This window comes from Euprymna scolopes, chromosome 46, assembly GCF_053919585.1.
Source record: "Euprymna scolopes isolate OS-2025 chromosome 46, ASM5391958v1, whole genome shotgun sequence".
NCBI lineage: Eukaryota > Metazoa > Mollusca > Cephalopoda > Sepiida > Sepiolidae > Euprymna > Euprymna scolopes.
In genome coordinates this window covers 151,514,228-151,586,316 of record NC_136527.1, presented here as the reverse complement: position 1 = coordinate 151,586,316, position 72,089 = coordinate 151,514,228, and the positions used below count along the sequence as shown (strand labels likewise).

Sequence of the window (72,089 nt, the reverse complement as noted above, 5' to 3'; positions counted from 1 at the left end):
ATGTATACAATAATTAATATCACATTATATTTACTAAATTGTTAAGTGAATGCATACAAGTTAACAACACGTTATGTTTATTAAATTGTTAAGTGAATGTATACAATAGTTAACAACACGGTATGTTTATTAAATTGTTAAGTGAATGTATACAATAGTTAACAACATGTTATGTTTATTAAATTGGTGAGTGAATGTATACAATAGTTAACTACACGTTATTTTTATTAAATTTTTAAGTGAATGTATACAATAGTTAACAACACGTTATGTTTATTAAATTGTTAAGTGAATATATACAATAGTTAACAACACATTATGTTTATTAAATTGTTAAGTGAATGTATACAATATTTAACTACACGTTATGTTTATTCAATTGTTAAGTGAATGTATACAATAATTAACAACATGTTATGTTTATTAAATTGTTAAGGAATGTATACAATAGTTAACTACACGTTATTTTTATTAAATTGTTAAGTGAATGTATACAATAGTTAACAACACGTTATGTTTATTAAATTGTTAAGTGAATGTATACAATATTTAACAACACATAATGTTTATTAAATTGTTAAGTGAATTATACAATAGTTAACAACATGTTATGTTTATTAAATTGTTAAGTTAATGTATACAATAGTTAACAACACATTATATTTACTAAATTGTTAAGTGAATTATACAATAGTTAACAACACGTTATGTTTATTAAATTGTTAAGTGAATGTATACAATAGTTAACAACACGTTATGTTTATTAAATTGTGAAGTGAATGTATACAATATAAAACAACACATTATGTTTATTAAATTGTTAAGTGAATTATACAATAGTTAACAACATGTTATGTTTATTAAATTGTTAAGTGAATGTATACAATAGTTAACAACACAATATGTTTATTAATTGTTAAGTGAATGTATACAACAATTAACAACACATGTGATCTTATCCCCTTCATAATAAATATAAGAAATATAAACTGATATGAGCTCCCCTCTTATTCTCTTGATCCAAAAATTGAAAATTGTGAACGATTGCAAGTATCATTGACTGCTAACTGGCCAAGAAGTGGGTGCCTATTTTACATTAAATTTATATTGGAAAATTATCTCTACTCTAAAATCTTAAACATGTTTTTAATAATTTGTTATTCATTTTGCAGATATTTTTTTTCAAAACTGTTGTAATGTAATAGCAAAAATAAAACCAATCTTTATTTTAATTTTTTTGACGGTAAAATATGTTGTGTTAGATTGTAAAGATGTACAAATACTTGTTTCTACATTCATTTTTTGCATTACATATTTTATGCTCATTTTATAAAATTGATGTCAAAACCTTAAATATTGGAAAAACATACAAAATCAATAGAATGCTCTATCACTATAGATTGTAAAGATGTGCCAAAATATGTTTTTTACATAATCTGCTAATTGTGATGGTTAATAAATTGCTGCTTTCTTTTAAAATGTTTACATACATTATAAAAGAAATTCATCCTTTTCTAAAAAAATATTAGATACAATTTATAAAAGAACTCAAACAGATTACTCTAGCGACATAATAAGTAAGACAGAAAAACATAATAAATAAAAACAATTAAATAATGAATTAGAATATTTTTAAACAATTAAATAATAAATTAGAAAAAGATTTAAAAATGTAAAAACAATTAAATAATAATTACGAAAACATTTTTATAAAAAATGTTAAAATAATTAATAAATTAGAAAAAGATTTTTAAAATTATAAAAACAACTAAATAATAAATTAGAAATAGATTTTTAAAAATTATAAAAACAACTAAATAATAAATTAGAAATAGATTTTTTAAAATATAAAAAAAAATTTAAATAAATTAGAAAATATTGAAATATATAAAAACAATTAAATAATAAATAAGAAAAAGATTTAAAAATATAAAAACAAACACATTTATATAACCAATTAAATAATTAGAAAAAAGTACAAAATATATAAAAAAAAACAATTAAATAAATAATTAGAAAAAGATTTGAAAAGATATAAGAAATGTTAATTAATAAAAACTGAAGAAAGTACTCAATACTGATGTAGAGCAAATATGCGTTTTATTTTTTATAACCGTATCTTTCTGTTAAATTACATTATTTTTTCAGCTACCCGGCCGGGTTTTTTTTGGGGGCCGTCTTCAGCTTCCTCCGACTTTTTACAGAAATGTCCGAGGAAGCTACAGTCGGCCAAAAAAACGGCCGGGTAGCTGAAAAAATAGTGTAACTTAACAGAAAGATACGGTAATAAAAAATAAAACGCATATTTATATACATATATATATATATATATATATATATATATATATGTATGTATATATATATATATATGTATGTATATATATATATATATATATATATATATATATATATATATATATATATATAAACAATTAAATACTAATTTAGAATTTTTTTTAAATATATATAAACAATTAAATAATAACTTAGAAAAAGATTAAACATATTTATTATATGAAAAAAAAACAGTATATTTTAGTTTCTTATTTACGGTTTATATATATATATATATATATATATATATATATATATATATATATATATATATATGTATGTATATATATATATATAAACAATTAAATAATAATTTAGAATTTTTTTTTTAAATATATAAAAACAATTAAATAATAACTTAGAAAAAGATTAAAAATATTTTAAAACAATTAAATGATAAATTAGAGGAAGATTTTAAAAAATATAAAAACACAATTAAATAATAAATTAGAAAAAATATTTTTTAAAAATGTAAAAACAATTTTTAAAAAATAAAACAAACAATTAAATACCGAAAAATCAGTTTCTGCGCTTAGATGTCTAACCATCCCATCCAGTGCGGCCGTAGCCGAGATTGAACTCATTACACGAGTTTGTAGTGTAATCGAATCTTGTCGGTAGCTAAATAGTTGTCTATCAATTCGACTAAATTCAAATAAAATTATTGTGCGTTTGGTGGACATTATTTTCCCCTCAGAAATCACACCAGTTTTATTAAAATAAGAATAGTTTTGACAAAAATCTAACGTGAGATAGATAATATATTTGTAGGAGAATTTGAATTTTTTATATATATATATATATATATATATATATATATATATATATATATATATATATATATATATATATATCTGTTATAAAGCATGGCGGAATCATTTTTTTTTTTATTGGATTGCAATAAATATAAACTTATCTTAATTTTTAAGATTATTTAAAAAAAAAATATTGAATTGAATATTTTAATAAGAATATTTTTTGACAAAAATTTAACGTCAGATAGATAATATATTTGTAGGAGAATCGAAAATTTATATATATATATATTTTTATTCACGTCTGTTATAAAGCATGGCGGAATCAAATTTTTTTTTTATTGGACTGCAATAAATATAAACTTATCTTAATTTTTAAGATTATTTAAAAAAAATATTGAATTGAATATTTTAATAAGAATATTTGGGACAAAAATCTAACATCAGATAAAATATTTGTAGGCGATTTATTTTAATCGGAAATTCACTGCTATTATAAAACATCACGAATCAATGTTGTTTTTTTTTATTTGCTAAATTTTTACGAATGCACCAGCGTATTATAAACACCCCAACCTCCCCATGTTAAGAACGGCTTTCGAGGTTGGAGGGGTGTTTATTTCAGAAGCCGTTTTTAACATGAGGAGGTTGGACTGTTTATTTCGAAAGCTGTTCTTAACATGGGGTGGTTGGTTGGGGGTGTTTATACTACGCTGTGACAGGGCGTAAAAATACCTTTTTTTTATTGAAATGTAATAAAAAGAAACTTATTTTAATGTTTAAGATTATTTTAAAAGTCTGGAATTGAACTTTTTTAAGTGTATAAAATATCTTACCTTTCATTCAAGAAAATTCATACGAAAAAAAAACACGATTGAATTCGTATTTACTTTGTGTTCACAACAGACAATTTGTTTTGTTTGTTATAATTTCTTTAGTAAATTGATACAATTTTGTTTTGTGTGTCCAATTCATTAAGAAATAAAATATATGAAAATATAAAAGAATCAAAATTAAAAGATAATAAACACGATTTAAACGTGAAATTATTTAAAGTGAAAATCAACTGCAAAAGAACAAAGAATTTAGGGCATCGTAAAACGGCGTACTCATTATTTCGTTCCTCGTGTAAAAATGTCTGTTCATTAGTTAAGCGTATCGAATTGTTTTCCTACCAAGTTTAGGTTATACTTGTTTAATTGTTCATATTTAAGGGATAAAAAAACACGATTTAAAGATGCAATTGTTTAAAGAGAAAAGAATTCAAGTAATCGTAACACGGTGTAATCATAATTTCGTTCTTTGTGTAAAAATGTCCGGTAATTAGTTTAGTATTGTTTTCCTATCAAGTTTAAGCACTGACAAATATAATCTAAACTTTAGATTATATTTGTCAGTGCTTAAGGCTTGCTGTACATTTCTCTTTTGTGTGCCCAATTCATTAAATAATGACGCACATGAAAATCTAAAAATAAGGTTTATTTGTGTAAAACTGGACATTTCATTATTATTTTAATTAGTCGAACTAAAAAGTAAAATAAGAAAATTAGTCCGAATAATTCAAATAGTCAAGACATTTAAAAATGAAATTATCGAAAAAAGGTTATATTGTACGTATCCGTTTTGGACTGAAGATCTTCGAAAAATAATTCATTTAATTTGATCGAGTATATATTTTTTTTTACAGCGGAAAAACACGTTCTTATGAAGTTGAAGTCAGCCATTGTTAAATTTGCTGGAGCTGAACAGCATGCCACGGGGAGATAACTCAATGTAAAGCGCCGACGCTCCCTTCCCATCTTTAATTCTAGCTAAAAATCGAATTTTTTGCTCGGAATCATAACAAATTGATGAAATTAAATGAATTTTTTTCCCCCGGAGAACTTCGTTTCATAACGGATACGTGAAATATAACCTTTTTCGATATTTTCATTTTTTTAATGTCTTGACTAAACTGTACAAGTACCTAATTTTCATATAAAAAAATTGTAGAACTGACTATTTCATATAAACAACTTAAATAAGAGGAAAGAATTGCTCAAATGGCGAAAACAGGAATTTATGTCACGTATCAGTTAAATTGGCGAATTTGTTTAAATATCATGTTTTTCTTAATAAAATGATCAAGTTACCGTAACAAAAAAGTTTTGCCAAGAAAAAGAGAATCAAAAGAAAAAAAAAATATTTTAATCTGCATTTTTATTGCGTAACGGAAAAATGGGCGACGAAACTGTAGTAATATCATAGAACTACTTTCATACGCGCAAGAGCTGTGCCCCCTGGCGTATGAATATATACGAGGTTCTAACTTCCCGTTCGGACATGGGTTAGTCAACGTGTGTATATTTTTTCCTTATGTATATATGTATTAATAAATCAATTAGTTCATATAAACGTCTCTGCTATAATTCAAGCATCAACACACCCACACCCACATACCAATTCAACATGGTGGCAGCGATGAGGATGCTAAAAAGAAAAATTACTTTAAAAAAAACAAAAACAAGACGTGACGGAAAAAAATAACAACGGAAAGCAAACATTCTTTTGAAAATATCTCGTCTGGAATCCGAAAAAAAAAAAAGAAAAAAAACAACACATTTTTCACAGAATACAAGTATTTGGATTCACTTTTAACACTCCGTATAACTTCTCGTATTTTTTGGCACCATTTTTTAAAAAACCTGTTGCTACTGCTACTATCTCTTTTTGTTATTACTGTCTATATTACGATGTCTCGAAACGATATCCCCTGAATAAACTGGCAAACAGAAAACCCGGCCGAAACCTTCCAAACAACGAATGCAACTGTATTTTATTTTTAATAAAATAAAAACAGAACAACAAATAAGTTATATTTTATTGCAAATCGGGGATGAGAAGCTTAGAAGATTTAATACCTGAATTTATATGTAATCGATTCATAGAATAGCTCGAGCCAAAAGAGAATTTTAGAGTGAATCGATTAAAATTAATGTCCTACAGACAAAAACAAGATGAATCGTTGGATGATTTCGTAAATCGATGTAGATGATTCACACAAAAATGTAGGTTATGCGAATCTGATCAACAACAACGAATAATAGAACTTATTATCGCCAGCACTCCAATTGTAGATTTCCAAAAGGGGTTGTTGGGAAAAGACAATACCCTAACATTAGAAGAAGCTATTTGCATCAGGAAACTGTATGTAGCTTCCAACATACATCTAAAACAACTCAGGGTTATGTTAAATAGCAACGAAAATAGTAGCACCATTATACAGACGATAAGAACATCAAAAAGTTCTAAGAAATTTAATAACTGCTTTAATTGTGGTAGAAGCCATGAACTTCGTCGTGGAGCTTGCCCAGCATATGGATCAAAATGCAAAACATGTGGTAAAGATAACCACTAGGCAGCAGTTTGTTTATCAAGCAAAACAAAACCACGGCATAGATCAAAGTCACGAAGAAGAGACTACAAAAAGGCAAAACCAGAGTATCAACCACAATATCGGAGAGACCAGTCCAAGAAAAGACGGCTCATCCAAGCTGATGCAATATCTAATACTCAAGGAATAGATGAACAACTTGAAAGCCTTACTTTTAACAGCATCAAAACGTTCTCTATCACCCAAGGAGATGAAGCTTTTGTTTATGTAAATATTAAATTACCTAACAGAAACGGAGTCTACAGGTTCAGGGTGAAAATTGATACAGGAGCCCAAGGTAACACATTACCAGTCTCTACATATCGTAGAATGTTCCCGGAGAAATTGCATGACTATCGTTTCTCAAACATAGAAAACAAAACAAGGAAAAACAAACTATATAATGGTACTCCGATAAAATTCTATGGTAGCATTAATATTGCATGCAAATACAATGGAACAGACTGGCACAACGGTGTTTTTTACATTGTAGACGTATAAGGACCATCAGTTCTATGATTACTCTCACTAGAACAGCTCAAATTAGTCACCTTTCACTGCACAATCAGGAAAGAGGATAGACATCAGCCTCCTGCTGCAACACCAGTCAATACAATAAAAGACGTGATGCAGATGCACCCAGATCAGTTTGATAAAATTTGTTCCATGCCAGGGTCTGTGCGATTATCACTCAACAAAAGCATATCACCGTACATCGATGCATCTAGAAAAACACCAATTGCTCTAAAAGACAAGATAAAGCAGAAACCTGATAACATGGTCGAAAACCATATTATCAGAAAGGTGACAGAGCCAACAGACTGGGTTTCGAGTTCAGCATACTCATATAAAAAACGATGGGATCCTGAGAATATGTTTAGACTCAAGACACCTGAATACAGCACTCAAAAGACCACATCATGGCATTCCTACAGTAGCATAGCTAACACACCATCTTGCAGGTGCCAAGCTATTTTCTAAACTGGACGCTAAAGCTGGTTATTGGTCGATACACCTGGATAGTGAATCTCAACCACTAACAATATTCCAATCTCCTTATGGTAGGTACTGTTTTCAGAGACTACTATTTGAATTGAGTGTATCACAAGATATTTTCCAAATGAAGATGGACCAGATACTTGGACAAGTTGTTGGTGCAGTGGGAATCGCTGACGATGTTATTGTCTATAGTAAAACGGACGAGGAACACAACCAGATTCTACAATCCGGATCCAGAAAAGCTACAAAACCTCATGCAAGTAGCTACTAATAATGGTCTCGTGTTCAATTCTACAAAATGTGAAATCAAATCAAAAAGCATATCCTTCTTTGGGATGATCTATAGTGAAAATGGTGTCAGTCCGGATCCAGAAAAGCTCAAAAATCTATAAAAAAAAACATGCCATATCCAACCTGTAAGAAAGAGCTACAAGAATTCTTAGGTTTTATCACATACTTGTCACCATTTAATCCTAACGTTGCTGACAAGACACATACTTTAAGAGGACTATTAAAGAAGGACGCACCCTTTCTTTGGGAAGAAAACCACGAGGAATGTTTTGAAAAACTCAAAACAGAAATTAGCAAAAATTCTACATTAACATATTTTAACACAACTGAAGTACCAAGACGACAAACAGACGTAAGTTTAAAAGGACTTGGAGCTGCATTAATGCAAAACAAAAAACCTATTGCATATGCATCAAAGTCTCTGAGATACTGAAAAGCGTTACGCATGCATAGCAAGAGAAATTCTTGCAATTGTATTTGGCGTCCAAATATTCCACATATATCTATACGGCTGTAAATTTAAGGTACTCACCGATCATAAGCCAGTCATCATGATTTTAAAGAAGCCACTGACTAGTGCACCTCCTAGACTGCAGCGAATGCTGATCAAGTTACAGGGATATCAGATGCAAATAGAGTACATACCAGGACGGCGAATGACTCTAGCTGATACTCTGAGCCGTCTCGTTAGCACTGAAAACACAGACACAATGGACTTAGACGTACGAGTCGATTTGGTGAGATTCAGGAGTGAGCGCCTGAACGAGATAAAAAAGAAAACAAAGGCTGATCCAGTACTTGATCAGCTGCAAGAAATCATAACAACAGGTGGGCAGATTCAATAAAGAAAGTACCGCCAGCAATACGGTCATACTGGTCATACAGAGATGAACTATCTGTCAATGATGGCATCATCATGAAGGGGTAAAGGATTATTATCCCAGAAACCCAACAGAAAATCATTTTAGACCAGCATCATTACAGCCATCAAGGTATTGAAAAGACACGTCTTCAAGCCAGGGATGCTGTATACTGGGAGAAGATTTATTCTGATATCGAAAACATGATCAGGAAATGTTCAATGTGTTAGAAAAATCTTCCAGCACAGCCAAAGGAAACCTTACAACCACATGACACCCCCAGCAGAGCATGGAAAGTTGTGGGAACTGACTTGTTTCTCTGTAATGATCCAGAATATCTAATAATTGCTGATTACTACAGCAAATTTCTAATTATAAGGTAAATGACTAGCTTAACTACAAGCAACATGGTAATCTCAGCAATGAAACAGATTTTCTCTGAGCATGGTATTGTCACCAGAGTCATTAGTGACAACGGACCACAATATTCCAGTGAAGCATTCAGAGAATTTACCCAACAATGGCAATTTGACCACATAACGTCATCCCCAAATTTCTCAAAATCTAATGGCTTTGTTGAGCGTCAAATCCAAACAGTTAAAAGAACACTAATCAAGGCAAAGCAAGCAGACAGAGAGCCTAATTTAGCAATGCTATGCATACGAACAACACCAAGCAGTCACAAGTTACCAAGCCCTGGTGAACTTTTAAACAACCGCATTATGGGATCAAACATAATTGCGAAAATTCCAAATCCCAGATTTCCCAACCCTGACCATATCCATGAACAACTAGAACATAGACCGGATATGCAGAAAATGTATCATGACAGAACAGATGAGTATTTACCAGCACTTGCCCCTGGACAAAATGTTCGAATGCTATATAATCAAACAGGCAAATAGAAACCAGCAAAATTTTAAGTAAACGTGAAGAACATACATCCTTCAACTCCCAGATGGATCTTCAAAAAGAGGAAACAGAGTCCAAATAAGGGCGACTGGAACATCTACCCATAAACAGGTTCATTTCAACGATCACATCACCTCATGACAAAGTGAACACACTATCACAAACAATAGCTTACACCAACTAGCACCAAAAGAATCAACATATAACACAAAATGTGGCCGTAAAATACATAGGCCAAAAAGATATAACCAACATATGTACTGGTGTATATAATAAACATTTGAACAATGTTATTTGTTATCTATCTGGTAAGGGGGATGTAGTAATATCATAGAACTACTTTCATACACGCAAGAGTTGTTGCTCGTGGCGTATGAATATATACGAGGTTCTCACTTCCCGCTCTGACATGGGCTAGTCAACATGTGTATGTCTTTTCCTTATGTATATATGTATTAATAAATCATTTGTTCATATAAACGTCTCTGCTATAATACAAACACCGACACACCCACATAAAAAATTAAACAATCAGGGGTAGCTATTGTTCAATGTAAAAACATGTGTTTTAGTAAATCATCCAATAATGCTTAGATTTCTCAGTACCTTTCCACAAACCTCCATAATAATCTTGTTAATTAACAACTGTTTTTTTTTATCCCAAAACAGCTCCTCCAGCATTCTAATTGAGATTTTTTTCACTCACTTTCACACCAAACAAAGCACTTAGACGTAAGGGGAAAGTAATGTAATGATACTTAAGAAAGATTAAGATATTGCATTTGAACTTCTGCATATCAGTACAGTTTGGGAAGCAACAGAAAGAGAATTCTAAAGTCGGACGATTCTATTTATAAACGATGCTGCTAGGAAGTAACGAATCGAATTAATTCACGTTCTGCTACCAAACAATCAGAAACCAGAATTGCTCCATAAATATTACACCTTTTCTGTAGCAATTATACATGTTTTTTTCCATCTCAGCACGGTAAGAATATTTTTGCTCTGTGGAACTGTCTACTGCAAACAAGTCACCTCTCAGGACTTGTGTGTAACAACGAACCATCGGAAACTGTTCTGTCTACTGCAAACCAGTCACCTCTCAAGACTTGTTTAGAACAACGAACCATCTGAAACTGTTCTGAAACTAAAAATGGCTTACACTTCTAGACGTTATGCGGCCAGCGTGCATCTTTATTTCAATGGATCCGAATCAAAATTCGAATTGTGGCAAGTTAAATTCCTAGGATATCTACGAATCCAAAAGCTACACAAAGTACTTCAAACAAAACCTGAAAACAGAAACGACCCCGACTTCATTGAAAAGAACGCAACTGTCTTTGCGGAATTAATACAGTGTTTAGATGACCGAAGTCTTTCACTGGTAATGAGAGAAGCCCTGGACGATGGCTGCAAAGCATTAAACATATTGAGAGAGCATTATTTATCGAAAGGAAACCCCAAAATTATTTCTTTATACACTGAACTGGCCTCTCTAAAACGAACGGAAGCCGAAACTATTACTAATTATATTATAAGAGCCAAAACCACGGCAATTTCTTTAAAAATGTCTAAAGTTATAAGTGACAGTCTGTTAATTTCTATGGTCCTTAAGGGATTACCGAGTGATTTCAAGCCATTTACCACCGTGATAACCCAAAAAGAAAACCCCATGACTTTTAGCCAATTCAAGGGAGCATTCAAAAGTTACGAAGAAACTGAATAAATGATCACAGAAAAAACCGAATCCACAAATATGAAATTTAAAAATACACACATAAAACACCAAAATTAAAGTATACCCATGCCAGGAATAAAAACCGCAACTTTGCCAAAAACAATTTTTCTCCTAAGAAAAGTACAAAAATTCTTTGCTATAATTGTGGACGACCTAATCACAAGAGTTTCCAATGTAGATACAGGACTCAAAATTGCGCCTACATTAAAAATGTAGAGAGCTCTGTTAGCGAACATATATTTTTATTTTCCTGTAACTTTAATGCTTCAACAAACAATAATAATTTTCTTGTCGGTTGTGGGACCACGGCACATGTGATCATAAAGAACAAATCTGATTTTATCAATTTTGACCCCAAATTTAAGCCACAAAACAAGGTGCAAATATAAACTTTAGTCCCAATAAATCAAAACTGATATACCCGAATGGAACTGTATTCGACATTAAAGAAAATGGAAGACTATATTATTTAAATAGCGTAGTCCTATCGAAAACCGCCTAACATGATCTACAGGCATTTCATAAAATTCTTGAACACTGCAATATTCCTGATATCAAAAAGTTGCTGACTGTAGTTGATGGAATGAAAATACAAGCATAAAAAAACTTCAACTGCAACCTCTGTATGCAAGGGAAAATGACAAACTATCAAAGCAAGATACCAGACAAAAAGGCCAAAAAAATCCTATCAATGGCGCATTGTGACTTGAACGGTCCCGTGGAACCCATGACCAGAGAACATTATAGATATGTGTTGAATTTCGTAGATTCCCATTCAGGTTTAATAATGGTTTATTTTTTAAAGAACAAATCTGATACCCTGCTTGCAACTAAAAAATATCTAGCTGACATGGCTCCCTACGGTGAAGTCAAGTGTATTCGCTCTGACAACGGTACGGAATTCACCAATAAAGACTTTGAACTGTTACTAATTAATCATCATATCAGGCATGACACATCAGATCCTAGATCGCCACACCAAAACAGGACTGCTGCACTTGCGTGGCGGACACTTTTTGAAATGGCAAATTTCCTACTTATTGAATCAAAACTCCCAAAAACATCTGGACGTACGCATTATGGCGGCAGCCTATATACGCAACAGGTGCTTTAACCAAACACTATCTAAAACTTCATATGAATCTTTCTGTGGTAAAAAAAAAACAAATTTGAGCAAAATGCATATATTTGGTTCAACTTGCTTAGCATATATAGATAAAAAGAGTAAATTGAATATTAAAGCCGACAGAGGTATATTTCTTGGATACGATTAAAACAGTCCAGCCAATTTAGTAGTTTTCCAAAAAAATAAAATAAAAAGAATCCGATGTGTAAAATTCACAGACACGTTTTATTTTACAGACGAAAACCCGTCATATGAAGATGAAATTATATTCCCTCAAATAATTAAAACAAACGAAGACAATAAAAATGACGGAGACAAGAGTGTCCATGATGATGATGATGATGATGATGATAAAGTCGAAAGATATCCCAAAAGAAATAGAAGACGACACTATTTTTTTGCGGTCGGCAATATAAAAGATAATCAAATCGACTATTGCTATTCAATGGAAAATGCATAAAAAAGCTTTAACGAAGCAATTAATTCAGAAAATTGTGATAATTGGAAAATTGCCATGAAAAAAGAAATAGATGTCTTAACCGAAAATGATACCTATACGGTAGTGCCTCTCCCAAAAGATAAACATGCTATTTCTACAAGATGGGTCTTTACAAAAAAACTACAGCATCAGGCGTAGAACAGTACAAACTAGATTTGTTGCTAAAGTGTACTCTCAGATTTACGGTATAGAATACTTTTCTACGTTTTCACCGACCACAAACCTAACGACAATCAGAATTTTACCGCAAATCGCATCACAATATGACCTAAACATTCATCAAATGGACGTAAAAAAATGCTTATTTGAATGCCCCAATAGACTGTGAAATTTATATTACCCCTTCAGAGGGATTTATAATGGAAAGTAAAAATAGCGTGTGGCGACTTAACAAGTCATTATATTGTCTAAAGCAATGTGCTCAGTGTTGGAATACAGTATTTCATGATTATATTATTTAAAAAACAATTTAGACAATGCGTTGTAGACCCCTGTTTATATATCCCACATAAAGACGATAGACTACTGATTTTGGTTTTGTGGTTCGATAATATTTTAATCGCATCAAATTGTGACATAATTTTAACTGATGTTAAGAACAAATTAAGTAAAAGATTCAAAATTACCGATCTTGGCAAAATATCCTGGTTTCTGGGGATAGAATTTACTCAAAGCAAAGAACTTGTTACGATGACTCAATCGAGATACATCGACAAAATACTATTAAAATTTGGAATGTGAGAGTGCAAGAAACGTTTTACACCGGTCGAAAATGATATTAATAAAAATATACACACAGAATCTGAAATAATAAATGACACACAATATCGCGAAATTATAGTACGTCTTATATATTTAATGACTGCAACCAGGCCCGATATATGCTCTACAGTAACAAAACTGTCACAAAAATTATCACGACCGACAATGAAGAATTTAATCAGAGCTAAACAAGTGCTACGTTATTTAAAAGGAACTAAAGAACAGAAGTTAGTATTTAGAAAATCAAGAAATCACCAAAACATCGAAGGGTTTTTCGGATTCAGACTGGGGAAACGACGAAGATTGCAAGAGTATATTTGTACATTGTTTCAGACTCTCAGAAAATGGGCCTATTATTTCATGGAAATCTAAAAAAGCAACAGATTGTATCTCTCTCTACATGTGAAGCAGAATTTATCGCGATCACACACACGCCTCAGGAAGCATTCTTCCTTATAAATATCCTAAAGACTATTTTAGAGCCAGAATTTACTTAAAGCCCCGTAGTAATTAATTGTGATAATCAAGCCAGTATAGTCTTCGCACCGAACACGATTATAAACCAAAGATCTAAGCATATAGATATAAAATACCATTTCATAAAAAAACGAGGTGAAAAAGGAATCCATTATTTTGAATTACATATCATCAGAACAAAATATAACTGATGTATTCACGAAACCCGCAACAAGAATAAAGTTACAGAGTTTTTCTCAAAACTTGTTGGGGGATTCGACTGAATAATTTTACTTTTTTTTTCACAGCGCTGTATGTATATAAATTTGTATATATAAAAATAAAATAGTCATGGGCAAGACGTTAAACTGTATCCATTTTTATTAGTATTAACACTTTAACCCACTAACAAAAAAACTCTTTAAACATATTGCATGTATGTTTATTTTCATGTATATTTATTAATATGTATGCGTTTTTCTTTTGTTTTTTTACAAAACGTCATAATCAAATTTAGGAAATTGATTCTCTTTTCACATACCCACCCCTTCCATTTCTTTTATTTCTCTTCTCTGTACACATATATCTGTTTTGACATTTGAGCACAATAAAAAATGGCGTTTTTTACATGCTAAACTTCTAATATCCAAATGATTTCTAATTTTTGTCATGTATAATTGAATATAAAATATACATTTAATTTTGAGCAGAACGAACATAAGGGACTTCCTCATTATAAAAAATAGGGAGGAAGTTGCAATATTTTGAGCGTATAATGGAGTATGATCCCACACAGTCGGATGATTCTATTTATAAACGATGCTGCTAAGAAGTAACGAATCGAATTCACGTTCTGCTACTAATCAGAAACCAGAATTGCTCTATAAATAATAAACCTTTTCTGTAGCAATTTCACATGTTTTTTTCCGTCTCAACACGGTAAGAATATTTTACTCTGTGGAACTGTCTACTGCAAATAAGTCACCTCTCAGAAATTGTGTGTAACTGTTCTGTCTACTGCAAACGAGTCACCTCTCGAGACTTGTTTAGAACAACGAACCATCTGAAACTGTTCTGAAACTAAACATGGCTTACACTTCTAGACTTCCTAACTTTACAAACTATATGTAAGAATAATATTTTGATTAACTTGCATTCCAACCCCTTTTTGTTTATATTTCTGAACTAAATTTCATTCGTTATATTTTATTTTGTTACATTCTTCTATATCGAAATATTTCATATTAAATAACATTTGAAAGTCAGCGTGTTCTCTCGCTTCATTCTGTTCTCAAGTCGCAACGTGCAACAATGTTTGGAAGTAATAGCAACGTGCAACAATGTTTGGAAGTAATAGCAACGTGCAACAATGTTTGGAAGTAATAGCAACGTGCAACAATGTTTGGAAGACAGTAGATCCATCTGTATTGTTGAATAGCGTGATGTGTCACTCGTTTTGTCTATGAATTTTGTATCACATTTTAATAGTCCTGTACTTCTATCCTGCTTGTTCATTTTAAATCTACACAGTGATGATCTTGTTAAGCAATAACTGGTTGTTGATATGAAAACAATTCACCTTTAATCCTATTTGATTTTAAACAATAACATTTCATGTTGTATGCAAACAATTGAATGAAGACAAATCGTCCTGTTTGATTTTTTTTAATCTACACTACAAACAATAATATTTCATAGATATTGTATGAAACGAGTTAAGTGAAATGCTTTTATGTTGTAGTAAGACAGAAGATTCCTCCGTATTTATTCTAAATGGGGAAACCTAACATATCTTTTGCATTCCAGCCGAGACATTTTAAAGATTTTAACATTCCCATAAGCACTATTGTTCGAATATATCTGGAATATTGTTCAACGGATATATTTGACATATTGCTTTTTCTTTTTTTCTTTTCATAAGTTTTAATCATAAATGTTACTGTTATGCTTGCCGGCTGTAAAATTGCGTCACTTGACAGATCGTCTAATGAAAGTAAATAGACACTGTGCTGTGGCAGACAATATCTGACAATAGAATTGGGCATCCATGCGTTGGGGGCTCAGGGCATTAAACGTTGTGTGGCGAAACCTGCACTGGCCATTTGATTGTAAGCCATCAATTTTTAAAAATGCATTTGTAAGACCTGCATTTTCATTTGCTACAAATAGTTTTTCATCATCGGAATTAAGCTTTTCCAGTAACTGTCAAACGGCCTCATTGTATTCTTGTGTGCATATGGATTTTTGTGTAGTTCTTTTCTTTTTAACTTGCTGTCATATAACTCTACAGAATTATCCAGTATGATGCCCACATTTTCAGCAAATGTGATTGAGATTTGTATGTGTAGACTTTCATAGCTATCATGCACTATTTAGATTTCTATATATGTTTAACTTTTGAAATACTGCCCCGATATGCATGATTTTCTTCAATGAGGCATAGACTCTATTATATGCATGTCTTTATCAGTTGTTATTTTTAAAACATTTATTACGAAATTTTGCGGCTTTTTTATATGAATTGCATGAAACTAAGTTGAAAACTGGCTGGGTCAAATATTTGATTTTAATACGATTTAAACATATAGTCGTCAAAGATTGAAGTTTTAATACGAATAAATTTAAATTGACAGAATAGAGCTATAAGCATACTTTATAAATTGTGTTTTTCATATCTATCACTAAAAGTGATTAATAGCAAGAATATACACATCTAAAAACAATAATGTTTAACATGAATTTTCTTTAGTGTTCATTTCGTGTATGTTTCATTAACATTGATTTTTCAGAAAAAGAATATCCATATTCTTGTCAAGAATTTTCAAATGTTTCACTAACTTAAATTTTTGATAAAAACAATATCCACACACGTAACAAAAATGCGGCTTTTTCCTAATATGAGTGGTCATAACGTTGACTTTTGAGAATATCCACATAAATGTAGCTTTATTTATTTATTTATTTTTACTTCAGTCAAAGTTCTCAGAAATCAAAAAGCCCACTATCTGGGGTTAACACTTGAAGTCTATATGAGATAAATAGATATTCGAATGTTTCATTAAACTTCTTTATTTCTCAAACACTGAGTTAGTAAAGAAATTGAGAACATAATTTGTCTCTCTCCAATTAACTATTTTCATTTGTTATAGAAAATATCTATCGTTTGTGTCCTTTGTCTTACTGGATTCCAGGACAAGAATCCATCTTGTCTGGTGGATTAGCCAGCTTCATGCTGTTACTTGAAGTAATATGACTTTGAGAAGATGCAACATTCTTCGTAAAAGCTTATGTGGGTTATACATAGAAATGTTAGTTATTTTTGCTACACTTTATTACGAAATTTGTCGGGTTTTATTTATATGAATTGCAGGAAACTAAGTTGATAATTGGCTGGGTCAAATATTTGATTTTTATACGATTTAAAGATATAATCGTCAAAGATTGACGTTTTAATACAAATAAATGTAAATTGACAGAATAGAACTATAATAATATTTTATAAATTGTGTTTTTCATATCTATCACTAAAAGTGATTAATAACAAGAATAAATAATAATGTTTACGTATTGAATATGAATTTTCTTGTATGTTTTATTAACGTTGATTTTCCAGAAAAAGAATATCCATATCCTTCACAAGAAAATGGCTTTTCATTAGTGTGAATTTTCAAATGTCCCACAAATTTTAATTTTTGACAAAAGAAATAACGACACACTTAACAACAATGCAGCATTTCCTTTATATGAGTTAAGCTCATATTTGAAACTAACGTTGATTTTTGAGAACAAGAATATCCACAGACTTCATAAAAATGTGGCTTTTCATTTAGGTTTTATTTTACTTCAGTCAAAGATCGCAAAAATTAAGGGAATCACTTTGAGAAGGTGCACCATTCTTCAGAAAAGCTACTGTGAGTTTGCCATAGACAGGAGATATAATTTGGGCAGCGAATAGTATGTGATGTGATTTTGAATATTTTCTCATGGTTTACTTCTAGGGAAAAGTATCCTCATGCCAGGTCGTTCAGTGTGAGTTTTCAAATGTCTCACTAACTTTGATTTTTGACAACAGGAATATCCACACAATTCACAAGAATGTGGCTTTTCTCCCATATGAGTGCTCATATGTGAAATTAACGTTGATTTCTGAACACAAGAATATCCACAAACTTCACATAAATGTGGCTTTTCTCCAGTGTGAATTTTAAAATGTCTAAGTCTGATTTTTCAGAACAAGAATATCCACAAACTTCACAAGAATGTGGCTTTTCCCCAGTGTGAGTTCTCATATGTCTTACTACGTGTGCCTTTTCAGAAAAAGAATATCCACACACTTGACAAACATGTGGCTTTTCACCAGTATGAGTTCTAATATGTCTTAATAAAGACTGTTTTCCTGAAAAAGAATATCCACAGACTTTACAAGAATGTGGCTTTTCCCCAGTGTGAGTTCTCATATGTATCACTAAGTCTGATTTTTCAGAACAAGAATATCCACATACTTCACAAGAATGTGGCTTTTCTCTTTTTTTTGTTTTATTTTCTCCAGTATGATTTCTCATGTGTCTCACTAATTTTGATTTTTCAGAACAAGAATATTCACACATTTCACAAGAGTATGGCTTTTCACCAGTGTGAGTTCTTATATGTCTCACTAACGATGATTTCACAGCACAAGAATATTCACACACGTTACAAGAATATGGTTTTTCTCCAGTGTGAGTTCTTATATGTCTCACTAATGATGATTTGTCAAAACAAGAATATCCACACACTTCACAAGAATGTGTCATTTCCTCAGTGTGATATGCTATGTTTTAATAACGGTGATTAATAAACACCAGAATATCCATACAAAAATGTCGCTTTCTTCCAGTGTAAATTCTGATACGTTTACTTAAGTTAAGAATGTGGTTTCCTCATACGTTACAAAGAATTTATAAAGTGTTCTTTTCTAAAAGATAATTTTCCGGGTTTGTAGAAAATATTCTTTTTCAAAATTTGTAATTTGTAATTTTCTCTTTTGTTACCTTTTGGTTTATTTGAATATTTGACACCATAAATTTATATTACCTTCGAATCGTGTTATGTTTTCACCAGAGTCTTAAGAATTCTTAAAGTAGCAGTGTTAATTTGAATAAATTTTTCAACAGATGTCGCTCTAGTCTTCCAAATAGAGTAATATTTTTTTCGCAGGATAGTGTTTAAAGCATACGATACTCCATTAAAATTGAAGTAAAGGGTTCAATCAGGAACATCTGTAAAAAATAATGAAATTCAATATTTTTAGTATTTGCATTAACATATTAGTGGTATGTTTTTTTGATTTTGTTAATATTATTCGAAAGTTTTTAATCGTCATTAAATCTATTTTTATTTTGGTAATATTATTAGATTGTTTCTTTATTGTTATTAAATGTTTTTCAATTTTGTTCTTATTATTTGATTATTTTTTATTGTTATTAAATATGTTTTTTTTATTAATATTATTGGATTGTTTCTATATTGTTATTGAATATGTTTTATTTTGTTAATATTATTTGATTGTTTCGTTATTGTAATTAAATATTTTTTTATTTTGTTAATATTATTGGATTGTTTCTTTATTGTTATTAAATGTTTTTTTTATTTTATTAATATTATTGGATTGTTACTTTATTGTTATTAAATGTTTTTATTTTGATAATATTATTGGATTGTTTGTTTATTGTTATTAAATATGTTTTTATTTTTTTGATATTATTGGATTATTTCTTTATTGATATTAATTATTTTTTACATTTTGTTAATATTATTGACTTGTTTCTTAATTGTTATTAAATGTGTTTTATCTTATTAATATTATTGGATTGTTTCTTTATTGTTATTAAATCTATTTTTTTATTTTATTAATATTATTGGATTGTTTCTTTATTGTTATTACATATGTTTTTTTTATTTTGTTTATATTATTGGATTGTTTCTGTATTATTATTTAAAAAAATTATTTTAGTAATATTATTGGATTGTTTCTTTATTATTATTAATTTAAAAAAAAAATTGTTAATATTATTGGATTTTTTTATTGTTGTTACATATGTTTTTTATTTTGTTAATATTATTGGATTGTTTCTTTATTATTATTAATTTAAAAAAAAATTGTTAATATTATTGGATTTTTTTATTGTTGTTACATATGTTTTTATTTTGTTAATATTATTGGATTGTTTCTTTATTGTTATTAAATCTGTTTTTATTTTGTTAATATTATTGGATTGTTTCTTTATTTTTAGTAAATATCTTTTTTGTTTTGTTAATATTATTGGTTTGTTTCTTTATTGTTATTAAATGTTTTTTTTGTTTTATTAATATTATTGGATTCTTTCTTTATCATTATTAAATATGTGTTTATTTTGTTAATATTATTGGATTGTTTCTTTATTGTTATTAAATATGTGTTTATTTTGTTAATATTATTGGATTGTTTCTTTATTGTAATTAAATCTTTTTTTTTATTTTGTTAATATTATTGGATTGTTTCTTTATTGTTATTAAATCTGTTTTTTATTTTGTTAATATTATTGGATTGTTTCTTTATTGTTATTAAATCTGTTTTTTATTTTGTTAATATTATTGGATTGTTTCTTTATTGTTATTAAATGTTTTTTGTTAATATCATTGGATTGTTTCTTGATTGTTATGAATATTTTTTCATTTTATTAATATTATTTGATTGCTGTTTTATTGTTATTAATTTTTTTATTTATTTTATCAATATTATTGGATTCTTACTTTATTGTTATTAAATATTTTTATTTTGTTAATATTATTGGATTGTTCCTTTATTGTTATTAATTTTTTAAATATTTTGTTAATATTATTGACTTGTTTCTTTATTGTTATTAAATGTTTTTTTTATGTTATTAATATTATTGGATTGTGTCTATATTGTTATTACATATTTCTTTATTTGATTTTGTTAATATTATTGGATTTTTTTCCTTATTGTTATCAAATATGTTTTTATTTTATTTTATCAATATTATTGAATTGTTTCTTCATCAGTATTAAATATGTTTTTATATTTTGTTTATATTATTTGATTGTTTCTTTATTGTTATTAAATATGTTTTTTATTAATATTATTGGATTGTTTCTATATTGTTATTGAATATGTTTTATTTTGTTAATATTATTTGATTGTTTCGTTATTGTAATTAAATATTTTTTTTATTTTGTTAATATTATTGGATTGTTTCTTTATTGTTATAAAATGTTTTTTTTTATTTTATTAATATTATTGGATTGTTACTTTATTGTTATTAAATGTTTTTATTTTGATAATATTATTGGATTGTTTCTTTATTGTTATTAAATATGTTTTTATTTTGTTGATATTATTGGATTATTTCTTTATTGGTATTAATTATTTTTTACATTTTGTTAATATTATTGACTTGTTTCTTAATTGTTATTAAATGTGTTTTATCTTATTAATATTATTGGATTGTTTCTTTATTGTTATTAAATCTATTTTTTATTTTATTAATATTATTGGATTGTTTCTTTATTGTTATTACATATGTTTTTTTTATTTTGTTTATATTATTGGATTGTTTCTGTATTATTATTTAAAAAAATTATTTTAGTAATATTATTGGATTGGTTCTTTATTATCATTAATTTAAAAAAAATTGTTAATATTATTGGATTTTTTTTATTGTTTTTACATATGTTTTTTATTTTGTTAATATTATTGGATTATTTCTTTATTATTATTAATTTAAAAAAAAAATTGTTAATATTATTGGATTTTTTTATTGTTGTTACATATGTTTTTTATTTTGTTAATATTATTGGATTGTTTCTTTATTGTTATTAAATCTGTTTTTATTTTGTTAATATTATTGGATTGTTTCTTTATTTTTAGTAAATATCTTTTTTGTTTTGTTTATATTATTGGTTTGTTTCTTTATTGTTATTAAATATGTGTTTATTTTGTTAATATTATTGGATTGTTTCTTTATTGTAATTAAATCTTTTTTTATTTTTGTTAATATTATTGGATTGTTTCTTTATTGTAATTAAATCTGTTTTTATTTTGTTAATATTATTGGATTGTTTCTTTATTGTTATTAAATGTTTTTTTGTTAATATCATTAGATTGTTTCTTGATTGTTATGAATATTTTTTCATTTTATTAATATTATTTGATTGCTGTTTTATTGTTATTAATTTTTTTTTTTTTATCAATATTATTGGATTCTTACTTTATTGTTATTAAATATTTTTATTTTGTTAATATTATTGGATTGTTCCTTTATTGTTATTAATTTTTTAAATATTTTGTTAATATTATTGACTTGTTTCTTTATTGTTATTAAATGTTTTTTTATGTTATTAATATTATTGGATTGTGTCTATATTGTTATTACATATTTCTTTATTTGATTTTGTTAATATTATTGGATTTTTTTCCTTATTGTTATCAAATATGTTTTTATTTTATTTTATTAATATTATTGAATTGTTTCTTCATCGGTATTAAATATGTTTTTATATTTTGTTTATATTATTTGATTGTTTCTTTATTGTTATTAAATATGTTTTTTATTAATATTATTGGATTGTTTTTTATTGTTATTAATTTTTTTTATTTTGTTAATATAATTTGATTGTTTCTTTATTGTTTATAAATGTTTTTTATGTTGTTAATATTATTTAATTGTTTCTTTATTGTTATTAAATGTTTTTTTATTTTGTTAATATTATTGGTTTGTTTCTTTATTGTTATTAAATATGTTTTTGTTAATTTTATTAATATTTTTGGATTGTTTCTTTGTTTTTTATTTTGTTAATATTATTGGATTGTTTCTTTGTTATTAAATATGTTTTTATTTTGTTAATATTATTGGATTGTTTCTTTATTGTTATTAAATATGTTGTTTATTTTATTAATATTATTGTATTGTTTCTTTATTGTTATTAAATATGTTGTTTATTTTATTAATATTATTGTATTGTTTCTTTATTGTTATTAAATATGTTGTTTATTTTATTAATATTATTGACTTGTTTCTTTATTGTAATTAAATATGTTTTTTTTATTTTATTAATATTATTGGATTGTTTCTTTATTATTATTAAATATTTTTTTTTATTTTATTAATATTATTGGATTGTTTCTTTATTGTTATTAATTTTTTTAAATTTTATTTTGTTAATATTATTGGATTGTTTCTTTATTGTTATTAAATGTGTTGTTTATTTTGATAATATTATTGTATTGTTTCTTTATTGTTATTAAATATGTTGTTTATTTTATTAATACTATTGACTTGTTTCTTTATTGTAATTAAATATGTTTTATTTTATTAATATTATTGGATTGTTTCTTTGTTATTAAATATGTTCTTTTTGTTGATATTATTTGATTGTTTCTTTATTATTATTTAATCTAATTTAATATTTTTAGTATTTGCATTAGCATAATTTTATTCTGTTTCTGATTTTGTTAATATTATTGGATTGAACACAAACATTAAAATTGAATTTTAGGGTTTAATCCGGAACATCTATAAAAAATTAAGAAATTTAATATATTTTGTATTGACATATTAACGGTCTTTTTTTGTTAATATTACTGGATTTTTTCTTTATTGTTATTAAATATGTTTTTTTATTATTAAATGTTTGTTTATTGTTGTTCACATTATTGGATAAAACACAACCTCTAGATTAATTTAATCTAAGAAAAGTCATATGAGACACATTTAAAAATAACCAAATATTATGTGACTTGACACGGAGCCAGTCGATACAAGTGCTAAATTAGCGGTATCAGAATTTTTGTAGGAATTTTTGACACCCCTAACACGAAACTGCGAATACAATATAAAAATCTCGGAATTTCTCTGTTAAAAGTGGGTTATTAATTTTCTTTATGGATTATACTTCCAAAATAAACTATTACAGTTGTTTTAAAAGTAATAGAAATATTTTTTTAAACAGTAATGAATTTTCCGAACTCAATATTTTAAAATTTTTAAACTCAATATTTTTAAATTTTTAAATTTTAAAAATCTATCAAAATTTTTCTATTGATTCTATTTTTACGATATTTTCAGGGTCAATGTAAAATTTTATGTTCTTTCCAATAAATCGAATATAATATTTTAGACAAACGTTTTTTTTTAAATTCACGAACCGCCCCCCCCATCCCAATTTTTAAGTGTCTATTAAAAAGTAAATACTTAATTTAGTAACCCGATGAGTACATAATTATTTACTCACAAATTGAAGAGAAAAGGTCAATACATAATATATTCAAATTTAAAAAAAAAAACATAGTGTTCTTTCAGAATTTTACCTGTAAAGTTTGAAGTTTAAAACCTTTTTTTTAAACCACGTTATTTGTTTTTTCTTTTTTTTTAATGGAACCTTGGTCCTTGCTCCTTTAATTGACAAAAAAATTAGGGCTTGAATTACATTTTTCGAGGAGTTATAAGCTTGGAAAGACAGGGGGTCGAATAATTCACGCTTCCCATTTTGTAAATGTCTAATAATAATTAATTTAGAACCCGATGAGTACATAATTATTTACTCACAAATTGAAGAGAAAAGGTCAATACATAATATATTCAAATTTAAAACAAAAAAAACATAGTGTTCTTATAGAATTTTACCTGTAAAGTCCGAAGTTTAAAACCTTTTTAAAAAAAAACACGTTTTTTTTTTTTTTTTTTTTTTTATGAAATCTTGGTCCTTGCTCCTTTAATTGAAAAAAAATTAGGGCTTGAATTGCATTTTTCGAGGAGTTATAAGCTTGGAAAGATGGGGTGGAATTATTCACTATTTTTCACGAAATTTCTGACACCGCTAGTGCTAAATATTAGATTATAGCTTGCAGATTTTTTATGAGTGAGAAGAGATACATTTATAGTTATATATATAGTAAGGTGTCACAAAATTTAGAAAATATATAGGAAAGTGATCATCACTCTAAAATATTAAATAGCAGATATTTTTAAGGTTGTCGAAACGTAATAACAAAACCAAAGTCATTATTTTAAATCGAAAACTGGTAAACACTACTCAATAATTTGCAAAGTGTAACATTCCTTTAACAGATATTTTAAGGTTGGTAAAACGAAATAGCCAAGAGATATAGACAATTTACATTTTAAAATGGTAACTTCAAGTCCAGTCATTCTAGCTGACTTTTTTGGATGAACCTTAAATTGCTTACAAAGTTTTTAACTTGGATATTCGGCATGAATAACGCTTTCAGATAAATAAAAGTTTAACACAATAAAGATTGATGAAAGGAATCAATGACCGCCATCTTTACAGATTGGTGAAAATTCTACTCCCTTCTCAACTCAATTACTGGAAATGAATTTTCAAAAATAGCAAATGTAGCAATATGAAATTAGATAAAACCAACAGTTTTCATAAAGATGAATTGTAACTTCTTATGCCTTATTTTTTTAAAAAAATTTAACTTAATATTCTGTTATATTCTAACTTCAGGTTAACTAAAGTGAAGTACCGATAATCATCGATGCTGACAAGTGTGCTATTTGCAACAGTAATGAAGAAACATTCATTGTCAGCCAGAAGGGAACCGATTCCATTAACAGACCTGAAGAGAAGATCATAATTCAGATTATTCAACGGCTTTACAGGAAATGCAAACAACATTGGATCAATCTAAGATACATAGAAATAGACCATTCTATGACATATGGCACTATTAACGAAATAATTATAAAGTGCATATGACACTATTATTAACCAAATAATTATAAAATGCATATGACACTATTAACCAAATAATTATAAAATGCATATGACACTATTAACCAAATAATTATAAAATGCATATGACACTATTAACCAAATAATTATAAAATGCATATGACACTATAAACCAAATAATCATAAAATGCATATGACACTATTAACCAAATAATTATAAAATGCATATGACACTATTATTAACCAAATAATTATAAAATGCATATGACACTATTATTAACCAAATAATTATAAAATGCATATGACACTATTAACCAAATAATTATAAAATGCATATGACACTATAAACCAAATAATCATAAAATGCATATGACACTATTAACCAAATAATTATAAAATGCATATGGCACTATTAACCAAATAATTACAAAATGCATATGCCACTATTAACCAAATAATTATAAAATGCATATGACACTATAAACCAAATAATCATAAAATGCATATGACACTATTAACCAGAACCAAGAGGCTACTCCAGCAAGAAAAGAGCGAGATTTGAAAGATACATGGAAGCTACTTGCGTTTCCTTATTTCTCCAATAATATCATTTCACATGGAGTAACTCGAGACAAAAAGCAACCTCCATAGAAGAGGCAATCACAGCTCCAATGCTTGGAGAAAATGTCAACGAGTACACTTTTTTAAAAAGGATCATGCAATTACACATGTGTCAAAAGTTTCTCTCAGCAAAGATTAAGCAGTTGAAACTCATCAACAACTCATATTCCAGAAATGGTGTGCGCTGTCTACCAATAAACCTTCAACTCAGCAGAAGCAAGAACGTTTCCAGTATGAGCTTTGTGGTTACCTACCTGCGCTTTTTTATTATTTCAGACAACTGCAAGAGGCAAAAAAACAGTTTTACAGACGTAATATGGGAACTAACTTCCCTGTACAATCAGGTCCATAATCTTCAGATCCCAAGTATATCTCTTAGATGGCGGAGCACTACTTCAACGTCTCTCATGGCAAAAAATACCACATATTTGGATTTGATGGGATGCAGATATGTCACAACTAGATATGTAAAACCATGCATTGTATTTGATGTATATGAACGTGGTCATCAGTTAAAGATGCGACTCACCAATGCCGGGCAGGGGTCTCTGTTAGTCTTAATGTGTCACTGACCCTTTTAATGAATTTCAGATTAAGAAAAGATGTTTTTCTTGTTAATCAACAAAACGAACAAGTGTTCCTGAACTTGCTGGGAAGGATGAAGGAGGCTTTAACATATCCGATTCATCTTGAGATGCTGACGTATTGATTGTGAAACTACTGTAGAACTGACACAAACCTGAGCAACCACTAAGATAACAGATAACACTGATTTATTGTTCGTTCAATGCAATCATGTCAATAGAGATGATGATTACAACATGTTCCCGCAATTACCAAAGGCTCGTGCAAAAAGTGTGAAAGTCTGAAACATCAAAGAGATGAGAAAATCTTTTGGGGATGTTGAATGTTCCAACATTCTTTTAATCCATGTACTATTGGGTTATGATTTAGCATCCAGTTTTCATGACCTCCAATCTGTAGTGGAATGGGGACATAAATGGATGGTCACATTCAATGCTGCCAAGACTAAACTGGTTTCCTTCAATAATTACAAGAAACCTTCTCTGCCACCAATAGCAATGGCCAGTGACTCACTGTCTGAGAGTACATCTTTCAAACTGCTTGGTGTAACGTTCACAGGAAACATGAGCTGGAACAATTATATTGAAAACATTGCCAGGGCCGCTGCGAAAAAGGTAGGCTCTCTCTACCGTGCTAGAAAACTATTGACACCTGAAAGTATCCTGTACCTCTATAAGGCCACCATTCGCCCATGTATGGAGTATTGTCGTCACATTTGGGCTGGTGCATCTGCTACTAGTCTCTCGCTCCTAGACAAGGTTCAAAAGAGAGTCGCCAATCTGATAGGCCCTGGACTGGCATCTAAGCTTCAGCCTCTGTCCCATCGATGAAACGTTGCATCCCTCTGCCTGTTCTACAAGTATTTTAATGGTGAATTCTCTGACGAACTGCAGACACTTGTGCCCCCACGACATAGACACCCTCGACAAACCCGACAGGCAGCTAAATCCTACCCCCACACAGTCGATATCCCTAGATGTAAAAGATCTTTCTACTCCAGTAGTTTCTTCCCCAGAACCGCTAGACTCTGGAATTTCATTCCAGGTTCCTGCTTCCCTAATTGTACTGACATGCAGAAGTTCAAGTGCAACGTGAACCGACATCTTGCTGTCCAAATCCCAACATAGTACTCCAGTAGTTGCTTCCCCTGATAGTATCCCCCTACACCAAAGTGGCAATGCGCCTTGTTTGGGGTGAAAATGTAGAATAGGGACGGCAGCATCTCTTCAAAAGCTGTCCAACGTGATGAACAATAGAAACTTCCTCAAACTGGCAGAAGAGTTTGTCAGAGATAAATGTGCAAAAGAGTTTATTGAACTAGGGAAAAAGCTTTCGTGTGCAAATACAATATTAATGATAGGGAAACATCAATCATCTCCGACTGATGCGGCTTTAAGAAAATGTTACAAAAAGCTCAAATATTGAGGCCAACCATCAAGAGCAGCTACAAAATTCCACAGCTGTTGAATTTACTTCCAAACTCAGGAATGGAAAGGTACGAAACCAGCTAAAATCTGACGAGTGGGGATGCAAACTTTCAGATGGTAAATTATAACCAATCAAGCTTGGCTTGTCACTGGTCCTGTAAATTTGTTTGCTATCACAAGGTGTTACGTGAGGATGTAGGATAGCAAGAGGCAGTTGCATAAAACATGGCATACACTGTTCAAACTAACCATAGCCAGATTTTGATGGTGGTGAAGTTACCTTTGACTAGTTTTTGACAAGAAATGCTTTTTCTTCGTTCTTTGGTGGGTATGTAAGTACCTTGTGCCAGCATTCAGCCAAGTGATTATTCCTTTATTTTAAATTATATTCATTTTGTACCTATTTTTATAAAATGTTAGGAATTAATGTGAAAATTTTAGCTGTGAAAAGGACTACTTAATCTGTTTTTGTACGTCTTATATTCATATTTGTAGAAGAAATAAGGAAAACGCATGAAAACAATATGGAAGGGGTTTGTCATTTTCTGGTGTTTATTATTAAGCATATAGCTATCTATCATTACAAAAACATTTTTTTCTAATTTAATAAAGTTTTTTTGTCAGGAAAACCCGTTTATTTTTGTCAGCTATCGTCAATGGACATACTTATCAGGAAATGTCAGGAATTTTATGTCTCAAAATTTTAATATTAAGTTGCATTATAAAGATAGCGGCCGTTGACCGCTTTCGACAAGGTTAGTTATGGTGAACATGTTTTTTTCTGAAATAGACGTTATTCATGCCGAATATGCAAGTTAAAAACAGGTATTAGTAATTTGTTTGAGGTAATGTACGGTTAGATTGTAAAGATGTACCTATATTTTTCTACGTTATGTTACTGCTCATTAAATATGTGATCATTTCATGTCAATTTTACAAAAAAAATTGATGCATATTATAAAATATTAAATACTGGATAAAACACAAAAAATCAAACGTAATTCTCCAGCGATATAACAGGTAAGTGTTGACAAAAAATATTTTAATCTAAAAACAATTAAATACAGAAAAAAGTGTTGTTAATAATTCGATCAACCTCTAATTAAATTATTATATCTATCCGAAGCATCTTTACTTTCTCTGAAATCAAATTTTATAAAATTACAATTTTTTTTTATAATCTCAATGTCAGATTGAATAATATAATTCTTTTTTAATCAGAGATTCATATTTTTTTATTTACGTTTGTTATAAAGAATGACAGAATTAATATTTTTTAAAGATTTTTTATAAAAGCTATTGATTAGATTTTTTGAAAGAAAGAAAAGATAAAAACTTGGATGGCAATAAAAATAGATTTATTTAAATGTTTAAGATTATTGTAAAAATTATTTAATAGAATTTAGATTGCTTTAAAAGTTATTGAATTATTTTTTTTAGCTTAAAGAAAAAAGATAGAAACAATATTTCTTTTATTGGATTGCAATTTATTTAAATGTGGTAAACTAATATTTTCAAGTTAAATTAAAGGTTTTAAAATAATATTCTTTGACAAAATCTAAATATCAGATTAAAAAAATATATTTTTAGGAGATTTTTTTTAATCAGAGATTCATACGTTATTATTTGAGCACGGTAACATAAATGCATAAGTGGCATTTTTCTTCTTTTTTTGATTGGAGATTCATACTTTGATCCGCGCTATTTTTTTAAATAATATTTTCCAGTTTAATTAGAGTTTTATGGGTCTTTTTTTATTTATTAGATCTACATCATAGGTAGGAAAAAACCCTCCCCATGTAAAGAATCGCTTTCTTAATTATTTTTCGTTATTATCTCAGCACAGCACGGATCAATAAGTGCAAGTACCCTTTTTTAAAACACATCCGTTATAAAGCATGGTGGAATAATCACTATATTTTATTGCAATAAGAATGAACTTATTTTAATGTTTAAGATTATTTAAAAGTTTATTGAACAAAATTTTAGTGTAAAAAAAAAAAAGGAAAAATACAAACTTACCTTTTTTCCGTGAATTCAATGCAAAAACAAAGAAGCGGGATGAATTCGTTTTTTTCTTTTGTATTCAAAACAGAAAATTTGTTTTCTTAAGTTTCTTTAGTAAATTGATAAAACTTTTGTTTTGTGTGTCCAATTCTTTAAGAAATAAAATATATGAAAATATTAAAGAATTAAAATTAAAATTAAATAAAAATACGATCTAAACGTGAAATCATTAAAAAGAAAGGTAACTGCTAAAGAACAAAGAATTTAGGTCATCGTAACACGGTGTAATCATTATTTCGTTCCTTCTGTAAAAATATCCGTCTGTTACGGCGTGGGACTAGATCAACATCAAGTATGATCACTGCTACGACGGTGAACATTTAAAACGGCAGTTGTCGCCGGTGTTAATATGTTAATGAGACTACGTTTTTCTCTCGACGTCAACAAAATATTAAAAACGTGTCAAAATCAGCATCAAGACGAAGTCGAATATAAAACCCTAATAATATGGTTTTTATTTAACATAACAAAGAGTAATGAGTCATGTTTTTTTTTTTTGTTTTTTTTTTTTATTGTTGACCGGTTTTTTTTTTAGCCCGATGCAACAGTCAACACACGAGTAAGAAAGTAATAAATTAATAAATCGTCCGATATTTTTAATATGTAAAAATGTTGTGGAAAGAAATTTAGCACAGTTTATAGTTACTAGGACTTTTTATATATTTTAAAAACAGTCTGACAGGATTTAAATTTAAATGTAAATAAATGCAAGAGGCAGAATGTCATTTTTGCAAAATAAATTTCGGGTTTGTATTACTGTACACATAGATTCGAAAAAGTTGTCAAAAAACAAATATATAACAAATAAATGTTATCAAAGGCAAGATAAGTTACTTTTCTACCAAACTGGATATATTTTTTGTGTTTTTATTCACTGTAACATGTTTATTCAGCTCGAAAAGCATACAGTGTTTACCGATGTATGTATTCGAAAATTCAAGATGGCGTCTCACACTCTCTTTAACACCGTAAGTTTGGAAAAAGGTGTTATAAATTAAAAACTATACAAAATACAATTAAAACCCCGCCGAATATATGTCAACCTATATCACAGTAACATATATTGAGCGAGTTTTTAACAGTATTTTACCTAGTTTTTTTTATTTATAACACCTTTTCTCAAACTTATCGTGTTAAAGAGAGAATCAGACGCCATCTTGAATGTTCCAATAGATCGGTAAACACTGTATGGCTTTCGAGCTGAATAAACATGTTACATTGAATAAAAACACGAAAAATACATCCAGTTTGGTAGAAAAGTAACTTATCTTGCCTTTGATAACATTTATTTGTTATATATTTGTTTTTTGACAACTTTTTCGAATCTATGTGTACAGTAATACAAACCCTTTCTTTTCTTTTCAAAAAGGAAAACAAGTTTGTTATTTTAATCGACTCCATGACTATATATGATGCAGTACAGACTTGTATATTTTCTTTTGGTAATTAATCCAGGTAGTTGTGTAACTTTCAGGTGCAAAAAATCATATTAACGGTTTTTATGTTGCGAGACAGAGCAAATGTCGAGGTGCTTGTCTGCACTGCAAGCGAATTCTGACTCCACGGGTTGGGTATCGCGTATAGTGCCTTTTTTTTTATAGGTGCCAGTGCCAGACTGGCTCCAGCGAAAGCTGTTAGAAAAATATTTTTAAAATTCGCTTTCTGTGATTGCCGATTGAATGAAAAGTCAACACGCTGTCACGTGGTACTGCTATGAACTACGTCTGTGGCAATTGCCAAGTTTTAGTATTTATACCCGCATAATTTGCGTGGGTGTAGAAGAACTGGACTGCTCCTTGTCTTTAATGTCTGTGATGGGACGCTACATGTCCTTTAGTTTAGTGTGCTGAATTGTTTTCCTATCAAATTTAGATTCTATTTGTCGATGTTTAAGGCTTGTTGGGATTGCTTTATTAAAGTTATCTTTTGTGTGTCCAAGTAAGCACACACACACACACACACACATTTACTCACATACATTAATATACGAAAGTATAAATTTATGCGTAAACTTTAAGTATTTACTTCAACAGTGCTCAATACGTAGGTAGAGCTAGTTAGTAAGTTATAAAATATATATGCCGATTAAGCTACACTGAATATTCCGCGTTTCATCCAGTCTAGGATTCTTCAGGCTTATATTCTGTTCTTCTATGTTCATATTTTTCCTCATGTTTTTCATCAAAATGTGTAGCGTATTTTCATCAGTTAGATGGTTAGGAATCCTACTCCACAGATAGTCTTCATTTTTATATCAGTGCAGAAACCTGAAGAATCTTAGAGTGGAGGAAACGCGGAATATTCAGTGTAGCTTAATCGCCATATATATTTTATAACTTACTATATATATATATATATATATATATATATATATATATATATATATATATATATATATATACACACATATATATATACACACACACACATATATATATATACACACACACACACACACATATATATATACACACACATATATATACACACACACACATATATACACACACACATACACACACATTATATATATATATATATATATATATATATATATAAAGTTTATTTATAAAGACTGAACATTACATTATTATTTGGATTACTCGAACTACTGTTAACATCCAGGATGAGAACAGGATTCAAATATTCAAATAATTCAAATAATCTTCATATGAAACATACAAAACAGAATATTGCACAAAAAAACGCAAATAAAAGGAAAGAATTGGACAAATTACTAATTCAAATGACAAAAATAGATTTGGACAAAGAAAGCAACTTATAATCACATGATTACATTATGAAAGTTATTTTTGTCAAACTCGATTCAGTTAAACTTCCTTTATGAGTCTACAGCTACTAATTAGCTTGTATATTAAACATACAAGCAATATCCATCGAACAGCGATTTATTGTAGTGTCTGTTTCTTTTTTCTCATACCAGCTATGTTTTGTGGCGAGTTGGAGGCAGGCCATTTAGGAATTAGATATACTTCATCACAATCTAATGAGTTGCGTCACCCCAGTCATTAACTCCTCCTTTCACCACGCAGGGAAGGGAAAGCTAAGAGTTATTTCTCTATACACCCAACTGATCTTTCCCCAAAAGAAGGTGGATGAAAGCGTCACAGACTACGGACAGAAACCCTTTTAGCAGTTCTCAGAAATGCCATCGCAATAATACGAAAAATATTAACTAGCCAGTTCGACCACGGCCACCGAGATGTAAAAGGGCTGTTAACTGAAAAATGCCTGCAGGCAATGTAGGTAAGATTTGTCAAGCTATCACTGTCGATACTATATGAGGGCATCTTTAAAAAGAAATTTAAGTCATGTTAAAAAAGAAAAAAAAAAGCAAGTACGTCCAAGGATGGAATACTGCTGCCATATCTGGGCAGGAGCTGCTAAAAACAGCATATCCGGCCTTGACAGAGTACAAAATAGACTTTGTGGCTTAGTGGGGGATGGCCTTTTCTCTACCCTGCAACCTCTCTCTCACAGAAGAGTCATTGCAAGCCTATCTTTGTTTTATCGTTATTTCCATTGCAGGTGCTCGTCTGAACTCCAGTCTCTGCCCCCCCCCCCTCGCCAATCTTTTGCGAAGAACACCCATCTAGCTTAATCCACTGTCAAAACTTTCCCCACTCTTTATCTTTGCCTAAATCAAAACGTAGATTCCATGAACAAAGCTTCTTTCTTAGAACTGCACGCCTGTGGAACTCTGTTCCGTCTGCCTGCTTCCTTCCTGACTACAACTTGGATGTCTTCAAGTCCAACGTAAACAAATTCCTGATGAACCGCCTCCTTAAGTATACACTTTAAATTTCCACACTAACGTACTGTACTTACAATAACCCTTATCCCTAAGTGGCTTCCCGGCCTTAATACGTGGTGACCACCTTGTAAAAAAAAGAACCCAAATCGATTAATAATGAAACTGAATTTTATTCAATATAAAATGCAAATATTATGTAAAATTACGTAAGTATAAAACAATATAGAATCTAACAAGGATAAAACTGAATTATGAATTTAGGGAACAAACAAATAAAGAAACATATTAAACACACACATTTCTTGGCCTCCAGAACAAGATGACCGTGTAGTATATGTTCTGATGCTACATTTCACCTTTTCTGTCCTCGGTCGGTGGAAGAGAAATTTTCATGACTGAAATTATTTTTGCTTCTATCCAGAGTGGCCCTTATTGGAAAGCTGGACTTTCCCCACAATATGTTGAAATATTTAAATAACTATTACTTTTAAATATAGAAATTATATTTAAAGTCTTGATTTTCTGTTGTTCTATGTTCATTTGTTCCCCATGTTTTTCATCAAAATCTGTAGCGTATCAGTTACATGGTTAGGAATTCTATACTCCACAGATAGTCTTCATTTTTATATCAGTGCAGAATCCATGAATACGCAAATGAAGTTCACAAAACTACTAAAAGAAAATCATACCATAATTTGAACATTGGTTAAAAACTAAGAAAATATAGTAAACATCTACGTTATTAAATCAGGATGGTGGTTAATTTGGGAGGAAACATTATTTATTATTATTATTATTATTATTATTATTATTATTATTATTATTATTTCACTCATTAACAGTTGTCTCACAGGCCATCATCAGTGTGTGTTCTCTGTGGTGTTCCCTGGAGACCAAGTGACAACAAGTCTGCCAGATTTCCAGTGTTCTCCACCTCTTGACCACTCGTGCAGATGATTGCACGTTATCGCAACAGCTGCTGTCTTTGATTTCTCGTTGACATCGACCATTGGTCTGTGGTGTGTGTGTGACAAAATGCCTCCCCATTTGAACCGCACACTTCCAGTGGAGATCTGCTTAGTATTCTCCCACCTCGGTCTTCCATCCTCCCTTCTCTTTCACAACTAGTTGATGTGGCGCCAGTTAATGTCATCTGCACCAGTTTTTATTATTATTATTATTATTATTATTATTATTATTATTAAAAGGATAATGATGATGATGATGATTATAATAATAATAAATGTGCTTGTGCAGTGTATGCACGTGTGTTTTAAATAGAATTTCCAAGTTAAATTAAATTTTTATATCTTTTGGGGGTTTATTTTACTATACGCAGATTCGAAAAAGTTGTCAAAAAACAAATATATAACCAATAAATGTTATAAAAGGCAATCTAAGTTACTTTTCCACCCAGCTGAATAAGTTTTTAGTGTTTTTATTTAATGTAAAATGTTTATGTTGTTCGAAAATCATAGTGTTTATCGATATGTCAACCTATGCCACGCTAATATATATTGACTGAGTTTCTAACAGTATTTTGTATAGTGTTTTAGTTTTCCCAAACTTAAGGTATTCAACAGCGAGATCGCCGCCATTTGTCTTTTTCAAATATATCGGTAACCACTATGATTTTCGAACGGAATAAACATTTTACATTAAATAAAAACACTAAAAACCTATCCAATTAGATAGATAAGCAATATATCCTGCCTTTGATAACATCTATTTGCTATATATTTGTTTTCTCGGACAACTTTTTCGAATCTGTGTATAGTAAAACAACCTCTTTTTTTCATTAAACTGTTAGGTGAAAGTGCATAATAGTTACGAAGCCTCCCCACGCTAAAAATGGCTTTCTCAATAATATTCTTTCAGCACGGTGCAAACAACATTTATTTATAAGATAAAACACAAAAATGTACTCTTTATTTTTAGTTCATATCAAAACTTTAATTAAAACTGATTATTTTATTTTTATTAATTTGTGTTGTTTGTATGTCTGGGGAGAGAATAGAACATTTCCTATTTCATTTTCCGTTTCAATCATGTAAATTATTTACAGTTAAACAAAAACTTTAAGTTTTAAATATATTTCAAAGAAATAAATTATGCCCGATCGTTTTAGTTAAACAAAAAAACTGTCGTGAAAAATGCTTCTAATTTTTAAATATTTGGAACTACTCAATGAAAAGTTTTATTTATTAAAAGAACGGGCCGAAAAATATTATATAAAATTTGTTTGTTTTGCAATTTAAAAATAAATAAAATATTCGACTTCTCCAATAGAGATAAAAGTTCAAAAACAAACTTACTTACTATATTTTATTAGATAAAAAGTATCCCAATGTGCAATTATAATAATTATCCACATGGAGAATTTTTCTTTCTCTTTAGAAGAAAATACATGGACATTTGAACTTCCTTCATAAAATTACTGCAGCCATATTTTTATGCCTATTAACGTGACCATGTGGTTAACACAGGAGACTTTAGGTAACTTTTACCTACATGTCGATTTTGAAATGACGTCACGCTGTCATATTCATCGGCCTCCTTCTTCGACCCTTTTTTTTATTCATGTAGCCCACAGAAACAAAGAACTAACGTTCTCAGAATTTAAGACGGATCTCCCAGCTTCGAAGACACAATCAAACAAAGACACGTCAAGTAGTGACGACGTCACGAAGTTGGCTCCCGCTTTCTTGAGAACTACTATAAGAAACTACAGTGGTGATGAGTGAGACACCTTGCGTTTCACATATGCTGGGCAGGAAAGTATATCCAAAGATATATATCCAAAGACTGTCCAAATAACTACAACAAACGAAAAACTAGGTGTAACGACTGTAAAAGCTCCGCTCACAAGAGAGATTCTTGCCGTTATAAACGAAGAGATACCACGAAAATTCGAGAAATAACGAAGAAACTACATTTGCTACAAGAACGACTAGTACACACGAAAAACGATGGAATTTTGGGAAATAACGAAGAAACTACATTCGCATTCAAAAGAAGAGCTAGTGCACACGAAAGGCGATATCGCCTTACAAGTCGATGCATGATTTCGACCCCACGTTCCAGTCAGAAAACCAATGTATGGAGTTGGTAAATGGAACGAAAACCAGCAGCATAGTAATAAAAAGATGAGAGTCCGAAATATGGAAACCCCATCACAGTCACCCTAAGAAATGGCGGTATTGATTCCCTCTGCAAGACATTTTCTCCATAAAAACTGCTACTAAAAACGGAGGATCGGTTATTTTCCCCTGTTGTTCCTCAATAGTTTTCGTCTCTTGATTATTTTCCCTCCTTAGAATTTCTGCTTCTTTTTAGCCCCCTCCTCCTCCTCCTACTTACGATGCAACTCTCAACAACTGCTAGTCGATAATGCCGAGGGATCATTAGATTTTTATCATGTCAGATGCCGCCTTTGAGTAAGTTTATATGAGGTGATCTAGCATATTAACTGAGTGTTAACAGCAGGAAGCCTGGATTGAACGGAGTTATTGTTTGTTTTATTATAATAATTAAGTATTAAATCCGAATATCGCTTACTTTTATGGATTGAATTTATTTATTGTTACGTTATGCAATACTTGTATTGTTTTGCCGTGTCGTCTATTTACTTCATAAATCGTGTGCTAAAATGCGCGGCGAATATATGTACCAGATACTGTCAATTTTGGGTATATAAAAAGTGACAATTCCTTCCCTCAACAATAATCCTATAGAGGGGGGGAGACGTGAATTCACAGGTGGATTGTTGACAACTGATAATAACTGATCGGCTTCCTCGGCTGTCCTTTCTCCTCTCTGTTCGTTTTACCTGAATTCATTTGTTTATATTGACACACCTCGTTGAACTTGCCAATCTAAGCCACATTCCAAGTGGTTGTTTACATTTTGGAAAACTTGGTTAATTGAAGAATGTTGAATTCCAAATCTCTTGTACTTTCGAATGTTATGATTTCTGATGACATGTTTTCTTGTTTTGACGACTTGTCAACAAACCTTGCGTGTGTGTACCCAGTTCAGTATGCGTCAGTGTACAACCAGCAATGATTCCTTAAAAAACTATTTCAAATTTTCATAGCAAACCCATTCTTTATTTGTAGGTCCAAATATACTTAAAATAATTAACCCAAACTATTTCAAATTTTCATAGAAACCCCATTCTTTATTTGTAGGTCCAAATATGCTTAAAATAATCAGTCCAAACTATTTCAAATTTTCATAGCAACCCCATTCTTTATTTGTAGGTCCAAATATGCTTAAAATAATTAGCCCAAACTATTTCAAATTTTCCTAGCAACCCCTTCCTTGTTTGTAGGTCCAAATATGCTTAAAATAATTAGCCCAAACTATTTCAAATTTTCCTAGCAACCCCTTCCTTATTTGTAGGTCCAAATATGCTTCAAAATAATTAGGCCAAACCGAGCAAAATGTATTGTACCGTGGGGAGGGTGAGGATTGTAGATAAAAACATCTTATCCGATTTTAAGATCGAAAATCCGACTTTGAATGCATTTTAATTTTCATCGTTTGTGTTTTAAAGTGTGAAATTCGTTGAATATGTAAATAATTATTTTCTTCCAGATTAGAAAAAAATAAAATCTATACATATTTTCATTATTTTGCGAAAAAATCTTTTAAAAATAAGCAAATAATTTTCTTTTAGTGAGCTGAATACTTTTTATATACCATTTAATAGGAAATGCTTTCAAAAATTGAGACCAAGAAAGAGTGAATTGATAAATACTAAAAATGTGATAATTCTTTTAGCAATTTAATGATACGAAATGGAGGAGTTGTTTTCAACACATACTACTATTACCAAAATTATTACCCGTCTGATACTTGCTTAACCTCCTGCATTATGTAGGTAATATATATATATATATATATATATATATATATATATATATATATATATATATAACAAATATATATATATATATATAACAAATATATATATATATATATAACAAATATATATATATATATAACAAATATATATATATATATAACAAATATATACATATATATAACAAATATATACATATATATATATAACAAATATATACATATATATAACAAATATATATATATATATATATAACAAATATATACATATATATATATATAACAAATATATATATATATATATATATATTATGAAAAAAGAACAAACCCGTTCAACATGGCTAAATATAGTTTATTTCGTCCCTCTTCAGGCATCCGTACGTAAATTTAAGCTATTATCATTTTTTGAAACTTCACTACACAATTAGAATTATTTGAAATTCACGTAGTTTATATATATATATATATTATTACGCTTGTCACTTCAACCGTTATCATTGTATTATAATAATGAAATATCTACTTGGTCTATCGTTAATTTTCTAATTATATTCGCCTATTACAATGTTATCTTATACATTCCAAGTGAGATATTTTAAAGTTTCTAGGGAGTAGTCCCTTAACGTTATGAAGATGAGGGTTGTGTTGCCTTTTATTAGCCATGCTTGTGTAGCTTGGTTACTCATCCACAAATTGATGAAAAACCGATATGATTGCTATGAAATTATACTAGCTTCTTCATCCGGAAATTTGGTAGGTATTATATGCACGGACTTTTTTGTAAATAAATTCAATGATATCATTAACATTCTGTATTATTCCTGGCATTCAGATTTGCTTTTATTATACTGAGGTATATTCAATATGTACTTAGTAACTTGCTTATTTTCTAATAATTTTTCTTCTATGGTGATGAAGCATTTAGATTTGTTTTTGTTATATTAAGGTACATTCAATATCCACTTGGTCAAATGTCTATTTTACGTTTTTCTTGTAATTCTCGCCTAGCTATGATGATGAGGCATGTATATTTTTGTTATATTGAGGTATATTCAATATCCACTCGGTCACTTATTTTATTTTCTTATCATTTTCGTCTACCTGTGATGATGGGGAATTAGATTTGTTTTTGTTATATTGAGGTATATTCAATATCCACTTGGTCACTTGTTTATTTTCTTATAATTTTCGTCTAGCTGTGATGATGAGGCAGCATTACTCTGTTATCCTATACATTTCAACCAAAATATATTCTAAAGTTTCTAACTTTAACCAACCATGGGTTCATGTCAAATAGTTTGTTTATTGACATGCAAGGTATTTTCTTTTTATATGCTTTATTTGTGAAGATAAGCCATCACTTTTTATATGCTTTATTTGTGAATGTAAGGCTATCACTTTTTATATGCTTTATTTGTGAAGATAAGGCCATCACTTTCGCCTGATTTTCTGCTCTATGAGTTCTTAGTAGGTGTGGAGTCTGAAAAGAATATTTAGAGTTTAGAGTTTTAAGATTATTTTTAAGTTGAAATCTCGTTCAACAGAAAAGTCTGAGAATTCTTTTTATTTATATTCGTTATCATATCTCGTTTCCAGGCTGATTCGCTGTTTTTGAACTTCAGTTGGGATCTTTTTTTCTTTTCTGTCAATGGGGAAGCAGTTTTATCTGGATAAATAATGCTACCCAATATGGTTAATTTACCTGTTGGAACCAACATGTAAGGGCATCTTCCATCCTTAAAACAAAGTTACTGAAGGCCTTTATTATTTTTTTAGTTGAACTAGTCTTGGCCAATAGCTACATCTGTTTGAATTTTGTTCTGTAGTTTTCTTCTAGTCTGCTGAGATTTTTAGTTGGAGGGGAGTATTTAAGGAATATTTGGCCAATAGCTACATCTGTTCTATATCAACTGATGAGGTTTGAATTTTGTTTTGTAGTCTTCTTCTAGTCTACTGAGATTTTTCGGTAGAATATTAGTTGGAGGGGAGTATTTAGGGAATATTTTCCTCTAGTGCAGCGTTTGTTAGCGTGTCATATTGCTATATGCCGGCTCAACTTTTACTTCAATCGAAGTTCTCAGAACTCAAGGGACCCATTACATAAGGCTAAATCTTAAACTCAATTTATCAAATAAATCAAATGCATTTATACATTTTACCCGAGAGATATTTTTTAAATTTTTAATCACCCCTTAAATTACAATTCTTTTAATCTCTTTTGCACTTGGTTCACTGGAGATATTTATCAGGTACTTTTTCAGATATTTCTAAAAATTCCGGTTTTATAGAAATCCTCTCCAGTGTACATTTTATATGTTCATTTATCAGAAAGAGAAAATCCATACACTTCATAAGATTGTGGCTTTTCCCTTTTTTTTTAATTTTCTTCCCTTGAAGATTGTAATGCTGAGTATGGGGCAGCCAAACCAGCTGCCAATATTGCCCTGCTTTTTATTGAAACCAACCGAGAACTCTTTTTAGTATCCTCCCTGTTCCGTTAAATACAATTGTCTGGATCTCTTTTGCATTGGTACACCAGGAATATTAGTCAGTTAGGACTTCAGGTGCTTCTTCATAAGCCATGTGGCACCTTTGATACCTGGTACGATTGATATTTCCTTAAGATTCCAGTTTCTTTTCATATCATACATGAGACTTTGGTATTTGGTCCGTTCCTCTCTTTCAGCTCTGTTAAGACCGCCATCATTAGGAACACTCACTTCAACAAATGTTGCAACCCTCTCTGACTTATTCCATATAACTACGTCAGGTTTCTCAGCATCATTTTCAAGATAAGTGGCTATAGGGATTACATGGTCGTAATGTATGGTATATAGGTCATTTCCAACTGTTCTTTCAGGGTAACGTTCTCAGAACTTGCTGCTACACTGGATATTTATTTTTTACAGATGGTCAAGTGGAGGTACTTACATACTCCATCATGTCTCGCTGTATGATAGCCGTCCCCTAAAAGAACCTTGCAACTTGACATCAGATGGGTGTTTTCCCCAGTGTGAGTTCTCATATATTTCTCTAAGTTTTATTTTTCAAAAAAGGAATATTCACAGAGTTCAAAATAATGTGGGTTTTCTGTGTTTTGTGTTATTTTACTTCAGTCGAAGTTCTCAGAAGTCAAGGTGTCCACATCCTGGGGCTAACACTTGAAGTCTTAATGAGATACATATATATTCGAATGTTTTATTTCTGCAGTGTGAGATCTGATATGCCTGACTAAATTTCATTTTTCAGAAAAAGAATATCCAGATACGTCACAAGAATGTAGGTTTTACTCCAGTGGGTGTTTTAATGTTTCATTAAATTTGCTTTTCAGAACAGGAATACTGACAAACTGAGTTCTCATATGAATAAGTAATTCTGATTTTTTGGAAAAAGAATATCCACACATTTCACAATAATGTGACTTTCTCCTTTTTTTGTTTTATTTTACTTCAGTTAAAGTTCTCAAAAATCAAGGAGCCCACGACCTGAGGCTAACACTTGAAATCTATATGAGATACATAGATATTCAAATGTTCTATAAAACTTCTTTATCTCTCAAACAATGTGTTAGTAAATACATTGAGAACATAGTTTTCCTCTCCCCAATTAACCATTTTAATACGTTGTAGTCCCCCCAGTGTGAATTTCCATATGTCTCACTAATATTGAATTTTGAGAACAAGAATATCCACACACTCCACAAGAATATGGTTTTTCCTCAGTGTGAGTTTTCATATGGGTGAGTAAATTTGATTTTTGAGAACAAGAATATTGACACACTTCACAAGAATATGGCTTTTCCCCAGTGTGAGTTCTTATATGTTTCACTAAATTTGACTTTTCATAACATGAATATCCACACACTTCACAAGAATATGGCTTTTCCCCAGTGTGAGTTCTAATATGTTTCACTAAATTTGACTTTTCATAACATGAATATTCACACACTTCACAAGATAATGGAATTTGTCCAGTGTGCTTTCTCATATGTTTTACCAAACTTGACTTTTTATAACAAGAATATTCACACACCTTACACGATTGTGGCGTTTCCACGGTGTGCTTTCTCATATGTGTCACTAGCATATATTTTTGAGAACAAGAATATTCACACATTTCACAAGAATATGGCTTTTCCCCAGTGTGAATTTTCATATGTCTCACTAATGTTGATTTTTGAGAACAAGAATATCCACACAGTTCACAAGAATGTGGCTTTTCCCCAGTGTGTGTTTTCATATGGGTTAGTAAATTTGATTTTTGAGAACAAGAATATCCACACACTTCACAAGAATATGGTTTTTCCCCAGTGTGAATTTTCATATGCTTGACTAAATCCGACTTTTCAGAACAAGAATACCCACACACTTTACAAGAATGTGGTTTTTCTCCAGTGTGTATTTTTACATGTTTCACTAAATTTGATTTTTTAGAACTGGAATATTTACACACTTCACAAGAATATGGCGTTTCGCCAGAGTGATTTTTCATATGCCTTACTAAAGTCCATTTTTTAGAACAAGAATATCCACACACTTCACAAGTATGCATTTTTTCCCAAGTGTGTGTTCTTATATGTTTCACTAAATGCGACGTTTTAGAACAGGAATATTCGCATATTCCACAAGAATATGGCTTTTTTCCAGTGTGAGTTCTCATATATTTTACCAACCTTGACTCATGACAACAAGAATATCCACAGACTTTACATGAATGTGAGTTTTTCCATCGTGAGTTTTCATGTGTCACTAACGTATCTTTTCAAGAACAAGAATATTCACAGACTTCACAAGAACGTGGCTTTCCCTATCGTTGTAATGTTCTTATTACATAAATATATCTTAGTGGAATCAATGTCTTTTCAAAAGCCGCATAATTTTCTGCAATTTGTGATTATATTTGTTCATGCGTTTTCATTTCTTTTAACATTAAAGTAAATTTTTTGCACACATATGTGTTGTCTTAATTAAAATTTAGTAAAACCTTTAAGCAGGAAAATCTGTAAATAAAAGAAATAACTGAAATTTAATATTTTTGTATCGTCGACACAGTTTTGATTTGTGTAATATTATTGGATAGAAATCACAAACCGCAGTTTAATTTAATCAAAAAAGTCAAATGACACAAAGAAAAAAAAATAATCGGATATTTTCTAACTTGATACACCAAGAGTCGATACAGGGATTTCTAAGGATAGTCTAGAAACAAATATATCTAGAATTTTTATATGATGTGCATTATAGTGAAAGCACAAGAAACATTAATATATATGATAACCTCTACGGTTGTGTCTGACACATGACGTTTTTACAATAAGATTGTTTACTGTTTCAGTGATGCTTTCATCGTTCTAACATTACAATATCGCCTGGGGTTTGCATTATCACTTTGACATCTTTTGTATTTTAGAAGACATTGCATGAGAAAATCGGCAAGTCCTAGAATGTTACAGTTTAAAATGAATCCATGTTTGAAACTTTATCAGAGAAAAACACCACATATTGTCTGCACACAATTCTGTTTGTAGATATTGTTTAACATCAGAAAATCAGGTGTTCTATTGACAGGTATAGATACATTGTTACTCAAGGTATTCATTATTGAGTATTACATTAAATATCATGTTATTATTATTTAATAACTTTTTCGCTGTTGGCTGAGCTGATGTGATTTTAATTGTCAGTTCAATCGAAGAGTGACTGGGCTTGTACCTTCATGAAAGGATATGATGCTGTTCAAGACCAGAAAATCAGGATCCCTTACAAAGGTGTTCTATTAACAGGTCTGCATACATCTTTGTTAAGTCTCCTTTCAATATGTAGTGCTCCTCATTCATTATTCCTTGCTGTGATTGAAAACTACATTGTGACTCAACAAGCTGTTCATGATTGAATAGTTAACCAGTCATGTTTACCAATGAAATTCTACGATGATTACTACATACTCTTTAGTTTCTTTTTTTAAAGTGGTTTATTATTTATTGTGTGTTTAAAATATAGTGGGACATATCCTGATCTCCATATCTGTAAAAACAGTTCAGGAATCTTTTGTTGGAATCTTTGACAAGGACATTTAAAGATCTCCACTGGAATTGAATCTTTTCCTGAAGCATTACCATACGATGTATACAGCATAATAACGTTTACACACCGGTTCCCACTGGATCACCGAAGTTAAGCAACGTTGAACCTGGTCAGTACTTAATGGGTGACCATTTGGGACTTTCAGGTGTTGTATGTGCTCTCTGCTTATCTCCGCATTGTTTCCAGTCGTCCTGGTCTTCTCCTTGCCATTGGATTCAAACAGTACCGATTTAGGAGAGGTGTGGTTGTGGATTACGCAATGCTTGCCTCACAATTACATGCGCTACTGCCCCTAAGGGTATCCTTTGTCTTTCAAGACTGAGCGGAAGCACGGGACCACACGATATATCTTTGATAGTTTTTGAAACTTCTTTGAAAATGTCTCAAGTGAAATACTTAATATGAACGGCCATTAACATCAAATTATGCAACTGACGTGTTTCACGTACCATATCTAAATTACGTCTTGTAGTATGGTAGAACTAAAATTATGACATCAGTTTTATGGATTCTTAAAGATTTCGTTTTTTTTACAGAATAGTGAAACCATTTTTGTAAGTTAAAGATAAGTTAAAGATTCATATATAATTTGAAACTTTCTCTCTTATCAATCCTCGTGCGAAAGAGCAGGACACAAAATGTTTTAAAAAATAATAATAGAATAACAATAACAAAGACTTTCGCTGGCGAGGACTACTATTGAGCGTAACCAGTTATACAGTCCTTTCGAAATTTTCATCTCTATTCTTTTCGTTATCTACTGAATATTTTGATGAAACCTATATGAAATATGTTCCTTATTAAATTGTAAAGATTTTCTATTCTGAAAGAAGTTTAAAAAAATTAATCTAAAAACATTTTTTTAAAGTTTTTGTTAAAAAATCAGATTTCCTCATTATTCAGGCATGTTTGACAAAGAAGGAGTTGCAAAAAGATTTGTGGTGTGAGGAGAAATACAAACTGAAACACAGAATATTCAGACCTGTAATAACACAAAGAGGGGGTTGCAAAAATGAGTTGTGGTGTTAGGAGAAATACAAACTGAAATAAAGAGAGGAGAGTTTTTATAAATACATGCAAACCCACATTCATTTTTTTTTAAATCCAAATTAATAAATTAAATAAAATATAATCTTAAAAAGATAGGATACAAATTAGAAAATCATTCCATCCAAGGCATGAAAATTGTTAAACAAAATGTTTTTACTATAGGCTTTAAAAAATAAAGGTACAAGATTCAATTTGAAATTTATTTATCTTCAAAATGCACTTTTATACATTTTACAAAGTAAGGTATATAAATTTTTATAACTTACTTTGTAAAATTTATAAAAGTGCACTTTGAAGATAAATAAATTTCAAATATAATCTTGTACCTTTATTTTTAAAGCCTATAGTAAAAACATTTTGTTTAACAATTTTCATGCCTTGGATGGAATGATTTTCTAACTTTTATAAATATATCTGCTTTATTTTACTTAACTGCTATTTTTTGTTTGCTTGTTAGGAAGTTACAGCTTGATCCACCAATATTTTGCTCGAAAAAATCTATGTTAACTGACTGTCACGTAGCAGAAGCTTTTTTTTTACACAGTGATCACCACTTATCAAGGCCCGGAAACCACTCAGGGATAAGGGTTATTGCAAGTACATTACGTTAGTGTGGAGATTTGATGAAGTGTTTACTTAAGGGGGCAGTTCATAAGGAATTTGTTAACATTAGACTTGAAGACATCCAAGTTGTAGTCCGGTGGGAAGCAGGCAGACGGAACAGAGTTCCACAGGCGTGCAGTTCTAAGAAAGAAGCTTTGTTCATGGAATCCGCGTTTTGATTTAGGCACAGATATAGAGTTAGGGAAATTTTTCACAGTGGATTCAACTAGACGGGTGTTTTTCGTGAAAGATTGGCAGGGGGGACCAGAGATTGGAGTTCAGACGAGCACCTGCCATGGAAATAACGATAAAACAAGGATAGGCTCGCAACGTTGCAGGGTAGAGAAAAGGTCATCCCCCACTAAGCCACAAAGTCTATTTTGTACTCTGTCAAGGCAGGATAGGCTGTTTTTAGCAGCTCCTGCCCAAATATGGCAACAGTATTCCATCCTTGGACGTACTTGACTTTTATATAGATAGAGAATTGCATCAGTAGTGAGATATCTTCTGAAGCGGTAGAAGGATCCCACCATCTTTCCAGCAACCTTGGCAACAGACTTGATGTACGTGTTCCATTTCAGATCAGGAGTAAAGATCAAACCAAGAAGCTTGTCAAAACACGAGGCCTCATCCAGACGAGAGACATCCATCACAATTGATGGCAGATGGGGATCAGAGCGTTGATGATGTAAGGATAGGAGTTTGGTTTTAGATGCATTAAAGGTAACCAGCCACATCTTCCCACACTGAACCACACGCTCGAGATCAGAGGAGAGAGAATCAGAGAGAACGTTGTCATTTACAGCTTTTGATGTGTTGCCGTAGATGGTCATGTCATCAGCATAGATGTCAACGAATGATTTAAGTATGTGTTTAGGAAGGTCATTGATGTAGATCAGGAAGAGAGTTGGGCCTAGGATTGACCCCTGAGGGACTCCAGCGTTTATATTGCAGGCCTTCGATGTTTGTCCATCTACCACTACTCTTATGAGCCTATTGGAGAGAAATGATTCAATGATTGAGAAAACATTTCCAGTTATACCGAAGCTGGTAATATTGTGAAGTAAACCCTTATGCCATACCTTGTCGAATGATTTTGACATGTCAAGAGCAATTGCCCTAGAAAGGAAGCCTTTGTCAAGAGATTCACTAATCCTGTGTGATATAACCGTCAGCACATCTGCGGTAGATGTTGCAGAGCGGAAACCATATTGTGTGTCACTAAGAAGGTTATTCCTGCTGAGGTGGTTGACTATTTCTCTATTTAATATGGATTCCAGCAACTTACTCATAACACACAGGAGACTTATTAGACTATACTGAGAGGGAGATGACTTATCACCTGAATTCTTAAATACCGGGCAAACTGATGAGGTCTTCCAGGGAGTCGGAAAGCACTTCTCCTTAAGGCAGCGCTTAAACAGTTTCGTAAGTATGAGAGCAAGTTCTGGTTGAAGCTTTTTTAACACTATAATTAGGATGCCGTCAGGGCCAGTTGCTTTACTGGAATCAAGGTCTTTGATTAGCTTGGCGACCTCATGCACGGATATTTGTATGATACCTAGCGTGTTCTGTGTTATATGAGGAAATATGGGGAGTTGATGGCCTTCGTCGCATAGAGTAGAATTAGCTGCAAAGTTCTTTCCAAATAGTTTAGCCTTGTCTGATGCTGACGAGATGACCTCTGGTCCATTGATAATGGTTGGGATAGAACGCACACCTCTGTTCAGGATCCTATTTGTTATTTGCCAAAACTGGTGGGAACCAAGCCGCTGATCAGCTACCTTGGATTTAACAGAATGGGCATATAGCTCTCTTGCATTTTTTATTACTCTTTTACAGTGGTTGCTGGCAGTCCTGGGCTGGCATTTTTTTGGACAGTTTGTGTGCTTTGCTTCGTTTTCTCAAGTGGACAGTTATTAATTCACTATATCGGGAATTATTCAGAAAACTTGGTGGATCCATAAGACAGCAAGGTCCACATGCAAAACATTGAAAGACTGCAGGGATCTTAAGGAGTGGGGAAACCAACCAGGTATTAGAGAACTGTCTATGCCAGTATCTAGCAAGATATTTATCACTTACATGGTGTTATCGGTGATGAAGATACTGTTACAACGCCATTAACCCGTATCTCCATGCTCCCAAAAGGTGCAGTCTTTGGCACACTGTACACTTGGCAGCAAATTGGTATCGCACTGGGTCTTTGCATAAACTCAAATGACATGAACGAATTCTTATAGAATATATAAATACTTGTGAAGGAGCATTCATCACAGGGGGACATTATTTGAAAAGTAAAAAGTAAAAAACTGAATTAATTAAGGCCACAAAAAGTTCATTTTAAGAGAAGTGAAATAAAAAAGAACCCAAAGATGTGCATAACAGTGACATCCAAATTTAAAGAATTCAAAAATGTGGATAGAAGTGAAATGCAAATTTGATTTTGCGAGTAAAATTGAAATGAAATATTATTTAATTTCCTGCGAATTAAAATAAAGTTAATCTGGTGAGAAGTGAAAGAAATTAAAAGTTAATCCAAATGAAATCCAAATTGAAAGAATTAAAAAATTTGGATAGAAGTGAAATCCAAATTTGATTTTGCGAGTAAAACTGAAATTAGAAGTTAATTATTTAATTAATTAGTTAATGTTTTCGCATAAGCAGAGATTAATTGAGGTGGGGGGGGGGGTAATAACACAATGGGTGTTCCTACGTTTTAAAGAGCTTCTTTCCTTTTTTAATTAAATTGTTAGGTGAAAGACCAGAATAATTACAAAAAACCTTTCCCAAATTTATGTGTTCTTTTTTTTATTCTGTCACGTTTTTATGATGTTTCTTTCTGCCTTTTTTATTAAATTGTTAGACGAAAGTTTTTTTTTTTATTACATTTTCACCCCAAACAAGTCACATTGCCACTTTGATGTAGGGGCTACAATCAGGAGCAGCAACTACTGGGGCACTATGTTGGGATTTGGGCAGCAAGGTCTTGGTTTCCGTTACACTTGAACTTCTGCATGTCAGTACAATTAGGGAAGCAGGGAGTCTAGCGGTTCTGGGGAAGAAACTACTGGAGTAGAAAGATCTTTTACATCTAGGGATCTCTACTGTGTGGGGGTAGGATTTATCTGAAATAAGAAGTTAATTATTTGATTAATTAATTAATGTGTCCGCATAACCAGAAATTAATTGGGGTGGGGGGATGATGAAATAATGGGTGTTACTGCGTTTTAAAGGGCTTCTTTCCTTTTTTTAATTAAATTGTTAGATGAAATTACAAAAAAAACCTTTTCCCAAATTTATGTGTTCTTTTTTTGTTCTGTCATGTTTTTATGATATTTCTTTCTGCCTTTTTTTTTTAAATTGTTAGATGAAAGTACAACAAAATTTCATTTTATTAGTTCAAATAATTAAAAAAAAAAGAAAACAATGCATCACAATGCATCATTTATTTGTTTATGTAATTTCAGTTCATCATCCTTTGTTTTACGTTAAAAAATAAATAAAATATAAAAATTATAAAAAATAATAAAATAATAAATACAAAAATTATAAACAAAATAAAAAAATAAATAAGTCATTTACACGATGTATCGGAGAAGTGTGAACTATTTCTATTGCAGATTTCGGTCTACGCAATTATAGATGATAATACAAAGAAAATAATCCCTTAGAAAAATATCAATATCTCCAAAATTATTTTCAGATTTTCAGCACACTGAAATCTACAATAAATTTTGTTTTCTACTAGTTCGAGTTCGCGCTTTTTCTAAAATAATACCTTTATTTCTACATACATTTTTTGCTAATTAGTAATGATCAATAAACCGGAGCTCACTTTATGTAAACTTTAAGTGATCCCAACTTGAAAGTCTTAAATATTTATCTTTTTTTAATTGCTTATTTGTGGATGTTTTAAAGGATTTGAAGTGTAAATACCACACACTCACACACACAAAGTTAATTAACTACGATGGGTTAGATTGTGAAAATTTACCAATATTTTTTCTACATTAATTTCTAATTAGTAATGGTCAATAAATGGGGGTTCACTTTATGTAAACTTTACACAAGGAATCGATCGCCATTCTAAAATCCAAAACATTGGATAAAACAAACAATCCAACGGGATTTTCTAGCTACATAATATTAGATTAAACAAAAATTCAAATGAAATTCTCTAGCGACATAATAGGTAAAATGTAGACAGCAATTCGACCAAATTCGAAAAAAATATTGTGTTTATGGTGGACATTATAATTTTCTCATGAATAACATAAGTTTTATTAAAATAAATACATTTTCGAACAAAAAATATAAATGTTACATTGAATAAAATATTTTTAGGAGATTTTTTAATCGGAGATTCATATTTTTTTTAATTCACGTTTGTAATAAAGCATGATCAAATAAATATTTTATTATCTCTTGAATTAATTTGTAAATTTTCAGATTAGGTCCACCGCCACAATTTTCTTTTCAATGACGACTTTTAAAGTTTTCGGCCATGCTGAATACGAAAATCGCCTTGAAATTTTGCAGAAATAATTAGTTATCGAGATATAAAAAGTTGAATTATGCATTGTATTCTTTGGCGGTCATCTTTCTTACGCTCATAGAGTTGTTTATGGCGTCCGCGCGTAAAAACGATGGCCGACAACGAATACAATGCATAATACAACTTTTTATATCTCGATAACTTCTTATTTCTGCAAAATTTCACTGCGATTTCCGTATTCAGCATAGTAGAAAACTTATAAAAGTCGTCATTTAAAAGAAAATTGTGGAGGTGGATCTAATCTAAAAAAATACCATTAATTTTTTTTTAAGGCGTAAAACATCTTACCTTGCATTTCAGGAATTCATTAAGACAAATGCCGGGATGAATTCGTTTATTTTCTTTTGTATACAAAACAGAAAATTTGTTTTGTTTGTTAGGATTTTTTTAGTAAATTGATACAACTTTTGTTTTGTGTGTCCAATTCATTAATAAATAAAATATATGAAAATATAAAAGAATCAAAATTAAAAGACGAAAAACACGATTTAAACGTGAAATTATTTCAAGAAAAAATCAAATAGAACAAAGAAAAGAAATCAACGTCTAACAAACAATGAATTTAGGTCACCGTAATAACACGGTGTAATCATTATTTCGTTCCTCGTGTAAAAACAAATGTCCGTTCATTAGTGTGCCGGTTAATTTTCCTATCAAGTTTAGATTATATTTGTCAAGGCTTGTACGGATTTTTTTTGGTAAATTTCTCTTTTTGTGTGTCTAATTCAATGAAAATAAAATGTAAGAAAATATGAAAAATGAGGTTTATTTTTGTAAAACTGAACATTTCATTATTATTTGAATAAATCTAACTACATTCAAGATGAGAACTGTAGTTAAATAATCCTCACATAAAAAAATGCAGAACTGAATATTACACATGAACAACTCAAGTAAAAGAAATTGCGAAACGGCGAAATCAACAATTCCAGTAACGCATTAGTTAAGTGTGTGAATTTGTTTTCTTATCATGTGTTTTTTTTTTATGATTGATAAGTACTTGTACAGTTTAATCAAGACATTGAGAAAAAAAATGAAAATATCGAAAAATTTTTAGATTGTACCTATGCGTTATGGAATGAAGTTCTCCGAAAAAAAAAATCATTAAATTTCATCAAGTAATTTTTGTTTTACAGCGACAAAAAAAAAACAAAAAAAAAAACAAAAAACAAAACACAATTTGTTCTGATACCGAGCAAGAGGTTCGAATTTTAGAAAGAAAAGCTAGTATTAAAGATGGGGAGGGAGTGTCTGTCAGCGCTTTAAACTGAGTTAAGTCCCCCTGGCGTGTTCTAAAATCCAAACAAACATTTTTACAAAATTCCAAGATGCCTGCCTTCAACGTGCTTTCATAAAAACGTGTGTTTACGCTGTAAACAAACAACAAAACAAAACAAAAAAAAAATCGATCAAATTAAGTCAAATTTTTTTTTTTCGGAGATCTGTTCAAAACGAATACGTATGATATAACCTTTTTTCGATATTTTCATTTTTTAATGTATTGATTAAATTGTGCAAGTACCAATTAATAAATCATAAATAGATAAGTATTAAGACGAATTAAACAAAGACACGTTTGTCGAGCAAAAATCACTTTTATTTTTTGAGACAGAACATTTCACATAAACAACTTTAAGAAGGAAATACAAAATGATCAAGTCACCGTTTTCGATAGCAGTGTTAGAAACTGATCTTATGAATGAATCTTATGAATGATCTTATGATGAATAATTCGACCTCCTATCTTTACAAGCTTATAACTACTTGAACAATATAATTCAAACCCCTTTTCTTTTCTTTTTTAATTAAAGGGGCAAAGACCAATTTAAAAAAAAAATAACAGGTTTAATAGCGAATTATGCAATATTTTCTTTTTTAAATCATTTCTTTTACAAAGATTTGAAGAAAATCAACGAAATTTTACTTACTTCGATTATAAAAAATCGACATAAGTTAAAAAAATAACTTACCTATAAAAATACTATTGAATGTGTAGTTCCATTCTTCATTGTTAAGAATTTATCCAAATTTATATTTTAAATTCATGTATTTTTTAAATAAAAGAATTTTTTTAAACGACTATTTGAAAAAAGCGCTACTTTTTTACAAGGTGGTAACCAATTATCAAGGTCCGGAAGCCACTCGGGTATAAGGGTTATTGTAAGTACAGCACGTTAGTGTGGAGATTTAATAAAGTGTCTACTTAAGGGGGCAGTTCATCAGGAATTTGTTTACCTTGGACTTGAAGACATCCAGGTTGTAGTCAGGTTGGAAGCAGGCAGATGGAACAGAGTTCCACATGCGTGCAGTTCTAAGAAAGAAGCTTTGTTCATGGAATCTACGCTTTGATTTAGGCATAGATAAAGAGTGGGGAAAGTTTTTGAGAGTGGATTCAGCTAGACGAGTGTTTTTTTGTAAAAGATTGGCGAGGGGGGACCAGAGATTGGAATTCAGACGAGCCCCTGCTATGGAAATAACGATAAAACAAAGACAGGCTAGCAACGTCTCTTCTGTGGGAGAGAGGTTGCAGGGAAGAGAAAAGGGCATTCCCCACTAAGCCACAAAGTCTATTTTGTACTCTGTCAAGGCAGGATAGGCTGTTTTTAGCAGCTTCTGTCCAAATATTGCAGCAGTATTCCATCCTTGGACGTACTTGGCTTTATATAGATAGAGAATTGCATCAGTAGTGAGATATCTTCTGGAGTGGTAGAACGATCCCACCATCTTTCCAGCGACCTTGGCAACAGACTTGATGTACGTGTTCCATTTCAGATCAGGAGTGAAGGTCAAACCCAGAAGCTTGTCAAAACATGGGGCTTCTCCTAGACCAGCATCATCCATCACAATTGATGCCAGATGGGGATCAGAGCGTTGATGATGTAAAGATAGGAGTTTGGTTTTAGATGCATTAAAGGTAACCAGCCACGTTTTCCCCCACTGAACCATGCACTCGAGATCAGAGGAGAGAGAATCTGTGTCATTTACAGCCTTTGATGTGTTGCCGTAGATGGTCGTGTCACCAGCATAGATGTCAACGAATGATTTAAGTATGTGTTTAGGGAGATCATTGATGTAGGTCAGGAAGAGAGTTGGGCCCAGGATGGACCCTTGAGGGACTCAAGCATTAATATTGTGGGCCTCTGATATTTGGCCATCAACCACTACTCTTATGAGCCTATCAGAGAGAAATTATTTAATGATAGAGAGAACATTTCCAGTTATACCGTAACTGGAAATCTTGTGAAGTAGGCCTTTATGCCATATCTTGTCGAAGGCCTTTTATATGTCAAGAGCAATTGTCCTAGAAAGGAATCCTTTGTCAAGAGATTCACTAATCCTATGAGAAATAACCATTAGCACATCTGCGGTAGATCTTGCAGAACGGAAACCATATTGTGTGTCACTAAGAAGGTTATTTCTGCTGAAGTTGTTGCCTATTTCTCTATTTAATATGGATTCCAGCAACTTACTCATGACACATAGGACTCTTATTGGTCTGTACTGAGAGGGAGATGGCTTATCACCTGAGTTCTTAAATACAGGGCAAACTGATGAGTTTTTCCAGGGTGTTGGAAAGCACTTCTCCTTAAGGCAACGCTTAAACAGTTTCGGAAGTATGGGAGGAATTCTGGTTGATGCTTTTTTTAACACTATAATTGGGATGCCGTCAGGGCCAGTTGCTTTACTGGAATCAAGGTCTTTGATTAGCTTGGCGACCTCATGCACATATATTTGTATGATACCTAGCGTGTTTTGTGTTATAGGAGGAAATATGGGGAGTTGATGGCCTTCGTCGCATAGGGTAGAATTAGTTGCAAAGGTCTTTCCAAATAGTTTGGCGTTGTCTGAAGCTGACGAGATGACCTCTGGTCCATTGATAATGGTTGAGATAGAACGCACACTTCTGTTCAGGATTCTATTTGTTATTTGTCAAAACTCGTGGGGACCAAGCCGCTTATCAGCTACTTTGGATTTAACAGACTGGGCATATAGCTCTCTTGCATTTTTTATTACTCTTTTAGAGTGGTTTCTGGCGGTCCTTAAAGCAGCTTTAGTCTCAGTGCATCTATTACGTTGGTAGCTATGGAAAAAGTGACTTCTTTGCGTGATGGCAGCAGCATATTCTGGGGAGAATCATGGTTGGCTGGTAAGTTTTTGTTGGAATTTTTTAGATGGTATCAAACGGTCTATGCCTGCAATTAACCATTCAGTGTGGTCTGATACTATAGAGGACACATCCTTTTTAAACATGGAATGCAGAGGTAGATCAGATATAAATGTACGGAAGCTATCCCAGTCAGCCATGGAGTATCGGTATACAGTACGGTGGAGGGGTACGTCTGGGGACTTATTACATTTCATGTTTATCTTAACTGATACAACGGAGTGGTCAGAGGATCCTAGAGGAGAAAGAACGGAACATGAACATAGCTCAGGGGAAGTTGAGAGAAAAAGGTCTAGGAGGCTTGTAGTATGGGGCACACGGGTGGGCTCGCAAACAATCTGAGTGAGGTCATAAGTAATTGCAAAATCATGACAGAACCTCCATCGTCCGTCTTATTTGAGTAGGTCAGCCATTCCACGTTATGGACGTTGAAGTCATCACAGATGTGGATGTAAGCTGAGGGATGTGCAGACAAGATATGGTCTATTTTCTCAGATATGCTCTTAAAGATAGTAACTCATCTGTTATGGGGTCGATAGAGGGCAACTATAAATGCAGTGGTGTAAACAAGCGCAAACCGAAAGCACATTTAAGTTAAATTAGGATCATCTCCAGAGATATCCCTGCCACATAGGAAGTCATCCTTAATGTAGGCATATATTCCATGCAATGGTGATCTTGGGGGTCAGATTTAGATGTTAAGTTAGAGTATCCGTTAATTATGAACTCATCTAGGGAAGTTGTCGCCCCTATTCCAGTTTCGCTTAGAAAGAATATGTCCGGTGTCGTCTCCTGTAATTGTGTTTTAACCTCTGGAAGGTTGGTACGTTGCCCCCTGATGTTGGAGAAGGAGACATGGTAGTAGGGGTCTACGTTGGAAGATGGGGTTCTAGGTTTATTCAAGTTTTTTTTTCTGGAGATGTTTCATGTTGAGGTTTTGGGATTTGTGGAACAGGTCGGCATATTTCATAGAGCAGGATAGAGAGGGAAAGTAAGAGAAACAAGACAGGATTTTTTTTGTAGCCCATGAAAATGTAAAGCCGTAACAATTACCCACTAGTATGGCATCGAGAGACCCCACAAGAGACCACTGCATGGTCCAGAATCCATTCACCAAATGGCAATACAATAGTCCCAGTACTTTGCGCCTGCTATTAGGACAGCCTCCTTAGTGGTTTATCCAATGTTCGGGTCTCTGACTATCAGGCAGATAACGTCAGCCCAGACGAAACGTTTACCTTCAGCACCCTTACTACTGACATGGCCACAAGTATAGACATAGAGACAGAAAAATTTCTGACATATCAGACTACTGTTCACCAAGTACTACCGACCTTTAAAACAGCTTTTTCTTCACCCTCTGTCAGAAAAATAACTCATTTGAATGAGGACTGAGGGACAAAAAAGGAGGAGCGAGAGTGACTGGAGTTGCCAATAACACATCTGCTTTATTATGTTATGGGAATGTTGTGACTCGGGTGTTTTGCGCAGGAATCGTTTGTTTCAGCAGTATCTTGCCTCCTCGTTTATGACCTACCAGTCATTTGCTTTCGGACTACTGTTTCCCTCCACTGGATGAACTCGAACGGTGTTGGAGCCTTTCATGGTTTCTGACTCTTCTTTTACTTTTCTCAACACTTAATCAGTTGAGTATGGATGGGAATGCTTAATTGTTAATGTTTGTGCTATGCTGGTGCTTAGTCCTTTGGTTTGTGTGTTGCATAGATTCAACAGCTCCGAATGCTTTGTCCTTGAAGAAGAGGTGTTTGTTAATTTTACTCTTGCTTCGGCCGGACAATTTGCTTGGCTGTTGCCGGGTGATACTGTTCCGTGTTTGAACAGCCATTCCTTGAATTTTTTTCTGAAAGTTTTTTATGAGAATTGAGGATTATTGTTGTAGATCAATACCTTTAGAATTCCATGGCGTGCAAACTGCGCTTTTATATATTCAATCAAAGCTTCTAATGTGAGTGTATCCACTTTGTCAATTCCAAAGAAATCGTCATGTCTATCCACTCTGCTGTTCCCTCCCCACGATAGGAGGTCCGCTGCTACTTGTTGCCAAGGTCTTACTGGGACAGGTGCTATTTGGGCTTATGCTGGCTGGTGATATTCACAGGTTGCGCAGGCACCACAGACTTCAATGTATTGTATAATCTCTTTGCAGACGCGTGTTTATGCCTAGGTGGCCGGCATGTGCCTTTTGCTTCATCTCGGTCCGTATAGCATTCATTATGACTATGCTCTGTCCATGTTGTACAGTGAGTTCATCTTTGTAACTGAAGAACAACTTGATGGAATTGATCAGGCATTCCTTATCGCCTGGTCACTCTTTAGCGTTTACTTCTGCCAATATTCTCATATTGCAGTCTTTAATTGTCTTTTGACGAATTTCTGCGAGCGTGTGGTCTCATATCGGTTAAATTGTCAGATGTTTCATTGATGTTACTTCTTCCAACCCTGACTTGTTTGCTGGTGCTCGTGACAGCGTATCTGCCAATGATATATCTTACTTGGACTTATATTAGAGTGTGTACTTCTATTGCTGGGCCACTTGCAGGAGGTTCTGTAGCTGTTTTGGTGAATCTGATGGCGGCTTTTAGCTGATTGAGATAAGGTCAGTCAAAACTACCACTTCTCTTCCGTGCGTATAGCGGTGAAATGTTTCTAAGTTATACAAGTGCCAGTATTTCATTTTTAATTTGTGCACATCTTTGTTTGGTATGTTAGAGCTCGACTCGCAAATGTAACTGGTTTGCCAACCTTTGTTAATGCTTCTCCTAACGCATACTCGCATGAATCATTTTCGAGAATACAGGCCATTGTATGCGTCGTAGTACATAAAAAATTGTAGGTATATGATTGCTGCTTTAATAGTGTTGCTTGCTGCTAATTTTAAGATGTCCAAGTAACATATGTCGTGGCTTTGTTCTGAAGGAGTTTTGTCATTGTTGCAAGGTTTGCAATAATTTTCAATATATAGTTTTTCACGCCCGAGACTCTTGCTGAGGAGTTCATGCCAATTGGTTACAGATGACAACAGTATCGGCCAAAGTAGTCAGGTCACTGGATGCATCACCGAGCTCAACAATCCAATATCCCAAGGATAAATTCACGTTTGTGAATATTTTAAAATCTAATGCTATAAAGGACATCCGTGGGAATTCATATTGCATAGTTCACTTGTATAAGTGCTTTTTTGAACTCGTAAGGATCCAGGAGTATTCATTTAACTCACATACGACAGAAATATAGACATTCTCCTAAAATATCTTGTAAAGAACATGACAGAAGACTAAAGTCAGTTTACTTGAATCACGTAGAGACAAGTCTTATGATGAATATATAGAGCCAAAGAGCGTTGTAATTGCAACAACAAACGATTTTCCAATGCTATCAAGCAATGGTTAAATACTGTCTGTAGAGTAAGTGAACTACTCTGGATTTTTGCAAGGGGTTCACTAATTGCATGTCATGATGACACAGGTCTTGATAAACAAAATCGTTCGCAGAAATTAAATCATAGAAAATGTGACATGTAAGATTAAATCACAAAGCGAAAGTTAAATGATGAATGATGACAAGTTCTGTTGGACTGAGGAAAAACAAATTTCGAACCAGTCTGTCTGTTGAGGCTGTGAAATAGATGCAGCCAATAATAGAAGTTTGTCGACGAGAGAGGAAGACATCGGTTTATGCTAATCTGTCGATAGAAGGTATGTACAACAGGTGGCCAATAATGCAGAAGGAAACCTTTGATAATCACTAATTAGTTTTATTTGAATAGCAACGGTGATGACGTATCTGTGGTTTATTTGAATAGCAACGGTGATGACGTATCTTTGGTTTATTTGAATAGCAACGGTGATGACGTATCTGTGTTTATTTGAATAGCATCGGTGATGACGTATCTGTGGTTTATTTGAATAGAAACGGTGATGACGTATCTGTGTTTATTTTGAATAGCATCGGTGATGACGTATCTGTGGTTTATCTGCAAAAACATAATGAAGGGCTTACCTGTGTTGCACCACGAGAAAAGAAGGACAAGATGGCCGACTTATTTATGTGCTTGGAAAAGGAAGTGAATGATGGGAAAGGCATTTTTTGTTTCGTTTTGTGAAGTAGGGTGGGAAAATAGGTGAGCATGTCTTGGAAACTATTCTTCTGTAGAGAACGTCTTGAAAACTATTCTTCTGTAGAGCATGAGCTATTTCGGCGTAACACTTTGATAAACATGCCTTACTGGAGACAGAACCTGGTTAAATTGCGAGAAAAAGTTAAAGATGTGATTAACTCGCTACTATTATACTTAGAAGGGGGAGTTCTCACAACTTACCAGCAAATGCGGGAAGAAGGCAAAGGAGACCTTACCCTGTTAGAACAGAGACCGAAATTAGCATTCGTGGAGGGACCTTTTCATGCACCTGGCAATCTTGCCTACCAACTAGATGCACCTGTTCCAAGTCACATTATTTCACATTCATGGACAACACAGCATAACATGAGGCATTGCCAAGCTTTCGAAGTTGGGATGGACTGGTAAATTGGTTGATGTCTTCGCCTCTGAGATTAGGAGACTGGCAGGATTGCGAAGGAGCCTGGAAATGACTGTGAGGTTGTACCTGGTGAACGGTTTTCCAAAAGAAGTGTCTGCAAATCTGCAGAGAATAATAAGGATTATTAACAAAGAGGTGAATGATCTCTTGATCTCTTGGATGATGAGAGACAGGTGGCAAGGAGACATAATGTGCTTCCGGTGCCAGGGTCTCCGCCTGATTAAAGAATGTAAGAAACTGAGACCAGGGATCATCTGCTACAGTTGTGGTCGGGTGAAACACATCAGCAGAAATTGTGTCGCATCTCGAAATCAGGGAAACGATTAAAGAGGAACTGTTGCTTCAATGCGGAAATGGCACCAGATGAATCACTGCCACAATTAGCGGTATTAGTGTCAACAAGAAAAGAGCCAAAGTCCTTGTTGACACAGTCTGCACCACGACGCTGTTAGCAAGGAATGTCGCTAAATCATGGAGTGGAGCCAGCAATAGTCATGATCGTCTTCCTTCCGAGAGTTCTTTACACGATTCTTCCATACTTCAGGCCTCGTTATCGGGTTGATATGCCAGCGTCCACCGAAAATAATTAGCTTCTCATGCAAGTCAAAAGAAGACAAACTCAGCTGTTTCTAATCTACTCAAATTAATTCATGAAATTTACAAAGTGTGTTACATATGTACAATTGTTCAGTTCGCTCTCATTACATAAAAGCATTCATGAATCTTATTCTCCGTTTTCTATGGTGGTGGCCGTCGAGGAGGTGGCGTCTCTTTGGGTAGTGTTTACTTCTCTCGAGATTCGGCTCCAATCTAAGATTTTGGCACAGGCATTTGCTTATATTTCGAGGGAAAGAGTGGTTGGGATAAGCCAATAAACCAATCATCGATCAGCGCGTAATTCCGGGGAAGTCCCGATGCCTTGCACGATCTGAGAATCTGTTATCAGAACTCAATCCCATTCACACGCTCAGAGAGGTTGACAGTTTTACATGCAGGCTGACCTAATACGCAAAAGACAGGCATCCTTCAGTTGGGTTTCGACAAGCCAACAACGAAATTATATTTCGTTCCAGCTTTCAAATGACATCCTTTGTCATTTTTCCCAAACAATAAAAGTATATGTCTGTTTTACAAAAACATAAAAAATTTATCCTTTCAGCTAGGTTACCCACCACTGACCGGGCACCCAATAATGCTTAACAGTTAATATCGACATAGTTGCTCTGCCTTACTCAATGTTTCGGGGGTCTCAATCTCCTCCCAATTGGGAGCTCCACTGCTCCCAGAGGCGGTCACGCTACAGGGAGGTGAGATGCCTGGGAGAGACGACAGCTGAAGTGATAGTGAGCACTTTTATTGGATCAGCTGGTCGATGATGTTTACATGGTGCTAGGTATGAAGGCAATCAACCAGCTGGGGGTGTTACGGTGAGGAAAGGTTAAGTGACTTTTGGATGTCTCGGTGCGATAGAGATGACAGGAGTAGAAAGTGGAGAGAACATCAAAAAGCAGAAAAAATTGCTGCATTGGGGATGATGCACAAAAATGATTTCCTGGCGAAGTTTGATGGTGAGAGGTGGACAATGGAGTGTTGATTAATCTCTGGGCCGCCAAAACTATGAAATAAACCGAATTGCTATGAGAGCATATTGCGAGGAGAGACAAGAAAAGAATTCGAGAAAGATGTGGAGGGTCAGTAAAAAGAGGAGTGCTGCTACTTATGGCATTTGTTCAGCCTATCGAGAACAAGATTAGCCGTACTAGACTTCATGCAGGAGAAGGGATCGATGTATGCGAAGAGGTCATAAGGAAATGAAGGAAGATAGAGCTGAGAGCGTAGACCTGAAGTCAGCCTATTTGAACATCAAAAAGCAGAGGCTTGCCATACGAGAGAGGGGATCGATGTATGCGAAGAGGTCATAAGGAAATGAAGGAGAGCGTAGACCTAAAGTCAACCTATTTGAAGATCCGCATGAACGAAAAGCTTTGGCAGTACTAACTGGTTAAAGTATTAATTAGTCAAATACAAGGGACAGCTGTATTGTCTGATGAGGTTGGCATTTTGGGCTAAGTTCAGCTCTGAAAAACATGACTAATATACTGGACGGTATTGAAGAAGGACTGCGAAATCGACGGGACGACTAGTTAATATATTGTTGACATTCTTGTGGAGAGATAGACATGACAGCAGAGAGGACGAGAGATCATATTAAGGAGTATGGATTAACTGTAAAACCAGCATAGTTGCTAGACTGCAGGGCAGCATTGGGAATGAAACTGGCAAATGTGAAAATGAAACCTTGTCTTCAAATGATGAAATGAAGTACTTGAAATTGGGACTGAATTGACAATGTGAGGATTTTCTCAGTCTGTGGGAAACTTTATTGGCATTGGGTATCATATTAGAGATAGGAGGTGTGATTGTGGAAGATTAAACATGGCTAAGGAATAAAAATGACTACTCCCATATACATTTTACTGAACTACATAACACTATAAAAGTGATCTATATGGCCCTGATATGGGAATGAAAGTAAATACTGAGTCCGCATCAGGTCTGGTGATAGAAGAATTAAGACAAACAATGCTGCAGATCAAGTGAAAAATGCGGATCTGATTAAGGAGTTCTAAGGTCGGTATAATGACGCGAGTAAAGAAGGCTTCGTTGGTAGCCAACATTGTTAACCCAGAAATTACCAAAGAAGTCAAGGAGGTAGTGAAAAATTGCCGGGAATGCCAGTCGAGTGACCTCGTATTATCCAGACATGAGGCAGGATAACTACATGTGGTGGAGTACTGGAAACGGTTGGCTATTGATATATCACCACACAACTGTATCGATGGTTGATTGTGGACTAAGGATATTTGCTATCTGGATAAATATTAATTCGGAAACTGCGTGGAGATCAGAAAGTTGTCGAGGAAGTATTTTTGGAGAGAGAGCCAGGTGCAGAGTTGTTAATGGACAATGGCCCTACTTTTTGGTTGAAAGTTTTCGAGATGTGTGGCAAATGGGGTGTTCGACATTTTTTAGGTCATCATTTCGACCAAGTGGCAATGGAATAGTGGAAATACATCATTGTACCATGAAGGCTGCTACAAAGAGAAGTTATATCACACCAATTCTGGTACAACATAGACCAGACAAAATGAAACAAGAGTATCTAATAAGGCCATCTTTACTAATTAATGGCTGCATCCTTACAACAAAACAACAGGAGTTGAGGGTGAGGGAACTACTATCGAAGTGGGTGAGGTGTACTATTCACTGGGGAAAGGGAGTAGGAGTCAAAGAATAATATAATTGTAAATGGCATTCCGCGATATATCTTAGACCTGGCAGAGTACTTTCCTAGAATGCAAGAGACTCGAGTTTTGAATGCAGGATTCGAATATGTTAAACTGATGATCACAAATAGGGGTGAAACATGAGTTTTGGATTAGAGTTTGCTGGCTGTGAAATTGCTTGATTGATAATTAATATATAATCTCTGGCAGTCTGGAAATTATATATATATATATATATATATATATATATATATATATATATATATATATATATAGTTCATCAATGATTTCTAATTTCTGAGATTCTAATATTGTTAAAATGTGGTATGACAAAAACGTTTTCAATAAAGAGTCGTGTGCATTATTTAACTACAAGGCGTGTCATCTATTGTTTTCTTTTGTTTCGTAATGCTGTCTGTATAATTTTAATAGATCTCACCTGTTCAATTTTAGTTAATGGTAAAATACAGGGAACAATCACGGCTGCCAACATGAAGTGATAGTTGTTGGGATTTAATTAAGAAATCAGACGTAAACTATAGAGAGTAAGGGTTACAACTGATCCACAGCAATGCAAAATAAATAGTGTATGCGTATTATAACAATCCAGGAAATACAAGGTAAATAGTAAATATCTACCGTATTATGTTCTCTATTTCATCTCAACATGATGATTATTTTATCTATTGATTGTCAACATTAAATGATTATTTATCAATCAGTATCATATTTAACTATTATATTTAAATGAATAATAAAACAAAGACAACACGTGGGTCAAATAATAGTATTGTTAATAATCTGTTAACCTTATTCAACTAAAAAAAGCTGAAAACCTAATTGAAATATAATAAAAACATTTCTAAAACGCTTGAAACATTTGTGGACGATACATTGTACAAATATCGATTAGATCCACCGAAAACTTCAATATATGTGTAATATTTTAAAAGGAAATCTGTATTGGCAAGCCTTGTATCAAATTATACGAATATTAAATTTCAAAAAATGTGCGTAAAATATCTGTTCATGGTTTAATTACACAATGTCTCTTATATTTAATAAAACGTGTTTATGTTTTACAAAAAGACAATAACTCTCACTTTAATGTCAACACTAATAATGCCCCTTTTTGTGGCTCTTTTTTCATATTTCTCAAAAACTTGATATGTCTGACTATATAGTGTTTTTTTCACCGTGGTCAACTCAAATATACATGTGTTAAGGCCTGAAACTGAATCGTTATCCATTTACACTGGGATTTGGCATCCTCATGGGCTACAAAGAGGTAAAAAAATAAAACTAAATACATGTTAATGGATATTGATATAAACACTAGCAGTATTAAATATATTTTAATTAATATTAATGATAATTACATAAAGTTACTTCATTTGGTGAATTTGATGTATTTATTTTCCTTAATCAAAAGTTCATGAATAACGAAGAAAATTATATTTTCTTTTTATTGACTTTAATGAGTAAAACATGCAAAAATAAAAGAAAAAAGTTTGAAAAACATCATGTTGTTTCCATCGAATATGTAATCCTGTGAATAACTAATATCTAATAACCACATGTAATAACAATTTTGCTACCGTTTACACTTGCAAGCAATTGGTTTTTATTGAATAACTACATATAATAACAGTTTGTCTTCCACAATTATGCAAAGATTTACTCTTCATATGAAGTTATTCTTTGATTACCTGATGAATAATTAAAACTATCGTAGTATCACGAGTGCGACACATTTGATACGGGTATTGCTAGTCCATCCAAGCAATGCTTACATTTACTTTTTCTTATGACCCGCAATAATAGTAGTGTTTATCAGCATGTACATTGTGGTTTCTTCTCTTTTATAACATAACCGATTGTTATTGTTCAATTAGTGTTTTTAATATAATCTTTAAACAGGTTTATTTTATTACAAATAATCCTAGTATATCCAAGTGGGACACAATATTATATGACTTTGATAATTCAAAACATCGTCACAGACACAAGGGTTTTACTAAGTGTGTTCTTTTCATATGTATCAGTAAACTTGATTTATGAAAAGACGATACGCATATTATTACATTGTGCAAGAAAACTTTATTATTAAAGTTTTTATATTATATTGTTCTTTTCATATTTATCAGTAAACTTGATTTATGAAAGGATTATTTATCAGTAAATTTGATTTATGAAAAGACGATACGCATATTATTACATTGTTCTTTTCATATTTATCAGTAAACTTGATTTATGAAAAGACGATACGCATATTATTACATTGTTCTTTTCATATGTATCAGTAAACTTGATTTATGAAAAGACGATACGCATATTATTACATTGTTCTTTTCATATTTATCAGTAAACTTGATTTATGAAAAGACTATGTACATATTATTACATTGTTCTTTTCATATTTATCAGTAAACTTGATTTATGAAAGGATTATGTACATATTATTACATTGTTCTTTTCATATTTATCAGTAAACTTTATTTATGAAAAGACGATATGCATATTATTACATTGGTCTTTTCATATTTATCAGTAAACTTGATTTATGAAAAGACTATGTACATATTATTACATTGTTCTTTTCATATATATCAGTAAACTTTATTTATGAAAAGACTATGTGCATATTATTACATTGTTCTTTTCATATGTATTAGTAAACTTGATTTATGAAAAGACGATACGCATATTATTACATTGTTCTTTTCATATGTATTAGTAAACTTGATTTATGAAAAGACGATATGCATATTATTACATTGTTCTTTTCATATGTATCAGTAAACTTTATTTATGAAAAGACGATATGCATATTATTACATTGTTCTTTTCATATGTATCAGTAAACTTTATTTATGAAAAGACTATGTACATATTATTACATTGTTCTTTTCATATGTATCAGTAAACTTGATTTATGAAAAGACGATACGCATATTATTACATTGTTCTTTTCATATGTATAAGTAAACTTGATTCATGAAAAGACGATACGCATATTATTACATTGTTCTTTTAATATTTATCAGTAAACTTGATTCATGAAAAGACGATATGCATATTATTACATTGTTCTTTTCATATGTATAAGTAAACTTGATTTATGAAAAGACGATACGCATATTATTACATTGTTCTTTTCATATGTATCAGTAAACTTGATTCATGGAAAGACGATACGCATATTATTACATCGTTCTTTTCATATGTATCAGTAAACTTGATTTATGAAAAGACGATACGCATATTATTACATTGTTCTTTTCATATGTATAAGTAAACTTGATTCATGAAAAGACGATACGCATATTATTACATTGTTCTTTTAATATTTATCAGTAAACTTGATTCATGAAAAGACGATATGCATATTATTACATTGTTCTTTTCATATGTATAAGTAAACTTGATTTATGAAAAGACGATACGCATATTATTACATTGTTCTTTTCATATGTATCAGTAAACTTGATTCATGGAAAGACGATACGCATATTATTACATCGTTCTTTTCATATGTATCAGTAAACTTGATTTATGAAAAGACGATACGCATATTATTACATTGTTCTTTTAATATTTATCAGTAAATTTGATTCATGAAAAGACGATATACATATTATTACATTGTTCTTTTCATAAGTATCAGTAAACTTGATTTATGAAAAGACGATACGCATATTATTACATTGTTCTTTTAATATTTATCAGTAAACTTGATTCATGAAAAGACGATATGCATATTATTACATTGTTCTTTTCATATTTATAAGTAAACTTGATTTATGAAAAGACGATACGCATATTATTACATTGTTCTTTTCATATGTATTAGTAAACTTGATTCATGAAAAGACGATACGCATATTATTACATTGTTCTTTTCATATGTATCAGTAAACTTGATTTATGAAAAGACGATACGCATATTATTACATTGTTCTTTTCATAAGTATCAGTAAACTTGATTTATGAAAAGACGATACGCATATTATTACATTGTTCTTTTCATATGTATTAGTAAACTTTATTTATGAAAAGACGATACGCATATTATTACATTGTTCTTTTAATAAGTATCAGTAAACTTGATTTATGAAAAGACGATACGCATATTATTACATTGTTCTTTTCATATGTATCAGTAAACTTGATTTATGAAAAGACGATACGCATATTATTACATTGTTCTTTTCATATGTATCAGTAAACTTGATTTATAAAAAGACGATATGCATATTATTACATTGTTCTTTTCATATGTATCAGTAAACTTGATTTAAAAAAAAGACGATATGCATATTATTACATTGTTCTTTTCATATGTATCAGTAAACTTGATTTATGAAAAGACGATATGCATATTATTACATTGTTCTTTTAATAAGTATCAGTAAACTTGATTTATGAAAAGACGATACGCATATTATTACATTGTTCTTTTCATATGTATCAGTAAACTTGATTTATAAAAAGACGATATGCATATTATTACATTGTTCTTTTCATATGTATCAGTAAACTTGATTTATAAAAAGACGATACGCATATTATTACATTGTTCTTTTCATATGTATCAGTAAACTTGATTTATAAAAAGACGATACGCATATTATTACATTGTTCTTTTCATATGTATAAGTAAACTTGATTCATGAAAAGACGATACGCATATTATTACATTGTTCTTTTAATATTTATCAGTAAACTTGATTCATGAAAAGACGATATGCATATTATTACATTGTTCTTTTCATATGTATAAGTAAACTTGATTTATGAAAAGACGATACGCATATTATTACATTGTTCTTTTCATATGTATCAGTAAACTTGATTCATGAAAAGACGATACGCATATTATTACATTGTTCTTTTCATATGTATCAGTAAACTTGATTTATGAAAAGACGATACGCATATTATTACATTGTTCTTTTAATATTTATCAGTAAATTTGATTCATGAAAAGACGATATACATATTATTACATTGTTCTTTTCATAAGTATCAGTAAACTTGATTTATGAAAAGACGATACGCATATTATTACATTGTTCTTTTAATATTTATCAGTAAACTTGATTCATGAAAAGACGATATGCATATTATTACATTGTTCTTTTCATATTTATAAGTAAACTTGATTTATGAAAAGACGATACGCATATTATTACATTGTTCTTTTCATATGTATTAGTAAACTTGATTCATGAAAAGACGATACGCATATGATTACATTGTTCTTTTCATATGTATCAGTAAACTTGATTTATGAAAAGACGATATGCATATTATTACATTGTTCTTTTCATATGTATAAGTAAACTTGATTTATGAAAAGACGATACGCATATTATTACATTGTTCTTTTCATAAGTATCAGTAAACTTGATTTATGAAAAGACGATACGCATATTATTACATTGTTCTTTTCATATGTATTAGTAAACTTTATTTATGAAAAGACGATACGCATATTATTACATTGTTCTTTTAATAAGTATCAGTAAACTTGATTTATGAAAAGACGATACGCATATTATTACATTGTTCTTTTCATAAGTATCAGTAAACTTGATTTATGAAAAGACGATACGCATATTATTACATTGTTCTTTTCATAAGTATCAGTAAACTTGATTCATGAAAAGACGATACGCATATTATTACATTGTTCTTTTCATATGTATCAGTAAACTTGATTTATGAAAAGACGATACGCATATTATTACATTGTTCTTTTCATAAGTATCAGTAAACTTGATTTATGAAAAGACGATACGCATATTATTACATTGTTCTTTTCATATGTATTAGTAAACTTTATTTATGAAAAGACGATACGCATATTATTACATTGTTCTTTTAATAAGTATCAGTAAACTTGATTTATGAAAAGACGATACGCATATTATTACATTGTTCTTTTCATATGTATCAGTAAACTTGATTTATGAAAAGACGATACGCATATTATTACATCGTTCTTTTCATATGTATCAGTAAACTTGATTTATAAAAAGACGATATGCATATTATTACATTGTTCTTTTCATATGTATCAGTAAACTTGATTTAAAAAAAAGACGATATGCATATTATTACATTGTTCTTTTCATATGTATCAGTAAACTTGATTTATGAAAAGACGATATGCATATTATTACATTGTTCTTTTAATAAGTATCAGTAAACTTGATTTATGAAAAGACGATACGCATATTATTACATTGTTCTTTTCATATGTATCAGTAAACTTGATTTATAAAAAGACGATATGCATATTATTACATTGTTCTTTTCATATGTATTAGTAAACTTGATTTATGAAAAGACGATATGCATATTATTACATTGTTCTTTTCATATGTATAAGTAAACTTGATTTATGAAAAGACGATACGCATATTATTACATTGTTCTTTTCATATGTATTAGTAAACTTGATTTATGCAAAGACGATACGCATATTATTACATTGTTCTTTTCATATGTATAAGTAAACTTGATTTATGAAAAGACGATACGCATATTATTACATTGTTCTTTTAATATGTATTAGTAAACTTGATTTATGAAAAGACGATATGCATATTATTACATTGTTCTTTTCATATGTATAAGTAAACTTGATTTATGAAAAGACGATATGCATATTATTACATTGTTCTTTTAATAAGTATCAGTAAACTTGATTTATGAAAAGACGATACGCATATTATTACATTGTTCTTTTCATATGTATCAGTACACTTGATTTATAAAAAGACGATACGCATATTATTACATTGTTCTTTTCATATGTATCAGTAAACTTGATTTATAAAAAGACGATACGCATATTATTACATTGTTCTTTTCATATGTATAAGTAAACTTGATTCATGAAAAGACGATACGCATATTATTACATTGTTCTTTTAATATTTATCAGTAAACTTGATTCATGAAAAGACGATATGCATATTATTACATTGTTCTTTTCATATGTATAAGTAAACTTGATTTATGAAAAGACGATACGCATATTATTACATTGTTCTTTTCATATGTATCAGTAAACTTGATTCATGAAAAGACGATACGCATATTATTACATCGTTCTTTTCATATGTATCAGTAAACTTGATTTATGAAAAGACGATACGCATATTATTACATTGTTCTTTTAATATTTATCAGTAAATTTGATTCATGAAAAGACGATATACATATTATTACATTGTTCTTTTCATAAGTATCAGTAAACTTGATTTATGAAAAGACGATACGCATATTATTACATTGTTCTTTTAATATTTATCAGTAAACTTGATTCATGAAAAGACGATATGCATATTATTACATTGTTCTTTTCATATTTATAAGTAAACTTGATTTATGAAAAGACGATACGCATATTATTACATTGTTCTTTTCATATGTATTAGTAAACTTGATTCATGAAAAGACGATACGCATATTATTACATTGTTCTTTTCATATGTATCAGTAAACTTGATTTATGAAAAGACGATACGCATATTATTACATTGTTCTTTTCATAAGTATCAGTAAACTTGATTTATGAAAAGACGATACGCATATTATTACATTGTTCTTTTCATATGTATTAGTAAACTTTATTTATGAAAAGACGATACGCATATTATTACATTGTTCTTTTAATAAGTATCAGTAAACTTGATTTATGAAAAGACGATACGCATATTATTACATTGTTCTTTTCATATGTATCAGTAAACTTGATTTATGAAAAGACGATACGCATATTATTACATTGTTCTTTTCATATGTATCAGTAAACTTGATTTAAAAAAAAGACGATATGCATATTATTACATTGTTCTTTTCATATGTATCAGTAAACTTGATTTAAAAAAAAGACGATATGCATATTATTACATTGTTCTTTTCATATGTATCAGTAAACTTGATTTATGAAAAGACGATACGCATATTATTACATTGTTCTTTTCATATGTATCAGTAAACTTGATTTATGAAAAGACGATACGCATATTATTACATCGTTCTTTTCATATGTATCAGTAAACTTGATTTATAAAAAGACGATATGCATATTATTACATTGTTCTTTTCATATGTATCAGTAAACTTGATTTATAAAAAGACGATATGCATATTATTACATTGTTCTTTTCATATGTATTAGTAAACTTGATTTATGAAAAGACGATATGCATATTATTACATTGTTCTTTTCATATGTATAAGTAAACTTGATTTATGAAAAGACGATACGCATATTATTACATTGTTCTTTTCATATGTATTAGTAAACTTGATTTATGCAAAGACGATACGCATATTATTACATTGTTCTTTTCATATGTATAAGTAAACTTGATTTATGAAAAGACGATACGCATATTATTACATTGTTCTTTTAATATGTATTAGTAAACTTGATTTATGAAAAGACGATATGCATATTATTACATTGTTCTTTTCATATGTATAAGTAAACTTGATTTATGAAAAGACGATATGCATATTATTACATTGTTCTTTTAAT

At 31.2% G+C, this 72,089-nt stretch overlaps 1 long non-coding RNA gene across 1 annotated transcript; it reads right to left on the bottom strand.

The window, feature by feature from the left end:
* Positions 1-17,698: 17,698 nt before the first annotated feature.
* LOC145270770 (uncharacterized) lies at positions 17,699-30,753 on the bottom strand. Its single transcript, XR_013865557.1, has 2 exons — positions 30,539-30,753; positions 17,699-19,402 (listed from the first exon to the last, which is right to left on the bottom strand). It is a non-coding gene; the product is annotated as an uncharacterized LOC145270770 (long non-coding RNA).
* Positions 30,754-72,089: the final 41,336 nt, after the last annotated feature.